Raw genomic sequence first — 58,780 nt, forward strand, 5'->3', positions numbered from 1 at the left:
GTAAAAGTATTATAAAGACCACGTGAACTACGTCGACATTGATGTGGATCGATAACAGATAGTCAAAAAACAGACGCCCTTAATTAGACTAAAATTGCAAAGCCCATCTAACCCACAGAGAGCTCAGGAATATTTGAAAAAAACTATTTTGTGATAATTACACTGAAGTTGTTTTGCTACGGGAAGTGGTGAAGGGTATTGAGAAGAACGCGAGTAGAGGCGGTGCTTTCTCTGCCCAGGATCAGCCTCTGACAGCACATCGAGTATCCATGACAACAGCAGATACAGGGAGGGGTGGGGGTGGTGGGGAGGGGAGTGCAGTCACCCACTTTCCCCACGACCATCCTTATACCCTGCATACCACTTTTTAACTACAAATTGTCCTTGTTTACTTTTATGCATTTTAATAATAATAATAATAATAATTTTCTAAAAACACAAACGACTCAGCGAAACTCATTCGACACAGCACTGTTTACAAATATCATTATATTACGGTCTGTGCCCTGAATATCCCGCGGCGTAATTACTGGCAGCGCGAGCCAGTTACTTAAAGTAACTTATAGTAACTGGCTCGCGCTGCCAGTAATTACGCGGCGGGATATTCAGGGCACAGACCGTGATCATAAGATAGCGCGAATAGAAAATAGAATTTAGAAAATAGACATTGCATGTGAACGAAGCCTAAGACTGACCTAAGTGGGTCAAAATCTTGGACGAGACTGACCTTTACAAATGAATGGGAAACGGACTCCCTATCATTGGAGACTCTCAGGAAATGGTTACCATATCAAAACCCGCCCCTGCACTTGTGAAGCCAGTGACAATCCCTGCTGCCATAGATTTACATCTTGAAGGAATATTTCAATTAAAACAACTAATTGCGCATGTATATATTTTCTTTCAGTCCGCTGTTACGATTGCCATGGTGAATTCTGCATCACGGCACTTCAGAACAACCCTGAGCAAGTTAGCCAGTGTGAGACCACGGGGAAATGCTTCATAAGAGACGACCAAAATGGCTGTAAGTCTTACGAGGTGGCTTAGAGGACTCAATTGCGTAGTTTATCAGTATCCCCGGTATTAAATACGTTAAGTCCTGTTTATTTTTTATTATGAGCGTCTATTTCTTTGACACCAGGTTTCGTACGTATAGCGCACATCAACGTGCGTTTAAAATCATTCTACAATCACTGTACTTTATCAAACAAATTTTTTTTCTTTGTTTGGTACTTCATAATATAGGTCGAACAGTTTACCCAGCTCACAAAAGAATGTTACAAAAACACTGAGGGAACATTAGGAATAACGTTTGTAAACGTCAGGAAAGTTTTGTCAATGATTTCGGAACGTTTTTGGGAAACTTTACACAAAGAAAATTAAGAGAACATTAAAATATGTTAAAATATGGTCATATGGCTCTGTCTCATGTAGATCACCAGTGTATTTGTCTATTTGGTAAGATATTTATTTTATTTCATTTTATCTATCTTATTTTGTTAATTAACCATTATCAGATGACCGTGAAGTACTATTTATGGAACTTAGTTCATTCACTCTGTGTTAGCTGACCTTGCCAGCAAGTTTACTGGATTATTTCTGAAAATGAAGTTCAAACAATTGACTAGTTCATCATAAAACCCCAAACAACTATCAAGATTACTTAAAAACGTATTTTTTAATAATTTTGACAATGTTCGTATTAAAGTCTATTTAATCCTTCCCGGAAGAAATAAGCACTAAAACATGGTAGTTTATCCAATATAATAGTTTGCTTAAGTTTTCAACCAACCAAGGGTGTTTTCCCTCTCGTTTTCGTTTTGGTCGCGGTATGTACCTGTACATGTAGTTTTTGTTTTGGGTCGCCATTTGAAATGTATAAATAAATTTAGATGGTGGTTTATGCCCCTAATTTCAGATGTTTACCGTGGCTGTACTGACGAAACTTACTATCCTGGAATGGACACCAGTCAGAATGGTTGCCGTACTCACCCCCAGTACTGGGCCCAGGCCGTGTGGTGTCTGTGTGACACAGAACTGTGTAACGGGCTTGACACAGCCACCACGACACCACCTACCACCCTGACACCTACCACACCCTCTACAGTAACGGCTTCCCAACCGACACCGTCAACGACACAACCACCACCGTCAACAACACAACCACCACCGTCAACAACCCAACCGCCACCGGCAACAACCCAACCCACGCTATCACTCCAACCAACAAGCCCCACAACCACCCAAATTCCCACCCAGACCGTCCCCGTGGTTGTGGAACTAACCCCTCCCCTTCCGACGACACCTCAAGAACCGTCTGGGGGCGTCACGCAAACTGTTGGCGCTGGCGACGGTACCCCAGTGGAACCATCCGGCCCAATTGATGGCACCCCCGTGGAACCAACTGGACCCATTGATGCTACCCCCGTGGAACCAACCGGACCCATTAGTGGTACCTCTGGTGAACCGCCGAGCACAACGCCCCCGACTATCCTTATAATCCAAGGCACGTCTAGGTCCGGTTCTGGGGCAGTGCCATCCGGTACGGTGCAATCCGGTATGGCGCCATCCAGTGGGACAGGCGTGACCGGAAGTGGTTCGAGCACAAGAACATCCGGTATGATACCAAATGGTGCCGGAGTCAGTCAGGGCACGGGAGTGGGTGCCAACACCTCAGGAATGAGAGCCACCAGTGGCTCCATGGCAACCCCCGCTATAGCCAACCCGCCAACAGCCATGGGACAGACAGTACCAGGGTCAAACACCCAAACCCAGCCACCTGCAGGAAATAACGACATGATGACGCTGTTACAGATGTTAGGCAATGGGTTAACTAGCAACCCACCGGGACCCAGTATAGGGTCGGGCGGTGGGACGCCAGCGTCGGTCTCTCCGCCACCTACCCCGGCCGGACCGACGGCGGCAACTCCATCTACACAGGATCCGTTCCTATCCTCTCTACTGGCGGCACTGACCACAACACCAGGTAAGAGAAGAACGCGTTTTAACGCTTACAATTTTATCCACAAGCTAGATTTATTCAAAAGAGATGGAAAAAAGAAGGCAACTCGGTTATTCGCTAACATTTATTATGATTAAACCCAAGGAAAATATTATTTAAAAATGAACTCATCTTATCCAGGTCCATATAGTTCAATTATTCCAAGTTGGTTAAGTTGGTTCATGCGGTGGCATGGTTATTTTGACATATGAAAAAAAAAAAAAACATTAACCCTTGACTTTTCCTCGCACGTCATTTCTTTGTATCAGGATTTTTATCGAATGTGAATCTAAATCTAAACGTTAACATCGTGAAATTCATCAAAAGTTGACTTTTTAGCGAAAGTTTCAGGACCATAGGGTTGTGATTGAGGAGGGTGGCGCTTTTTATAATTTTTTTTTTTTTTTTTTTTTTTTTTTTTTTTTTTTTTTTTTTTTTTTTTTAAGGCAAAGGGAGTAATAAAATTTTCTTCACTGATAGCTTTTTACTTTCACTCAGTCCATATATTTGTTATGGTTTAAACGCAAAAGAAAGTCTCCGTGATTGAAGAACGCGTTTTAAACGTTTTGAAAACAGTCGAATTTAAATAATTACAAGTAGGCCAACAGTAAGAGAAACTAGAAACTAACCAAGTCGTACTATTTCTGTTCCTTAATCGGGTGGATTGAGGGGAGGGGGGCACAGGTACCTGTTTCTTTTGTTATATTATCATATTTATTATGTTATCTGTACAAGGTGTAAACTATGGGTAGACCAGTCTTTTTCTTTTCCCAATTCACCAGAAGTTCCTTTCTTTTCTTTAATTGAATGTAAGATGAGAAAAATACTTGTGAACCCCACTTTTTATATAATGAGCAGTGATAGCATGTCAAAATGTTGTCAAGTAATATTTAAACAAAAGATTAAAAGACAGATCTATAATAAGAGCTGAGGTGAATGTGCCGGGGCCGTAGCGATAGTCCGAAGGTTCAATAGTCCGAAGGTTCATTGGTCCAAATGTTCACTATAGAACCTTCGGACCAATGAACCCTTGATGAAAAAATCGATGAAAATGTTACCTCTTTTCGGACCAATGAACCTTCGGACCAATGAACCTTCGGACTATCGAGACGCCCCCAATGTGCCCCCAATGTGCCGCCATGTCCGATCCGATGTGTTAGTTGTGACGGATATTTTGTGGTCACATTCACTGCGGGTCTTCTCTGACTTACATGCATAGTGAAGCTGAGCGGGAATCTCCTGTTGCTGTTTTACCAATTTTCAAGTATGATGAACGTGAGAAGTAATACCAAGAGGTATTTAGGAGGAACCAAGATGTCGTATTTCAACATCAGCCGCGGTTGGCGATCACTATATTGCACAGGTCTATGCAAATGATTCTTTGGTATGTTGGGAAACTTTCCAAGGCCAATCTGTCGAATTAAATAGAAAGGGGTGCATTTTAGTTGTACGACCTCCGCCAAGAAAGTCATATTATCACCTCCGTTTTTCTGTTGATCAGCAGACTAACTCAAACAATTGTGGGTGGATTTTAATGAAATTTTAGGCATAGGTCATACATGGGCTAAAGCTGCTTACTTGAATTAAGTGATTAAATTTTGATTATGAACCATTTATTAATTAATTAATTGGTTAATTATGAGTAAATGCTGCATACTAGTCTGTTAGGAACTTTATGCAAAAAGTAATGGAGTTCTTCTGGTTAAATATTCAGGATAGGTCGGAAATGGGCTATTTTTTGGTGGTGATTTCATACTAGAGTTATTAATTAGTTTATTAATTGGCCAACCATTTATTTATTGGTCAACCAATTAATAAGTCAATTGATTGATTAATTAAGTAATTATTGCTTATGATGACAATTTAGATACTTAAGTACTGGGGTAGTAAAATGATAAATAATAAGTAACAATTAATAAGTTAATTGATAAATAATGAATGAGAGTCGAGTTTGTTGGGCGAGGTCTGTACTTTTTGAGTGCTTTATCCTTTGATGCTATAAGTACATATATATGATTTCATTCACATCCTTCAAAATCATAATAAATACAAAACAGTGGTTCAGCCATATAAATTTTGCATGAAATCAGTCTAGTAAGTCAGGGAGATATATTTATTTGGGTTTATGGACATTGGCACTGGATTGGGTGTACAATATTTATATGAGGGGAGAGTATGTTAGTGGTAGAGCAAGTGCCTAGAAAACTTTGCTACACACCAAGGAGATGTGTTTACTGTTGACCTTGTATACAAAGAAAGCAAAAAGCATGTGAAGAAAACAAAATGTAATAATAAAATAAGTAAAGATATTCCTTAAGAAATGTTTCTATTATGGCAAGGAAACTTTCATTTTTATTTTTGTTAGTTGCGATGGAGACAAATGTTTTCACTTCCCTGTGTCATTCATGTATTTATAACTGTTTCCTTTATATATTTTATATAATTTACATTGTAAGGATGAAAAAAATCAAATCAAAATCACTTTCTTTTTCTGTCTCGTCTATAAACTGGAGATGTAAAGAGCAGGGAGTGAAGGCAATGAAAATACTTTTCTTGTCAAGAAAATCTACAAAAAAAATTAGAAAAATCTCTTTCAAAAAAACATGCTGTCCATTAAAGCCACAGTAGACATTTCATTTGTCATGACAGTAATTTGTAACTTCTTTTTGACTAGGAGCGCCAACTACACAAGCCCCAGTCACTTTCATCCCAGGGGTTCAGCCACCAGGTCCGGTTACTTTCATTCCCAGTGTACAGACACCTGTGACACCAGCACCCACAGGTAAATATCAGTAACACTATATATATACAGTGGATGATGTCACTGATATAGTAGAAGATATTTATGTACAGACTACTATGACACAGGTAAATATCAGTACCACTATATATATATACAGTGGATGATGTCAATGATATAGTAGAAGATATTTATGTACAGACACCTGTGACACCAGCACCTACAGGTAAATATCAGTACCACTATATATACAGTGTATGATGTCACTGATATAGTAGAAGATATTTATGTACAGACTACTATGACACAGGTAAATATCAGTACCACTATATATATATACAGTGGATGATGTCAATGATATAGTAGAAGATATTTATGTACAGACACCTGTGACACCAGCACCTACAGGTAAATATCAGTACCACTATATATACAGTGTATGATGTCACTGATATAGTAGAAGATATTTATGTACAGACACCTGTGACACCAGCACCCACAGGTAAATATCAGTACCACTATATATACAGTGTATGATGTCATTGATATAGTAGAAGATATTTATGTACAGACACCTGTGCTTCTGGCCATTGTAGCAGTAAGTTAGCAATGGATAACTACAGTTCGGTGGTTACAACTTTTTATGTTGTTTTATAATTTAGTTTTGATTTAGTCAAAACATTTAAAACATGATATATTAGTCACAAATGACATTAAATGCACATAAGGCCACACTGATTCAATTTTATGGATGACATCCATATGCTCATTAATTTTGACCTGTTATCAAAAATAAAATCACTACCTCAGAACTTTGGAACTGATTGCTTAGAATGAATCTTAACCTCAAAATGAACCTTGTGGCAGTTGAGTTGTTGTCATCAAAATATATAACCATAAAAGTTCACAAGAAGACGGGGGCGTGATTGTAGATTGGTTTGCATTTGGTGTTGGCAAATTTGCTGAACTGTACGAGAAACTGGTGGCAGTGAGCGACTTTTATTAGTTAAATTCAAAGACGTCCTATCTAGAGAGGCTCACACGTTTTTGTTTCAACGATGAGAGAAATGGGAGGAAAGTTAAGGTATATGGTGGCCCAAAAGTGGTTCAGGGGTCTCACAAGTTCAATGGCAAAGAAGGATGTGTTGTTTGTTTGATATATTACTGTTCTGTGGTTCAATTTGGGTTTCCAGCTTTGTATTCCTTTACTTTTAAAGGGATAACAACTGTTCATTTTGGCCAAAAAATGAATTTTCCTGGAGTAAACAACAATTTTTCCATACTTACCAATGGTTAATGAATCCATTTCTACATTCAAAGTTAGTCCCTGGTTTTTTTTCTAAAAAGTTTGGTTTTTTGTTAAAATCTCTTAAGAGATTTTAACAGAGTATAGCCATCAGTGGAGGTCACGTGGTCTAAAGACAAGCTCAAATATCAGAATAATAGCTATGATTGCCGTCTTTGTGGTAAAACAAAATACATTATATTTCTATGAGTTGCTTACACTGTTTATATTGTGAAATATAGATTTCATTCGAAGAGTTATTATCCCTTTAAGTAATTAATTAAAATAACCAGCAATTTATTTATTTATTGTTATTTTTTGCTGGAGTTTTTTTTTTCACCCTCTCCTATTAGTTTTGCAGTCCCAGAGGATGTCATCCATAGAATTTAAGTAATGTGGACTTATACATGTACAAAACTAGTTTCATATTTTAACACTTTGGCCCCTATACAGTTATCTGCTAGTGGTTGTAACATATCTGTGCTCCTGAATGCTGTAAACAATGGCTTTTGATGTACTAATGAACAACGTCATGTTTCAGTTCCCACTGTCCCCACCCAGCCACCTGCTGTGGTCACCACCAGAGGCTTGAACAATAACGTTATCCCAACTACGCCACCAAGTAAGTATCAGAGAGAGAGAGAGAGAGAGAGAAAGAGAGAGGGAGAAAGAAATGTTATCATTGCCTCAATGCTAGTCATGATTGCTATATATATATACTTCTATATGATCATATTTTTATTAAATAACTTATCCAAGTTCACCTTACATGCACAAATAATAAAAAATTATAATTATTATTATTATTTTACTGTAGATCATAAAATGAAATTTCAATACATGTTACTAATAAGATTTAATGAAGAAAGATATCAAGTAGAGATGATATTAAGTATTTGTCATTATTCACATTTGTTCCTGTGACCAGGACACTGTGGGTTCAACAATGGAGGCTGCACACAGATCTGTAACATGATGTCACAAACCGTGGTGTGTAGCTGCCATACTGGCTACCGTCTCCTCATGGATGGACGATCTTGTGTTGGTAGGTACACGCTGGATGTTAAAGTAGCTCTAAGTACACGTAGATCTTTTTGTATGGGAACATGTGTATCAGAATATATTAATCTATTTACTTAGTTTTAATTTGATTAGTTCTTGATTAATATGAATGAAATAATTCCAATACAGAAAAAAAAGCTTAAAATAGGGCATCTCCTTATTAACTTAATTCAAACCTCTTAGTTTTATATGCAGCTCGTAGTTACAGGCATAGTTACTCAATCTGAATTTTTTTTTCACCTGCGAAAGGCTGTCTGTGTATTAACAGTTTTAGCTGGCTTGTTAATACAGGTTTATAGAATTGTGCCTCATCTTAGCATGCACAACAAATTTCACATGTATGGGCCCTAGAACTCTTTCATAAGCACATATATGTATGTATGTATGATTATTATTTGCTATGTAATGTTCAATATTCCAGCCATACGCTGTACAGATCCAGGGACGCCACAGCATGGCCAGAGAAGTGTGAATGGCCTTGAAGTGGGCGGAGAAATCCAGTTTGAGTGTCTGGCGGGGTACAGACTGACTGGGAACAATGTTGTACGCTGCACAGCTGATGGTACTTGGAACTCCGAAAATCCAACTTGTGAAGGTTAATATTTCCTTAAGTCACTTAATAAGGAATTTAGCAGTGCCTTTAAAGTAGGTTCGAAAAAGAATTTGAAGTCTGTTGAGATTTAATATATTTATTATGTTTGTTTGACAATTTTTTTTCAGTGATTTTGGTCTTTTTTTGTGTTGTTTGAATATCACAACCATAAGATGGTAGTATGGCAGAATAACCAGAATCACAAATAACAATATCAGTGACTGCGTGTGTGTGTGTGTGTGTGCGTGTGTGTGTGTGTGTGTGCGTGCATGTGTTTGTGATTACCTGTATGTGTGTGTAGGTATGATTGTTTGTGAAAGCATGTGACTGCGTAAATCAGCATTGTTTTGTGAGTTTTTTTTTTTTTTTTTTTTTTTTTTTTTGCAATGCGTAATATATGTAGAGGTATATATAGAAAGATGTTCTTTTAGTGTGAGCCACAGCTCAAGTACAGTTAGCAGAGCAACAGGGAGGACAGATAAACATGCTATATGTGATAGAGACTAAAGTCCATTGAGCCAAAAATTATATTTTTGCTTCGAAGAAACTGTTACTATGACAGAGTGCATATGGAGATGCAGATGCTTATTTTTACTTAGATTTACCAAATTTGTACTTGAAACAATATTGCAAGAGTTTGAAACAATATTGCAAGAGTTAAATAGATGGCTAATCAGTTGATTTCATTTTTTGTTAAGTATTTATTTATGGAAAAATAATTTAATTTTAAAATGCATCTTGGGGATGGGAAGGGAAGGAGAGTTTAAAGGAAGCAGAGAAATTCCCTGTGGCCATTCCCAATGTGGTCAGGTATGATTCAGCCCTTTCCTGCATTAGTAACAAATCCCACATGTATGGGCTGGATCTTAGAACTGTTTTGGATGCTTTGTTATTATTTGGCGTGTACTTATTATTTGATGTGTACTGTTCAATTTTTCAGCCATACGTTGTACAGATCCAGGGACGCCACAGCATGGCCGGAGAAGTGTGAGTGGCCTGGAAGTGGACGGAGAAGTCCAGTTTGAGTGTCTGGCGGGGTACAGACTGACTGGGAATAATGTTGTACGATGCACAACTGATGGCACCTGGAGCTCCGAAAATCCAACTTGTGAAGGTTAATATTTCCTGTCCTATATATATATATATATATTTATGTATTATATCAGAGATTTCGAGTTGTTTTAAGAATATAGTAAGATGTGGTATTTTTGATAATTTTTAAATGTTAATTTATACTTTATATTCAAGGTACCTTTATGCAGTTTGTGGTGAACTTCAGGGATACCATGACTTAAGCTGATATATCAAAGCAAAATGATAATTTTGTTTAAAATGCCAGAAGCAATTAAGATTAAAAGATAAAATGTTTATAAACTGGCATGTACACACACACACACACACACACACACACACACACACACACACACACACACACACACACACACACACACACACACGTGTGCACATAAAAATAAAAATGAATGAAATGCATCATATTCTCTTTCAGACATCAACGAATGCACGTCTGGCACAGCGCGGTGCAATCCAGAGACAAGCACTTGTGTCAATACAGTCGGCTCGTACAACTGTGTCTGCATGCCAGGCTACGAACAGGATGGGGTCGGAGGATGTCGCGGTATGCATGTTCATGTCTGTGTTTTCTGTCAGAATTGCCATGGTTTATCTTTGTTGACTAATAATCCACATTAACGATTGATTTATTCTTATGGTTAAATTATTGGCTAAACAGAGTATTACAATGTCAGTTCCTCCATACTTTTATTACCTCAGATATTGATGAGTGCCAGCGGGGACTGGACCGGTGCGATCCACTGACTCAGGACTGTGTAAACACGCCTGGATCGTACCAGTGCAGGTGTAAAGATGGCTACAAACTGACCGCTGATAAGGAAAGTTGTGAGAGTAAGTTATTTAAGTTATTTTCTGGGATGATTATGAGCTGAACTCATATTTTGTGCACTGTTTCATTTAAAACATGTGTCACCTTGCAGCTTAGTACATTTTTATACTGATATTTGGTTGTGAAAAGTTTTTTTTGTCAGATGCCAAGGTCATTCACCCATCTTTTGTGTGCATAGTTTTGAACATAAGTTTATACAATACTACTAATATCAAAGGTACACAACAAGCATTATACCTTCATGTGTTAAAACATAAGTTGTCTTGGAAATTTCACGGTTTCCCCTGATCACTAATTATATACAGTACAAGGTATGGCATACCCAACTCTGACTGGTAACCCCCAGTGCACTTCATGCACCAGTTTTTTTTAGCTGTCCATGTTTTGAGGGACTCATAATGAAGTTTTGTTCATCTCCAGTGATGATGAAATATTTGAAGTTTTAACTTCTTAAAAGAACTCAAAAAACATCATAGATCATAATTTTCTGAGAGGTTTTAAGGAGGTTTATGCTTATAAAGGTTGGCTGAAATTCTTAGGAAATTTTTCTTGCCGTAAAAAGTTTGTATGCTGATAGTGTGCTTCACAGTGCTGTAGCCAGTGCAGCCAGGATTAGTTTTTATTAAAGTATTTCCCTTATATACAGTACAAGCTGTTATAATTTTTAGAATAAACTGATTTTTAAAGAATTTTTACAAACAATTAACAGTTATAAGCTTGCATTATGCATTAAAAGACCAGCAGAGTCTATAAAACAAAATATTTATTTTAAAATAATCATATATGACAATTTTTTGGCTTATAAGCCTATTTGTGATGATTTTTTCCTCTTTGTTTTAAGAAAGCTCCATCTCTTTATACTTTCACTTCCAGAACTGGAAGACAAAATTGTGGTTAGACAAGGTAAGTTCAATTTTCACCATTTCACATATTACATTTTACTTACATATTTATCTGTAGATGAAAAATGTATGAAATAAGATGACTCCATTTCTTGCCTGTGCCAGAAATTCCTTTTTTTTTACTCATCCTGTCAGTGCATATGGTTATTAATTTTACATATAGATAAAAGACATTGATGTCATTCCATTAAAAATCATTTTTATCATGATTATAGAAATGAACAAATTAATATCATGACAAAGTCTAAGACTGTCTGTATTTGATTTAGGTGCATCACGTGAATTTTCCTTTTTCTTTGTGAATGACATAAAGAAAGTTTGCTCTACACCTTCTAAGTGTAATCAACTCCTTATCGTTACAACAGTGTAAAATTATTAGATTAATTGTTAACCATGCTGAGTTGCTGCATCTCACTGCTTTATTCTGGCACAAAGGTTTTATTGGCAGTTTTTTTTGTGTGTGTGTGTGTTTACAAAAGGATCACAATTGGTATCATTAATTTACTGCTCATTTGAACTATTCTCTTGAACTACTCCCTGTATTTTGTGATCTTGTTAGATATCAATGAGTGTGATGGCAATGACCATGGCTGTGACATGGAGAATGGCGGCTGTCAGGACACTCTCACCTCCTACTACTGCTACTGCAACTCTGGTTACGAGCGCAGTGACACCAATCTTGGGACCACTGTATGTGTGGGTGCGTATCAAAATAAATATCATTAATGACAAACTTCAGTGGTATATAGCTCTGATTTCACTTATTTTGTCAATTTTTTTTTGAAAAGCCTCTGTGCAAAGCCTTTGTAATACTCATTCTTCAACCATTATGAAGGGATTACATAGCAGGGTCTTAATAAGTTCATAGGATTAATTACTCTAAGACCCCATTTCCAGAGATTAGATCGATCTACTTTAGATCGACCTAACCCCCTGGGGGTTCACGCTAAATAGCTGTCAGTCAAGCAGACACGAAAGTTAATTACCCCCTTACAGCTAGTAGTAGGCGGGACGGACATTTAAGCCGGATAATCTGACAGTAATCTAGTGAGACGCCCCACGGGGATAGATCGATCTAAAAGCTCTGGGAATACAGCCTAAATGAGCAGACTGCCTGTGAGTAGATAGCATTGACCACCTTGGGCATAAACCAAGTAAAAATTTTACTGGAAACTAAAGTGCATGGTTTTATAAACACAAGTATTATAATGCAGTGCTGGAAGGCCCAAGACACACTATGGTTCATTTATTCCCTAGTCTTTATACAACACTACTAAGGATTTATCAGAGAATTGATTTCAGTATTTTGTTTTCTGCTGTTTAGATATTGATGAATGTCAGACACGAACAGACAGCTGTGATCGTCTCTATGGATCCTGTCGCAACACGCCCGGGTCCTATACATGTTCTTGTAACACTGGCTTCGAGCTGGCTGCCAATAACAGGAATTGTCGAGGTAACATTCTTTTCATGGAGTGAGTTTTATAGATACATGTAAGCTTGTGTTCTTTGTCATTATAATATGGCATGGGTAACAAAACTGAACAAGGTACCATAATTGTTATTGGTTTTACATTAAAATAATGCTGTTTATATCCAAATAAATGGATTTTAGTCTTAAAATAAATTATATTATTATTATACCATGCATCTTGGCAATGAATTGAAACTTTGTAAATGATAATAATAAACAATCTGTAAAGAATATAAGTGGGCGTGGCTTCAGTTGAAACTGTAATCAGTTCTCTCACTTCTGAAATTATAAGTCCATATGAAAAATTTCGATAAAATTTGTAAAGGACTTTTTGTGAATTAAGTATCTAATCCACAAACATGTGGATAATGATGAGCACCGGACTTGCTTGGTTGACAGCAATGCCACCTGGTGTTAGGCAGCTGTGACACGTACAGCTCTGTCACTGTGTTATTTCACTGACATATTGCATCTTTTCCAGGCCCGTAGCCAGCAATTTCAAAAGGAGGGTTCTTTTTCTGAAAAAGTGGACCTTTTACCATAAAAACGTCTTGTACCTAGATCAAATTTTACCCAGAGTGGACCTTTTCCAAGCAAAAGGGGCGGTTCTTTCGAACCCCCCGAACCCCCCCTGGCTACGTGCCTGAATTTTCTGATATGAAAAGTTTACTGGGACTGATTGGGAGCATTCAGAGCAATTAAGTGGATGTGCAGACTTACAGATTCTTGGATCAAATATGGCGCCAACCACTTGAAAGCATTTTGGGATTTAATTGTGCTGCCCCTGCCAACTTTGATACATGAACAAATTAGAGACCATTCCCACAGATATTTAGAATGATCTATCCCCCTGGGAAGTCTCATCAGATTGCTGTCAGCTAACCAGCTTACATGTCTGTCCCGCCTACTAAAAGCTGTAAGGGGGTAATTAACTTTTGTGCACGCTCGGCTCCTGGAAGCTGACTGCAATTTAGCATGAACCCCCAGGGAGTTACGTCAATTCAGATGGATCGATCTAAATCTGTGGGAATCCAGTCTAGTCTGCAGATCTACTTTGTTGCGAGTGCTCTCAGTGATTCATGATTTCTTGTAGATATCAATGAATGTGAGAGAGGGCTCGATACATGTGATCCACTAGTCGAGTCTTGTGAGAATACAATGGGCAGTTACAGGTGTGTGTGTATGGAAGGATACAAGAAGAACAGCAATGGAATCTGTGAAGGTAAGAACACAATGGGCAGTTGCAGGTGTGTATGTATGGAGGGATACCAGAAGAACAACAATGGAGTCTGTGAAGGTAAGAATACAATGGGCAGTTGCAGGTGTGTATGTATGGAGGGATACCAGAAGAACGGCAATGGAATCTGTGAGGGTAAGAATACAATGGGCAGTTACAGGTGTGTGTGTATGGAAGGATACAAGAAGAACAACAATGGAGTCTGTGAAGGTAAGAATACAATGGGCAGTTACAGGTGTGTGTGTATGGAAGGATACCAGAAGAACAACAGTGGAATCTGTGAGGGTAAGAACACTACGCACAAAGCTTGGCCGCTCTGAGCTCATCTCTGATTATTGGTTAATTAATTAAGTGATGAAATAATCAGTGGATCATCAATTGATTTTAAAGAAACCATGTATGTTTATCAGTATCCATACTGATATTTTGGGTTTGGCTGTTAACAGATATAAGAAGGCATCAGAGGCAAAACATGACCTCCTTGCCATGTATTGATATACTTATTCTGTGGCGATGTCCTATGAAATGAATTTACCTGCCATTATACTTGTTAGGACAGTATGTGGATATCTACTTATGGGGCACAGCAGTAACTGCTCTATTGGATTTTGTATCATTTTTCCCTACATGTATTTAGCACATGAGGACTTTTAGATAATTAAAATTATAATTCCATGAACGGCTGCTACTTGTTCATGTCTCATAAGCCATAATTGCCATTTGTTAACATGAGCCTTAGATTTGGGAGCACAAAGACGTATGAATGACTCCAGGCACAAGTTAAGTTCTCCTATGTAAAATTAGTTGCCACAAGCACAGCGTTTCATAACTCAAACAATTTGGCCAGCCTCCATCAGGGTCTCTGGCTGTGTGTGTGTGTGTGTGTGTGTGTGTGTGTGTACATATATATATATGGACTTATATTGTGTATTTCAAGTAAATCATTCTTGTTCATTGTAGAATATAATGCAGTGTAATACAGCACAGCACAGTACAATACAATACAAAATTCAATGAATGTTGTACCGTTTTTTTTTTTCACTTTCAGACATTGATGAATGTCGTGAGAATATTGCCAAGTGTGAGTTGTTGAAGCAGGACTGCGAGAACACGCGGGGCTCGTACAGATGTGTGTGTCGCCAGGGACAGAAACTTAGCAAAGACGGGAAATTCTGTGAAGGTAAACGTAATCTGCAGATGAATAGAAAATGTTAGTTAAAGTGTAAAGAAAATGTTAGTTAAAGTGTAAAGAAAATGTTAGTTAAAGTGTAAAGTGCATTTTTTGATAATACCAATTGATTTGGATGTGACATCATTAATTGGAAAGACCTGCATGAGTTTATGACTAGATAACAGCTTCAAAGGTGATAAAATGTTGTAAAAATGGTACATATTTGCAAAATTTGTCTCAATGATTGCAAATCTTGACTTATTACATTGGTCAAAGACATTTAAAAAAAGAAGTGCAGTTTAGTATGTGGATTTATATAGATCATTGATAACATTAAGTGGGCTTCTATATTCTTTTATTTATTATCAGACTTTATAATTATAATCGTATGTGAATTATTGTAGGTCATCATTTAGTCAAATATTTACGAAATTGAAGATGAGAAGCATTTTTTACTAGTTTTTCCACGTAAGAGGAATTGAGAGCTCAGTACATTCCTAATTTGAATGCTAACAATACATCTTCAAATTGTTATATTGCTATGATGAAAATAAAAAACCCTAATGCTCTGAACAACCTTGCTAGATTTATTTACCATGGTTTGAATGCTAGAGAAAACTGTAACCTTGTGATGTATTTACTATGGGCCAGTGGCCTTAATCAATTGAATAAAGCATTGAAATTTAGTCATAGATCGGTGAATTTTCCATTTTACCACAGATGAGGCCCTTCAGTGCCCACAACCCAGGATTTTGAATGGTGCCTATTTCTACGTCGCTGGGGCCAATAAGGATGTTTACACAGCTGGGGATCGAGTCTCGTACACCTGCGATGATGGTTACGAGATCAATGGAGCATCATTATCCACCTGTCTAGACACCGGAGAGTGGGATCCAGTGGTACCGAAATGTTTAGGTTTGTGGGCAATGGTCTTATGCACAAATAGACAATTTGAATGGCAGTTAATTAGTCTGGTCTTGATTTTGGACCCTTTAGAAGGGACTGTGGGATTGAGAGTAATTAAAATATTACTTTTTGCTTAGGTTGAGATATGAGTTTATTTGGTTTCTTACATCAAATAGGTGTCTGTTAATTGTTCACATCCTGTATGTCTCTCTGTACACATCCAGCCCTGTCACCAGGCAAATATGTGGCACAGAAGAAAACATGTGCAGAAGTAAAAAGTCCAAGTTTGCATATGAGACTAAGACCCCATTCTCAGAGATTAGATCGATCCAACTAGATCGACCTAAATCCCTGGGGGTTCACGCTAAATAGCTGTCAGCCGAGCGGGCACAAAAGTTAATTACCCTCTTACAGCTTGTAGTAGGCGGGATGGACATTTAAGGCGGATTATCTGACAGTAATCTAGTGAGACTCCCCACTGGGATAGAGCGATCTAAAATCTATGGGAATGCACCCTAAGAACCCTAGCAAACTTAGAATCTTTACTGCAATCTTTTTTTACTCCAATACCAAGTATGTTGGCAATCATTCCGATTATCTTTACACTTTTTTCTAACAGGAAGCTTCAGTGTGAAATTCTTTAATTCTAACCACAATTATCTCTTGTGGTACTCTCTGCTACATTTGGCCTTAGTTTGGAAGGAGAAAGATTATAATGTTAAAGATATCTAGGATTTGCATGTCCACAAAACTGTCTAAAGTTTGGAAGGTTTGGGAAAGATTCACTTCGTTCTTGGTGACAGAGGTATGTCCAACTGACTGAACTGCCCCAAAGTTAAACAAACACTCTGTCCTCTGCCCAGAGTCCACACATCTTCCTTCACTGTCTTGTTGTCTTCTCTCTCCTCCAGATGTCCTCTGCCCATAGTCCACACATCTTCCTTCACTGTCCTATTGTCTTCTCTCTCCTCCAGGTGTCCTCTGCCCAGAGCCACAGATTGTTGACTTCAGCACCAGAAGGGACAGCAGGACCACATTCCACTACCAGGACACTGCTTCCTTCCAGTGCTTTGCTGGCTACGTCATGGACGGTCCAGAGAGAATCACCTGTAGAGCCAATGGGGCCTGGACGACTTATCCAACCTGCTCAGGTGATCGATTTATAGGACTTGCTGTAGCAACAACTTTGTACTTTACCCTATGAAAAATAGCAGTCATTTTTCCTCCACAAGCTCCCCTTATGACAGTTCTTTGTGTATTTGCCCATCTTCCATCATTACTGTGTGTCCTAGCCAGCACATGCGTCTCTATTTCAAGATGTAATACAGATTTGTAACTCCTGTAAGTAATAAAAGATAATTGGGGAAAAAAAGACTTGGGAGATGTTTTCTTTGCTTTTTGATAATCAAAATTAAGCTCTTTCCCACTACTCCAAGTACAGATTATTACACAGACCAATAGCGTGAAACCATGAGATACAGATAGGAAACAGATGACCTGGAGGCTGATGACTTCTACAGAATGGGACACGTACGGCCTCACTGACAGCCAAAGAATATACAGACTTTGGTCTGTCATGGTATTTCTGTTTATCTTGATGTTATATTTATCATTTCAGCTTGTCCAAAGGACAGTTATGCTGACAACAATGAGTGCAAGCGCTGCCCTGCCAATAGCCACACCATGTCTGACGCCAGTAGGGGTATAACTAGCTGTATCTGTGACAGGGGCTATACTGGTCCACCAGGAGGACCTTGCCAAGGTAGGTGTTAGGTGCATTGCCAATAGTCACACCATCTCTGATGCCAGCAGTAGTATAATTAGCTGTATCTGTGACAGAGGCTATACTGGTCCACCAGGAGGATACTGCCAAGGTAGGTGTTAGGTGCATTGCCAATAGTCACACCATGTCTGATGCCAGCAGTAGTATAACTAGCTGTATCTGTGACAGAGGTTATACTGGTCCACCAGGAGAACCCTGCCAAGGTAGGTGTTAGGTGCATTGCCAATAGTCACACCATGTCTGATGCCAGCAGTAGTATAACTAGCTGTATCTGTGACAGAGGTTATACTGGTCCACCAGGAGAACCCTGCCAAGGTAGGTGTTAGGTGCATTGCCAGCTGAATTGTAGTGGCTTAAGCTTTTTTGTCAGTGGCCTTTGACAACAGTTAAATTAAGCCAATACCAGGCCTACCCAACTACCAGACTGGGCACCTACGGATCCAGAATAAACCGGTATATCAGACCACACTACCCGTTTTCAAGGTGTGTGTGTCAGATTGCATTACAGAGTATCATACCCCATCACAAATTTTGTAAGCCTACCTGTCATCTGTAACATAAACGTGCTAACTCTGTAAGCCGCCATGCTGGAACACACGTGTATTATTCAAGTCGCTTACAACATTGTAAAATAAGAGGTGGTCGCTTAAGACAAATAAAATGTTACATCTCCCTCTTTATAATCAACTAAGATTAATAAAGTAAGTAAAAGCATGTAAATTAAAATAAATTCAGTTTTTGGTGTTCACAGTTCTTTGTGAGTGTTCACTTTAACTTAAAGTCTTTCAATGTTCAATGTGAGAAGAGCATTCAGAGTCTCTGATCTTCTAGTCCTTTTCTAAATAATTTTTTTTTTACTTTAACTTAAAGTCATTTCATGCTCCACAGAGAATGTCTTTAACAGTCCATTTAAATGAAAGAAAAGAAAATTAAAGAAAAGTCTTTGGCTGAGTCTTTGCATTATAACTTAAAACTGCTTTAAAGCAAGTTCAGTGAAATCATCTACACTGTTTACCTTGTTTACTCTGACTCTATGGAGGAGCCCAAGTTTCTCTGAAACTTCACCGTTAATGACATTTTCCTGGTCTATGTCTACTACTTCAAAGTCAACTGGCAACTGAGTAGTATTGTATGCCACTGAAAGCTGTGCTTTTCCGATTGGGCGGATCTTGTGATTAGAGTAGGAGCGAAGAACTTTAGTTGTTTGGTTCAAGTTCTTGTGAAGACTAAGTTTTTCATAATCAGCTTTCACTAGAATGTTACATTTTGCTCCAGTATCTATACGAAATTTAAGTGGCTTGTCTTGGACATCTAGTGTCACTATCCATTTATCTTCAGCTGCACTGACAGAGTCAACATTTTCATCATCAACTTCAGTTGTATGAATGTACAGTGGATCATTGTTGCTATCTTCACTCACTGAATCATCACAGTAAACATTATTATCACTTTCCTGTAAAGTGTGTACTGCCTTGGCTTTTCGTTTTCTGCATACTGAATACCAATGGTCTAGTCTTTTACAATATCTGCATTTGGTTCCTTTTGCCGGACAAGTATTGTTTCTATGAGCTGTTGCAATATCTAAACCACACTGACCACATTTCTTGTTCTTTTGCTTCCAAGGTACGTGTTCCTGTCTCTTAGAGGCTTGTGAGGGATTTCTACTAGCATGGCTTTCCTTACTCTTATGTGACTTGTGATTAATGGCGGAAACTTCAACTTCTGGTCTTAGAATCTTCATTTGTTGCTGGGATGACTCATACTGTCTGCCTATTTCTAATGCTTGAGCTAGAGTAAGTCTTTCCCCTTTTTCTAACAGTTTCTCTTGAACTCGAGGATAGTACACCCCACGTATTATACAGTCAATTAAGATGTCTTCTGCATCTTGGTACTCACAATCCATAAGAATCAATCTGATGTCTTTTACAAAATTGTCAAATGTCTCACCTTCCTCCTGCTTCCTTTTCTGGAGGTTAAATCTTTGTGCACGTTTGTTTTTTCTGGGTCTTACATAATTTTCAAGCTTGCCGAATATTGCTTCTGGTTTATCCTCTTCATCTTCTTCCCAAGTGAATGTTTTATAAATTTCTCTCCCTTGTTTTCCAATCCACATGCCTAACCATCCTGCCCTTATCTTATCATCTGTTTGTGATAGTGGACCCTTGAAAACGAGCTCTGCATGCTGTCGGAATCGAGTAAATTCCAAGTACAAATTTTTAGACTCCCAATCGAAACTGGGTTGCTCGAATGCATACGCCATTTTAATTAGTGTCTCGCACAATTAAAAATGTTATGTGGCATGTGTAAGGACTCACTAATAGCTTGAAAAGTTTAACTTCTGACACCATGTAACATAAACGTGCTAACTCTGTAAGCCGCCATGCTGGAACACACGTGTATTATTCAAGTCGCTTACAACATTGTAAAATAAGAGGTGGTCGCTTAAGACAAATAAAATGTTACATCATCCGGGTATCGCACCTCGTTTTCGTCAAGTAGGAGTCGTATGAATACAACAACATGGCGACAGACAACTCCCCCCATCTTGTCCATCCTGCTGGCCATGAAAATATTTAACCCCCGACAGAATATGCTTCCGCTATCAAAATTAGGTCTACTTTTCTAAATTAATATATATGTTTGCAAGTTCTTATTTACAAAACATCATTGGCTATGTTCGAACCTAAATTTTATGTGATAGATACAATACGAGTCGCCGAGCTGTACGTGAAATATTACGAGTGTATTGGCGAGCCGTGGTTTAAGTTAAAAAATTGCGGTATTGTCAGATTTTTAGCATAAACAGGGAATATTGCAGCAGCGCATGAATCTAGATGAGATGCACTGCTTTCCAACCTCGCTTAGGATCATCGCTATCACATCGCCCACTAGGCAAATTCGGTGTGGTGGATGATACTCTGTAATGTGATCTGACACACACCTTGAAAACAGGTTGTGTGGACTGATATACCAGTTTATTCTGGATCTGTAGGTGCCGAGTCTGGTAGTTGGGTAGGCCTGAATACCATTACTGGGTGGGTTACACTTTGTTAGTCATGTAATAGTGCTTTGTAGATCATTATTACTTCTTTTCTTTAACTTCCATTTGAATTTTTATTTACTTTATTTATAGTACTACAGTGTAGTATTGTTATTATATCTTGTTGTTTTACATTTGAAATCTCTTATTGGTTACATAATCCAACTGTTTTAGTTGGGGAAAATGAAATAGAGATGATTATTTTTGTTATTATTTGAAAATAATGCTTGACAGCAGACATAGCTCCTCACAGAAGGGGTGATCAACTCGCTGTCAGAGCCTCCCATGGTATACCTAGTTCTGACCCACAGTCCTCTATTTCTCTCCAGATGAGAATGAGTGTAGCGCGGTGGCATCTGTGTGTGGAAGGCAGAAGTGTCGTAATACTGTAGGCAGCTACAACTGCTTCTGTGACCCTGGTTATAGCATGGACAATGACAGACAAACCTGCCAAGGTAACCCAGTCATCACACCCTAGATAAATAGAACAGCTTGTCCCTGTCTTCAGTTAACAGTCATGTATCACATATAAAAACAATCCCAAAATATTGATAGACATTCTGGAGGTGGGACCCTTTAGTTGAGGGTACTACAATGAAGACAAACAACTAATTTTTGTCTGCTTCTAGAATGACATTAGTTTGCCAGGTTGGATCAGCCTGTGTCATTTTAGGACATGTGTTGGTCTGTGTCTGTAATGTATGGAGGATCAAATAAAATATGAGATTTTATTGTCATACATCCAAGTGATTTGAATTTCTGACACCTGCTAGCCAACACTTGTACAGAAGTTTGCTCAGTTGGTGCACAGTTTGATTTCAGATTAAATAGTATTGGAATTGATTATTAGTAAATACTTATTTCAACAGCTCGTGTAAAGATTAAAAAATAGATAGATAAAGAGAAATATAATTATATAAATAAATAAGTAAATAGTTGACTGCCTGAAGGAAGGAATGCATAGTTTTTGTGTTCCAGATCTAGATGAGTGTCAGCTGGGGACCCACACCTGTGACCAGATCTGCAACAATACACCTGGTGGATACACCTGTAGCTGTCAGGATGGCTACTCTCTGGTTAACAACAAGTGTGAGGGTACGTATCACTCCCTCACTGCTCTCTAAATCTCACTAAAGCTTAGAGCTCTCTACAGGAAGACACTGCTGTATTTGTGTGAATGTGTTCTGGAATATGCCTAAATGCTCAGAGTTGTCAGCTCAAAACCTTTTCAGCTTACTCAGACCATCAGTTTCCTAAAATCTTCCAGATCGGGATTCACTGGTCCGAATAAACTGGATATTTTCCCCTATTGCATTAATATTAGTAATGAAAAGACCTTGTTTTTGTCAAATATTTTTCTTTATTGAAAATCATCATGTACAGTAACTGTTATGTTTTATAAAAAGATAAATCAAGTCAAATCAAACTCTAGAAAACTTAATGGAAATGTTGTTGCAGTAAATTCATACATACTGACAAACCTACTGGACCAAACAATGTAGGACCAGTGGCTAATATTACGGACTGGTTGAAACTTTTGCATTAAGTCAATGGATCAGTTTAAAATTATCTACTTCCTTTAAAAAAAGCAGAAAAAAGCAAAGTCCTGGGATTTATTGAAACTGTTCTCAATATGACCATGTTCCACAGGTAGGTAGATCTGGCAGTCTTTCAATTATTTTAATAAAATTTTAGATTGATTATTTTATTTTAAAATTCTATTTCATTTTTCAGATATCAATGAGTGTGACCAGTCCGGCACCTGTGATCCCCGCGCCACATGTCAGAACCTGCTGGGCAGCTATAAGTGTACCTGTATGAAAGGATTTGTGGCATCTGGATCAGCCTGTGTTGGTAAGTGTACCTGTATGAAAGGATTTGTGGCATCTGGATCAGCTTGTGTTGGTAAGTATACCAGTATGAAAGGATTTGTGGCATCTGGATCAGCTTGTGTTGGTAAGTGTACCAGTATGAAAGGATTTGTGGCATCTGGATCAGCTTGTGTTGGTAAGTGTACCTGTATGAAAGGATTTGTGGCATCTGGATGAGCTTGTGTTGGTAAGTGTACCTGTATGAAAGGATTTGTGGCATCTGGATTAGCTTGTTTTGGTAAGTGTACCTGTATGAGAGGATTTGTGGCATCTGGATTAGCTTGTGTTGGTAAGTGTACCTGTATGAAAGGATTTGTGGCATCTGGATTAGCTTGTGTTGGTAAGTGTACCTGTATGAAAGGATTTGTGGCATCTGGATCAGCTTGTGTTGGTAAGTGCACTTGTATGAAAGGATTTGTGGCATCTGGATCAGCTTGTGTTGGTAAGTGTACCTGTATGAAAGGATTTGTGGCATCTGGATCAGCTTGTGTTGGTAAGTGCACTTGTATGAAAGGATTTGTGGCATCTGGATCAGCTTGCGTTGGTAAGCGTACTTGTATGAAAGGATTTGTGGCATCTGGATCAGCTTGCGTTGGTAAGTGTACCTGTATGAAAGGATTTGTGGCATCTGGATCAGCTTGTGTTGGTAAGTGTACTTGTATGAAAGGATTTGTGGCATCTGGATTAGCTTGTGTTGGTAAGTGTACTTGTATGAAAGGATTTGTGGCATCTGGATCAGCTTGCGTTGGTAAGTGTACCTGTATGAAAGGATTTGTGGCATCTGGATCAGCTTGTGTTGGTAAGTGTACTTGTATGAAAGGATTTGTGGCATCTGGATTAGCTTGTGTTGGTAAGTGTACTTGTATGAAAGGATTTGTGGCATCTGGATCAGCTTGTGTTGGTTAGTGCACTTGTATGAAAGGATTTGTGGCATCTGGATCACCTTGCATTGGTAAGCGTACTTGTATGAAAGGATTTGTGGCATCTGGATTAGCTTGTGTTGGTAAGTGTACTTGTATGAAAGGATTTGTGGCATCTGGATTAGCTTGTGTTGGTAAGTGTACCTGTATGAAAGGATTTGTGGCATCTGGATTAGCTTGTTTTGGTAAGTGTACCTGTATGAAAGGATTTGTGGCATCTGGATTAGCTTGTGTTGGTAAGTGTACTTGTATGAAAGGATTTGTGGCATCTGGATCAGCTTGTGTTGGTAAGTGTACTTGTATGATAGGATTTGTGGCATCTGGATCAGTTTGTGTTGCTAAGTGTACCTGTATGAAAGGATTTGTGGCATCTGGATCAGCTTGTGTTGGTAAGTGCACTTGTATGAAAGGATTTGTGGCATCTGGATCAGCTTGGGTTGGTAAGCGTACTTGTATGAAAGGATTTGTGGCATCTGGATCAGCTTGCGTTGGTAAGTGTACCTGTATGAAAGGATTTGTGGCATCTGGATCAGCTTGTGTTGGTAAGTGTACTTGTATGAAAGGATTTGTGGCATCTGGATTAGCTTGTGTTGGTAAGTGTACTTGTATGAAAGGATTTGTGGCATCTGGATCAGCTTGTGTTGGTAAGTGCACTTGTATGAAAGGATTTGTGGCATCTGGATCAGCTTGCGTTGGTAAGTGTACCTGTATGAAAGGATTTGTGGCATCTGGATCAGCTTGTGTTGGTAAGTGTACTTGTATGAAAGGATTTGTGGCATCTGGATCAGCTTGTGTTGGTAAGTGTACCTGTATGAAAGGATTTGTGGCATCTGGATTAGCTTGTGTTGGTAAGTGTACTTGTATGAAAGGATTTGTGGCATCTGGATCAGCTTGCGTTGGTAAGTGTACCTGTATGAAAGGATTTGTGGCATCTGGATCAGCTTGTGTTGGTAAGTGTACTTGTATGAAAGGATTTGTGGCATCTGGATTAGCTTGTGTTGGTAAGTGTACTTGTATGAAAGGATTTGTGGCATCTGGATCAGTTTGTGTTGCTAAGTGTACCTGTATGAAGCTTCCCTTGTTACCTATGTCCATATCTTGGTGTCCATTCTGTCAGCCATATTGTGCATCTGTCATCCTTAGTTCTGCTATGATTATAGGTTGCCATAATTTGAAGATTCCTCTCTAATTACTGAGAACTTATACTTGGTTTATAATGAATCTTTCTTCCTACACCTTTATGTAATACAAAGTGTACAATTCCCCTTCCAGACGACAACGAATGCAGTGACGCCATCACGCCTCCCCTATGTGACCAGGTCTGCACAAACACTGTGGGCAGTTACATGTGCTCCTGCAATCCTGGCTTTGCTCTGTGGACCGATGGACGCTGCCATGGTAACTACAGCAGACTGGCATTGGGCGACCCAGCTTAGGGGCAGGAGTAAACTCAGTACCTCAGCAATCTTTTAAGGGCAAATTTGGGACAAAGGAAAAAACACATTAACATATGTCCATGAAGTTACTTTGTGTACATACTAATCTGGCTGCAGTGATCTTTTCTTTAAATTTGAAAAATATCTCAAGATTCACTTACCTCTTTGTGCACTTCTGTTCTGGACCTTTGAACTGTGCATCAAAGTTGAAAGACCTGTGCCTGATACATATCACATATATGGTTTTTATTCTACAGATATAGATGAATGTGAAGACGGGAGCCACAGCTGTGAGCAGGGCTGTACCAACACAGTGGGCTCATACAAATGTACCTGTAACAGCGGCTTTGCTCTCCGGGATGACAAACTAACCTGCAGAGGTACAGGGTGGAAAGGGGGGCTGAGCAATATGAACATAGCACAGTGGCAATGGTTTTGTACTCCAGATTCATTCTTTATAAATTCACAAAGTCTGATTACTAGCCAATAATATGGGAACATGTTTCATTTATTATAACTATGTATCTCAAAGGCTAATTCAGCTTAGAAGTATGTTCTTACACCTTTCTTTAGGCTTTATTTCTTCATATATTGGGAAAACCCCTTCCTCACAACCTGATATGATATCAGTGAATAGCATCAGACTTGAACAATGAAAGAAATTGAATGCATCTGTTCTTTGAATTCCACATTGAGAAACCCAGTATTACTTTATAGAAGTTCCGAGCTGAAGTATTGGATAGTAATTTACAAGTCATTATTATAAGATATGGATTAGCTATTTGGTTCTGTTTAAAAAAAATGCAAATTGCGGACATGCCTGCAAAATTTTGAATTTTAGATTCCTTTTTCCAGATTTTGATGAATGTGGTGACAGCAATGACTGCGCCCAGGTGTGTGAAAATGTCCGCGGCAGCTTCAAGTGCAGCTGTTTTGAGGGCTACATGCTGGCCAGGGACAACAAAACATGCCAAGGTCTGATGGTTATTTGAAGTTATGAAGCTGTTTTACTTAACCTTGATATATCATAAATGAAAATTATTAAACACAAGCCAAAGATCTTTCATACCATTAGCTTACGGCCAACCTGGCTGTAGGCCTTCATCAGACTGATGTAAGATGTTGTTACTTACTGACCGCAAGTGACCAGGACTGAATCTGTTTTGCATTATCTTGATATATATTTACCTGTATTATAATCTCCCTGGCATATTCCATGATGTAATAGAATTTTTATGAATTGACAGTATTTTATTTTCTGCATTTTTATTTTCTGCTTTTTGTCTGTACATTTGACAGCTTTGCTGCCTTGTTTTACATATTAATTAAATTGATGAAATAGCTGTCATGATCATGATCTGTTGTTGTCAGATAATTCTGTGCGTTTGAAAATGGAAATTAAAGTGTACATATTTTCTGATCCCCCTCTCTGCAATGAAGACGTTGATGAGTGTCAAGGAGACGTGTGTCCCCTGCACAGCACTTGTGAAAACACCGAGGGCTCCTTTAACTGCAGGTGTGACAGAGGATACCAGAAACAAGATGATGGACAGTGTGTGGGTAAGTCTATGTGACATCATTAGTTTATATAAACTATACAGACAGTGTGTGGGTAAGTCTATGTGACATCATTAGTTTAAATTTATTATGATTATCTCTGTCTCTTTAAGTATCTTGTACTTGCGGGACTGTAATGGACCCCCACAGTTCCCTATCTTTAGACGATCTCACATTATTATTATTATTATTATTATTATTATTATTATTATTATTATTATTATTATTACTACCACTATTATTATTATTATTATTATTATTCCAGATGTAGATGAGTGTGCCGATGGTCCATGTGCTCCTGTCATTGGCACGTGCAAAAACACAGCTGGTAGCTACATGTGCGGCTGTGTAACAGGGTACACTCTACTTGCTAACAAAGTGTCTTGTGAAGGTGGGTTAATTTGTACTGTGAACTGTTGATTGTGACAGTGGTGTAGGACTGCCATGACTTGTGGTTGTTTAGAATACATCTAGTGGACACAAGTTTTGATTTCTGCAACTGAAGGATTCTAGATATTTGAACAGCTGGAAAATTAGCCATGTAAAATGGTATGTCTGTGGAACCTAAACTGACATGTTTATAATAATTTTGACACCAACTTTTTACTCCCAGATGAATTTCCCAACAATATTCTGAATGAACTGCTCATACAAATACAGTCATGTACTAATGAATCTAAACTTAATCAATGACAGAAAATAGAACAAAACAACTTTTGTGACAACATTCACAGAATTTTAGCAATGTAGAAACAATGATTAAAATGTTCATTTTAGATTAATATTTTATTTACGTGTATTATTTGAATGTTGATATAAAATAACTGCAGTTTTTGTTTTTTCCTAAGATATTGATGAATGTGCAGAGCAGATAGACAGTTGTGGGCCGCATGCCACGTGTATGAACACGCCTGGCTCATACACATGTACGTGCAAGAAGGGGTTCCAAGCCACAGGACCCAACAGTCCATGTAACAGTGAGTATCATTGGATAATGTTTGCATTGGTTCACATTCAGTACAGATGATCTACTGACTTACTTGTCTGTGGATTAAATATGCATGGCTCTCCACACTTAAAAGTTAAGCAGCTAATATCCTTATGGACTCCAAGCCTAGCAACATGCACCAACTCTGCAGGATCCTAGCAGTTAAGGCTCAGAGACGATATTAAATATGTTAAATTGCTAGACCACAAAAAGGTCATATAACAATCTATACCACAATAAGGTCATATAACAATCTATACCACAAAAAGGTCATATAACAGTCTATACCACAATAAGGTCATATAACAATCTATAACATTGATTTCATCCTTTTCATGCTGAACATCGTTAACTTTCCAGATGTCAATGAGTGTGAAAGGACAGATATTTGTGACCAGATTTGCACAGATACATTTGGCAGCTACCAGTGCTCCTGCCGCCCAGGGTTTATTCTGGACGGCGAGGACGGACGGTGCAGAGGTAAAGCGCGGAGTCTGTGACTTCATTTGCATTGTAAAATTCCTTCTTGCAACTTTGCTTCAAACTGTTCATATTGCTAAGGTGACTTACATGTAGATGGCTATAGTGAATTTTGCATTGCATACTTTGCTATTATAGCTGACTATTTTGATGCCACCAGTCAGTCTGGCTGTCTTTTGGTATTTCATCAGAAGAACATGTACCATGAGATAACTGACTGTTTGATTTTTGCTTTTGCTTGCAAAAATTGAGTATACAATTGGTGAACCCTAACTTTTATCAGAAGAAAATATCTCTTAGGATGCATCTGTTCCATTCAGCCAGCTGGTGCACAGCTTTTTTGTGAAGTGTGTGTGTGCATGAATATGAGTCGGCATGTGTGTGAGTCTGTGTGCAAATTTGTGCATTGGTTAGTGTGTGTGTGTGTGCACGTGCTTATGAGTGTATTTATTGGTCAGTCAGAGAAGAATTTCATCAGCTGTGTTAAGTTATAAGAATGATGTGAATTTTTCTTCAGTCATCAGCTAATATGAGATAGGTTTTACCTTCCTGAAGAAGATGTCCTGATAGACATCGAAATATTGGAGGTAAAACCTATCTCAATATTAGCTGTTGACTGAAGTAAAATTCACATCATTCTTATTTATTGGTCAGCAATTTACGTCAAGCCCTTAACATGCAAACCTATATGTACATGCATCTTTACTTTTAAATTATTAAGCATACTTTAAAAATTTACATGTATACCTGTGCAACGTACACAGGCAACAAAGTAAAAAAAAACACCTTCTGCAGGTGTGTTTTAAGGACTTTTTAAGGTCAAAGTTTAATATTATTGTAGACATAGATGAATGCCTTGAGATGAAGCCATGTAGCCACAGCTGTATGAATACTCCAGGAGGTTATGAGTGTCAGTGTCCTACAGGGTTGACCCTTCAAGATGACAATCACACATGTAGAGGTGAGTGACCCTTCAAGATGACAATCACACATGTAGAGGTGAGTGACCAGTGCTGTGTGAATACTCCAGGATGTTATGTGTGTCAGTGTCCTGCAGGATTGACCCTTCAAGATGACAATCACACATGTAGAGGTGAGTGACCAATGCTGTGTGAATACTCCAGGAGGTTATGAGTGTCAGTGTCCTGCAGGGTTGACCCTTCAAGATGACAATCACACATGTAGAGGTGAGTGACCAGTGCTGTGTGAATACTCCAGGAGGTTATGAATGTCAGTGTCCTGCAGGGTTGACCCTTCAAGATGACAATCACACATGTAGAGGTGAGTGACCAGTGCTGTGTGAATACTCCAGGAGGTTATGAGTGTCGGTGTCCTGCAGGGTTGACCCTTCAAGATGACAATCACACATGTAGAGGTGAGTGACCAGTGCTGTGTGAATACTCCAGGAGGTTATGTGTGTCAGTGCCCTGCAGGGTTGACCCTTCAAGATGACAATCACACATGTAGAGGTGAGTGACCAGTGCTGTGTGAATACTCCAGGAGGTTATGTGTGTCAGTGCCCTGCAGGGTTGACCCTTCAAGATGACAATCACACATGTAGAGGTGAGTGACCAGTGCTGTGTGAATACTCCAGGAGGTTATGAGTGTCAGTGTCCTACAGGGTTGACCCTTCAAGATGACAATCACACATGTAGAGGTGAGTGACCAGTGCTGGGTGTGAGATCTTAATTGGGGCTGGTCTGAAGTGGTCACTTTACTCGGGGAAGGATTTAGGCTGTCTTCTAGAAAACAATCAGATTTTCAAGTTTACATTGACGGGTATTTAATTTTTTCTGTCGGAAGAAAGTCAAAAATGGAAGAAGTATCATAGTTCTATATTAGTTTTTTTTTTTTTTTTTTTTTTTTTTTTTTTTACAGTGTGTCCAGTGACAGACAGAGTGTCTTCTGCTAAGGTACTATGCTGTTGTATATCCCTCCTTAACTACCTGTCTGTCTGGCCAGGCTCCTACTCCCCTGTAATTAACTTTTATTGTGTCCATGTCACTGACATAAGTGGCCATGGCACAACTGCAGTTAAGAGAATTATATTTGAGAATAAAGTTGAAAAAATAACAAATAAAAACTAATATAGAACTATGATACAGCTCTCCTGGCCGACAAAATTTGTGCCTCAAATTTTTTTAGAGAACATTGCGGCCCTGAAGTATGTATGGCTTAATATAACTTGATGTTGAAGGAAACAAAAACACATACAATGAAATCATTATCCATACACAATTATTCATTTAATCACTGAACACTTAATATTACTGCAACTTATGGCATACTAAAATTATGTATTACAATTATTCCTACACAATTATCATTTAATTAATATACACTTAGCATTACTGCACTTATGGAATGCAAATATTATATAATAGTATACCATAAAAAATAACAAATAAAAACTAATATAGGATCAACAAAGATAATCCGTAAGACTGTGAGAAAATATCTCTGGATCTGTCCCTGTTACTCAGGATTTCCCTTTTGAAATAAAGGATTGGGCAGGTTCAGATGGGGGGGGGGGGGCTCTCAAAAAAAGCTGTGACCTCAGTAACTAAGTGTCATTTATGTACAACCCAGGGTTCGGGAAAGATTTAATTTCCTCTTTCAATCTTCTATTTTCAGATATAAATGAGTGCACCCAGCCAGGCCACGGCTGTCAACAAACATGCGTTAACACGCAAGGAACGTATAACTGCGCTTGCCGGACTGGGTACACACTGAACCCCGACTTCAGAATGTGTGATGGTATGAGAACTAGATCTTGATGTAAAGATGTCATTTAGATATGCTTTGCTACTGATCTATGTGTGTAGCGATTTGGTTTATTAGGAAAATGGTGGAATCTTGTCCTTTAGGGCTTTACTGGAAGTCATTGTCATTGTTGATAAAGTTGATAAAGGCATTTATTTGTCATTTGCAATCACTAACCCGCAGCTCTAAATCATAAAAGTAACTGCAATTTTGTAAAGAAAGCCTGTTTATTAAGTGATATTTTTTCAAGGTTTTTTGGATTGGGTGAACATTGGTAATAAAGAGAAAACTGTCAAAACTTTGAGGCAAATTATTATTTTTTTCTTTGCTATATAATTTCAAAGGTCTAACAATCATTGTAAACTTTATTGAATGACAATGGTTTTTGTTCCTTTTGCAGATATCAATGAGTGTAGTGTAGACAATGGCGGCTGCCCACAGATCTGTGAGAACAATGCAGGAAGTTATGACTGTAAATGTCAAGATGGCTTCGTAAAGCAGGGCACAGATTGTATTGGTAGGTGCTAGTAACCATGGTTACATAAAGCTGTACACAGATTGTATTTGTAGGTGCTAGTTGCCATGACTACATAAAGTAGGGCACAAATTGTATTGGTAGTTGTTATTTGCCATGGCTACATCAGTCCCGGTTTATTTTATTGGTTAACACTGACATGTAGGAGAGAGCATATTTTCACCTGAAAATTTATCTGCTATACATGTTTCCCCTGCCTTATTTTCAAAATTGTCTGTCCATTTTTTTCAAGGGATTTAAAATGAACCATCAACTTTATCCAAGGATTGCCAAGATATTGATCAGCCTGTTTGAGTTCAAAACAAAAATAAATTAGTTGTTAAAAGAAATAAAATACCCACACAAAATTGGCAATAAAGGATGAAAACTTGAAGACAAAAACATCAGCTGTATAGATTTCAATATCAATTAAGATATATATATTTTAAAAATAGATGATAATCACTTTCAAAGGAGGGTTTACATCCAACATTGAAAACAATTTTCTCTTAAGAAAATCTTGATTTTTGTATTTCAGATGTGAATGAATGCAACCAAAACAACGGCAAATGCACACACCTGTGCCAGAACACGGCGGGCAGCTACCAGTGCGCATGCAGGCCGGGATATGAGCTGAACCCAGATAAACATTCATGTGATGGTAAAGTATAGACCTGAGCTTACACCAGCCACTTACTTCACCAGTAAGTCTTATGAAAGATGTGTGCTTGTGTGATAACTGAGAGATAAGATTGGCTGACTGTGATAAGCTCACCATGCCCAGTCAGTCTTATGAAAGATGTGTGCTTGTGTGATAACTGAGAGATAAGATTGGCTGACTGTGATAAGCTCACCATGCCCAGTCAGTCTTATGGAAGATGTGTGCTTGTGTGATAACTGAGAGATAAGATTGGCTGACTGTGATAAGCTCACCATGCCCAGTCAGTCTTATGGAAGATGTGTGCTTGTGTGATAACTGAGAGATAAGATTGGCTGACTGTGATAAGCTCACCATGCCCAGTCAGTCTTATGGAAGATGTGTGCTTGTGTGATAACTGAGAGATAAGATTGGCTGACTGTGATAAGCTCACCATGCCCAGTCAGTCTTATGGAAGATGTGTGCTTGTGTGATAACTGAGAGATAAGATTGGCTGACTGTGATAAGCTCACCATGCCCAGTCAGTCTTATGAAAGATGTGTGCTTGTGTGATAACTGAGAGATAAGATTGGCTGACTGTGATAAGCTCACCATGCCCAGTCAGTCTTATGGAAGATGTGTGCTTGTGTGATAACTGAGAGATAAGATTGGCTGACTGTGATAAGCTCACCATGCCCAGTCAGTCTTATGGAAGATGTGTGCTTGTGTGATAACTGAGAGATAAGATTGGCTAATTGTGATAAATTCACCATATGGCCATGCAGTCTTATGGAAGTTGAGAGTGTGTGTGTGTGTGTGTGTGTCGACTGAGGGATAAGACTGGCTGGCTGTGATAAGCTTATGAGAGCTGTACTGCCTTGTCCATTTTTCTGAAAATTCCACATTAGTATACCCGCTGACGAAACTGATTTGTATCCTTTCAGATGTTAACGAATGTGCCACAGGAGTTCATTCATGCCAGGCTGGATTTAATTGCTCAAATCTTGTAGGATCCTATGTTTGCCAGTGTAAGTATACTTCAACAGGAGACATGAGCCACAGCCAGTTATCATAGCTGTTCTGGTATTTCATGAACACACAGTTATGATAGCTGTTCTGGTATTTCATGAACACACAGTTATCATAGCTGTTCTGGTATTTCATGAACACACAGTTGTCATAGCTGGTCTGGTATTTCATGAACACACAGTTATCATAGCTGTTCTGGTATTTCATGAACACACAGTTATCATAGCTGGTCTGGTATTTCATGAACACACAGTTATCATAGCTGGTCTGGTATTTCATGAACACACAGTTATCATAGCTGGTCTGGTATTTCATGAACACACAGTTATCATAGCTGGTCTGGTATTTCATGAACACACAGTTATCATAGCTGGTCTGGTATTTCATGAACACAGTTATCATAGCTGGTCTGGTATTTCATGAACACACAGTTATCATAGCTGGTCTGGTATTTCATGAACACAGTTATCATAGCTGGTCTGGTATTTCATGAACACACAGTTATCATAGCTGGTCTGGTATTTCATGAACACAGTTAGCATAGCTGGTCTGGTATTTCATGAACACACAGTTATCATAGCTGGTCTGGTATTTCATGAACACACAGTTATCATAGCTGGTCTGGTATTTCATGAACACCCAGTTATCATAGCTGGTCTGGTATTTCATGAACACACAGTTATCATAGCTGGTCTGGTATTTCATGAACACACAGTTATCATAGCTGGTCTGGTATTTCATGAACACACAGTTATCACAGCTGGTCTGGTATTTCATGAACACACAGTTATCATAGCTGGTCTGGTATTTCATGAACACCCAGTTATCATAGCTGGTCTGGTATTTCATGAACACACAGTTCACAAATATGTAAACATGTAGATAATAAAAGCAGTGATGACTCACTGATTTCAAACAAAGTCTTTTTTTTTCAAAAATTCATTTTACTTGTGACATCCACAAAATAATTTACAATTTTTAAATGTGGATGTACATAATGAAGTATTTCCTACAAATGAGTTTTATATGTAACTTAGTCGTCATATCTTTATAATTTTCCAGTTCAGTGCCCATCATCTTTTGTGATAAGAGAAAAGTCTTGCTATTACTTCTTTGCACCTGCGAGTGCACAGCAGGCGGTGAATTTCACAGTTGCTCTCAGCAAGTGTCAGGAGCTGTCACCTCTGGCGCACAGGGCCATCATTGACTCGCCAGAGGAGAGTGCGCTGGTGCACTCCCTGAGGGACATTAGAACACGTAAGGAATTTACTGTAAACTCAACAAATAAATGTGTTGTTTGAGTGAAGTAGTGACCTTTTTTTATATGACATTGAAAACTGTTGGTTGGTTAAATAATGTATCCCAGAGCTGGCATTTGTTTGGATAATTGCACCAAGTCTTGTATTTTGTTTACAAGGGGTGTATGCTAATTTCTATTTTAATACACTTCATTGCATCAGAAGCAGACTTCAATTGAATTATTATATTGTTTGAAATGCCAGCCGTGGCATAAGTCAGTTACTTGACACCTTCTGAGTACAACCTTCATCAGTGTAATTCTATCTCAGATATGCCTGGATAATTGTATGTCATCTATACCTGGATAACTGTATGTCAGCTATGTCTGGATAATTGTATGTCATCTATGCCTGGATAACTGTATGTCAGCTATGCCTGGATAATTGTATGTCAGCTATGCCTGGATAATTGTATGTCATCTATACCTGGATAACTGTATGTCAGCTATGTCTGGATAACTGTATGTCAGCTATGCCTGGATAATTGTATGTCAGCTATGTCTGGATAATTATATGTCAGCTATGCCAGGATAATTGTATGTCATCTATGCCTGGATAACTGTATGTCAGCTATGCCTGGATAATTGTATGTCAGCTATGCCTGGATAATTGTATGTCATCTATACCTGGATAACTGTATGTCAGCTATGTCTGGATAACTGTATGTCAGCTATGCCTGGATAATTGTATGTCAGCTATGCCTGGATAATTGTATGTCAGCTATGTCTGGATAACTGTATGTCAGCTATGTCTGGATAATTGTATGTCAGCTATGTCTGGATAACTGTATGTCAGCTATGCCTGGATAATTGTATGTCAGCTATGCCTGGATAACTGTATGTCATCTATGCCTGGATAAATGTATGTCAGCTATGCCAGGATAATTTTATGTCAGCTATGCTTGGATAATTGCATGTCAGCTATGCCTGGATAACTGTATGTCAGCTGTGCCTGGATAACTGTATGTCAGCTGTGCCTGGATAATTGTATGTCAGCTATGCCTGGATAATTGTATGTCATCTATGCCTTGATATTACTGTCTAGGCTATACCTGGATTACTGTATGTCAGCTTTACCTGGATAATTAGTCTTTTTTGTCACACATAGAAGACGACTCGTGTTGTAACAAGTACTTACATTCAATTGAAAGGATATTGATGTAAGAGCAAGTTGCTGACTTTTATCGACCGGCTATTGTGACAAATCAACAAAATGTTAAATGGTATGACGTAATGTGTTAAGAGAACTACAGTAGTCAGATAGTAAAACTACAGTGGCAAGGAGAGGACTCATGTAGATGTATTTCTTTTTTCTCTGTGTTTTTCAGTCACCATGCTTAGTAGTCAATGGACTCATTAATGTCTAGATTACTTATGAACTCCCGTGTGCCTTAAAATTGAGATAATTTATAAGTTTATTACTAAGTTCAAGGAATTTTATAATCAGTTATAATCAGTGAAATTAATGACATTGTATATAGGTTAAAACATTCTACTTCCAGCCTTCCTGGGCCAGTGGCAGGGGCTGTGGCTGGATGCCAGGTCTGATTCCAGCGGGACCTTCACCTGGGAGACCACGCGTGCCACTGTGGGCGTCAACGACACCGGCACTGAAATTATCAACTCCGTCACACCCCCCACGGACAAGACCACGCTGTGCCTATGGGCGCTGACCTTCCTGGATGAACTGTTATTACAGGAGTACTCCTGTGAAACCAAGTCTGGATATCTGTGTGAGATTGACAAACCTGAAGACTATACACCCACTATATAATGCAAGAAAAACAAGCCAAGTGAGCAGACTAAATATTAGATAGAAACAAGGTGACATTTTATCATACCCACAGTCCTATTGTTGTGCTAGCCAGTGTTGTAGCAGCAGATAGTGAGGTGTCTGGAGGCTAACATTGAAGATAGGGTTGACGTGGAAGGTACCTCAGTGCAACCCAGGTATTAATATCCAGGTAGTAATATCCAGGAAGCAGGGGCAGACACGGGGGGGAGGGGAGTCACTCTGTCTTTACTGTTAGCACACTATGACAAGCCTGCACTGGATGCTTGCTTGTGGTCTCTCGCAGTATCTGTAGAAGTGTAAAGATTTTCTTGAGGTTTAATATGGTATCAGTTCATAAATTGCTATCACTTTGCGTAATTGAATCTCAAAAGATTGGGTATCACCTATGAAAACTTGCTGGCACGGCACTTTCTCTGTATTCAGAACTTCTGTGTCATCTCTTGATCGTGATGTGGCTAAATTAGCTTTAGAAAAACAAGTCATCAGTTTGGTGTCTCCTCATACAACAGAACGACAGGAATGTAGAATTAGAGGAATGGAAGTTACTTGATATTTATTCTCATAGAAATAGAAGCTTGCATACTGGTAGCATGATAAGGGTAGACAAGTTTTTGCTGAACATTTGATGATTGTTCATTGACCTTCATAAAAGTTTGTAAAAGCATAATTAATGATACCTTAATTTTGAGATACAAGCTGAATACGTAAGCATTTAGATATAAGTTCATCATCTATGTATTGTAATTACTCACTTCACTGAAACAAACGATTGATAATTAACTATTCAGAAATAATATCTTGTTAGAAATATATGTTAAGGTGATTTTCCTTTAAGTTATATAAGTAATGTTAAGAAATCTTTGGTGAATGAAATGTTGGATAGTTGAGGTGTTTAAAAAAATGTATGGAATAACTAATCCTACTGGATGTGTGAGATCACATGGCCTGGGTTCTATAAACCTTGAGGAAAAAACTTGAAAGAAACAGGTTTTTAGGGCAAATGAAGATAATTATGGAGGTCTTTGGATTAACTGCCTAAAGAAAATCTTTGGAGGCTCATTTTATTTATATTTTAAAAGGAAGTTTCTCATCTTAGGTGGGACATATATTCCAAGTTTTTTTCTCAATTTTACAATGCAAACATATAACCATGATCACAGAAATCCATAACGGTAATTATAAGGTAATTAATGTTCTATACTTGGTATAGTAAGTATTACTTGACTGGTAGTAGAACTTATACTGGCATGTATGAAAATCCATTAGTAGATTATTTGCTTAATAAACTGCCTGCTTGCTTCAAATCGTTTGATGTTATTTTTCATGTGACAGCTCTTTTATTGTGTGTCAGTTGTGACGATTCAGAGAATTCGTACGGGACATGAGTGCCAAGAGATACACAACCAAAGACACTCGTTCAAAGAGAGGTTATCAAGTGCCGTGTGGGCTTACAATTCCTTACCCGTGCAAAAGATCGCATTTATATTACTATATCTTAGAGACAGTTGACAGTGAATAACAATTTTATTCTGCTAATGTTTATTCACATGTGCGAAATATATATCAGAAATTTGAATACTGACGGAGCTCTTAAAAAGTGATATTAAAATAACAATAATAATAATAAAATCCTGCAGTTTGAGACGTGAAAATGAAACGATCTATAAGATAATGATAACTAATAGTAAATATTAGAGTTAAAACGAGAAAAGTGTGAAGCCAATGCTCGGGTAAAAGGCTTCTGTTTGTCAAATTGTAACCATGACGACAGGCTCTGGCTCTCGAATTCCTTATAAGTCCTCTCTGCTTAAGGCCTTGTCACACTTAGTGTGTAACATCGATGCATGAGGAAATTTACACATACGCAGACAAACGCAAGGGTTCGTTACGTATGTCGTCTGTACATCTCGAGTACGCAGACAAATGTCGGTGTACGCTGGCATGAGTGGACGGAGATTGAGCATGTTCGAAAGCAATTCATACGCTGCGTATACATGTACGCTCTTCTCGTATGCTGACAGACGGATGATTTGGTGATTTCATTCGTTCTAAGTTGTGTGTATAATATTTTACATAAGATGCTCATACGGACATTAATACGCCAGGTGTGACAGTTTGACTATATAGCAGCAGTGTTTTATTGTTTCACATGCTCCCAATAAAGAAGAGATAAGGAATGTCTCGTATACCTCTAATCTCTGTGTGTATGGATATTAACGTGGAGATGGGGTGAGTGATTAAACGTTTCCGCATTTAACAGGTGGATAATGTGACATACCGGTATGCCTACACTGATCTTTACATTACTTTTTTATGCACAAGACACACAAACTGACTAAAAATAAGCCAAATGCCAACATTGTGTTTTGTTTTATATTTTACTTGATATAATGCCTATTTTGAAGAAAGCAGAAGAAAAACTCTCAAGATTGAAATGATTTCAAGAAATAGTTTTAACAAAATACCGATAGGATCACTTCTCAATTCTCTCAAAAACTCGATGTCTTTATCATGAGTTTTCATCCTGGCTCTGTCCGCGGCACCGCCATTACGTATTTCCCGCAGTCATCCGAATACTTAGTGCGACATATAAGTACAGTTGTGACGACGTTACTGACTTTGTCTTGGTGGCGCGAGGTAATAACTAAACAATTCCATGTTTTCCCATATTCTTTATTATCGCTTTCTAACTACGCTATCTACAATTTATTCCTCTACGTTCAACTTCTTACATCGTTCTCCCCGTCTACATTACATTCTTCGCTTAAGTACAATAAGGTCGTGTCAATCAACTAAAGTGACACTACAAAACACTCCCCGCTCTTATTCGCTGCACGCTGTCACTAACTAACGTTACATTATCTCCCGGGGACGATATGCCTGTCCCCAGGCATATTTAAAATTAAAATATACATTAATTAAAAATAAACTTTCTTAAACACTGCATTTGTCTTTTATCATAAATTCATGCAAAACAAAACTAAGTACATAGATTTTGCATTATAAACCTACGATAAGATAGAAATACAATCGACATGAAACCCCAAATATAACTTAAAGGAAGATAGATTGATAAATTTTTATGAAAATACAAATGTTCGTGGATATATTTCGTATTGGCATTTACACCTTCCAATGTGCGGCCCAAGAGCACAGATATTTTTATTTGTTTTCTCCGCGCGGATGTTTAAATCTGTTACTCTCTTATTATGGCTCTGACACATTTTCATATACGGTTTCTCTCTGTCGTTTGTCATTTTAGATATTGATGGAGTGTACTACGTGAGACAATAGGGTTGGCCATCCCCAGTCGAAATAAACAGCATTCACCACACAACGTTGCGACCAGCGCATCGTCGATGACGAAGTACCTGTTCATCTTCATATTTATCCACACGGTAGCGCTCTCTTTTGATGACTATAAGAGAAACAATCGTTTTATATCAAACCCAATCCACGATTGAACAAAAACGTACCGAAAAATAATAAAGTAAGAATCTTCCTTAATGCATATCATCAGTTTCACGTCATCATCTTTATAAAAGTTAAGTACACTGTTCCTATACCAATAACTGTATATTTAAATATCAATAACTAATAACTATAAGACCGACAGGCTGAATAAAGATATACTTCTCATAAGTCACGTATTTAATATTCAATACACAATATTTAACATTTTCTTATAACCACATGCAATAACATTTGACGCGAAGTTAACCAATAAAATCTTAAGTTCATTTCCCACAAATGAATAGTTCCATTTGGTATGGTCCGTTACATCCTCCATTTTGAATTTTAGCACGAAAGTTCAGTTAGCATATAATGTCAAATCCGTCCTTCTAGACAGTGCATAGCGATTGTCATCTGCCACTCATTGTATATGGATAAACGTCTTATTCGCGCACGTTGGCATACGTGTAGATAAATGTTCACAGTTTCCTTTATATCCACGAACGTCTATGTCCAGCGTTTACGAATATATCCAAAATGAATGAAGCAGAAATGCATGTCAAGAAAAACTTAACTACGTATAACAATCATCATCAAACTTGAATACAGTCACATTTAACAGGCAAGATTTTAACTTGCCATAGTATTATCCATCCAAAATATTATGATAACAATAAAACATATATGGAACCATGCTAATAATACGATAATTTTTCCAACAATAATACTTATGCTAATAATAAAAATAATAATAACGCAATCTGGCGTCCCAGATGCTAATATTTATCTGGCGTCCCAGATTTTAGTATTTATATCGCTTATACTCTTCAGTCTCCCCTCCTTGCCAGGGGCGCAACCTAGGCTGAGTACCTTTCCCACTAGCTCACTTACTAGCTCATTCGTTTTCAGTTTGCTAGGGCCTGACTGTACATTGAGCTGAGCGCGGCTGCTATTCTTAAGCCTTACTGCCTTTTGCGACCCAACCGGCCGGTGACCCAGTCGATAGCGATCACTCGATCCCGTAGAGCTTACCAGGCTCCCAGGGAGTAACCGACGGTCTGATCCCGGTCCCACTGCCATGGGTTATCGGAACTTTGACCGTTTTCACCAGCCTTGCCTGTTCACCACCGTGTTGGAACCGCATCAACTACGCATGGCTAGGTGAGGACTGTCGTCCCCGTACCACTCAGTGAACTCGTTAACACTGAGCCGACTAGACGGTACCACAGTATCCTGTTAATTCAGGATTCGAGACACAGTGGGCCTTCAGTCTTCTCCCACAGCACTATAGCACGTCTTTAATGTGCCCCCAGAGCCTTGCGACTCCACTGCCGCCTGTTGACGTCAGGGCTTCGGGGAGCCTATCCCCCTCGCCTAACGTCAATGGCATTGAAATTTAAGAGCATCTTTTAATATTTTCCATAAAAAGTTTAATGACATCACTTTAAGATAGTCTCTTTATAAATATCTCAATTCTATCCAATTAGAATTCAACTTCGTCACGTTTGCCACTCCCATCTTGCTGTCCGTCATACAACGTATTAATGTTAATTGCGTCTGTTCAACAAATTTTAAACGGGCGTGTTCTATTTCATTGATACACCCCTTACTTAATTTTCTTTCCCGTCACTTTAATATTATTCTCTTTAATGTAATCCAATGTGGCTTTATTGAGATTTTCAACGGGTTCCGAAGTATTCTGACTTTGAGGAAACCCTTTCCACTTAATGAGGTATTGTGTTTCACCGTTTTTCCGCACTCGACCACGTAAGACTTTTTCTACTTCAAATAGTTCATCAGTGGTCTGGGACAAATCAACTTGTCCTCCAGCCTCATTCTCTTGTTGTACTTCATTTTCCGGCTCCGTGATAAAACTATCACTTGGGAAATCTTCTTCTTGTAATTGTGTATCGTCACCATTATTTAAATCGGGGATTTCAGTATCTGGCGGTCTCATTTTCCTATCGTACCCCAGTTTCAAACGATTCACATGGACAAGCGTTTTCACTACATGATTGTCTGACACACGGCTTAATTTCACATTAACAGGTGTAGGCATATCTATGATAGTGAATGGACCGTGATAAAGTCGTGCTAACTTTTTGGTGCATCCTTTCGGGACAGCTGGGTTGTAAACGAATACACGATCGCCTATTTGATATTTCACATCTTGAGCTTTCCTATCATACAATCTTTTCATTCTCTCTTTTGCTTGTTCTATATTCTCATGGGCTATCTCTTGAGCCACACTCAATTTCTTTATCAAATTTTGAATGTGATAGTTCATTGATGGAGATTTTATCACTGGGGACAGAAGAGCTACATCGATTGGTAAACGTGCCTCTTTGCCATATAACAGGAAAAATGGGCTCATCATAGAGCTCGCGCTAGGTGTAACTCGTATACCCATCAGAGCTGAGTTAACAAATAAATCCCAATCTTTTTGATTCTTTGAAACATAATTTGATAATGTTTTCATAATTAACCCGTTTAATCTCTCTACTTGACCGTTTGTCATGGGATGGTACGAACTGGTTTGAATTTTTGACATGTCTGTGTATTTGCATAACTCCATCACTATGTCTGAGAGGAAATTACTGCCTCTATCACTTAACAAAGTTTTGGGTACCCCATGCCTACATATTATCTCATCAAAAAGCAATCTTGCAATGGTAGGTGCTGTAATATCGGGTACCGGGAATGCTTCTGGCCATCCAGTTAAACTGTCTATGAATGTAACCAAATTCTTATTCCCTCGACTCGTAACTGGCAGAGATGTTATGCAGTCAACAGACAATCTATCAAAGCTACCTTCCACGGGCAAAGGTAACAACGGAGCCCTGAAATCTTTTGGAGGGTTTTTCTTTGTCAAGCATTCAACGCAAGAACGCACGTAATCGACCACATCTGCGAATTGACCTTTCCAAAAGTACTTCATCCGCAATGCTAAGTATGTTTTCTGAATGCCTCCATGACCGATTGTGATATCATCGTGTAAACTAGACAAAACTTTGTACTTCAACTTGTCGGGAATAACAAGTTGCAAATAACCTTCTGAGTGGGGTGATTTCCTTCCTTTGGGGACATAAATATGATGTAAAAAACCGTCTATCATCACGTAATCTCCGATTTCTAACAACAAACGTCGAGCTTCTTTGCTACCAAGTGGTAGTTCATCTGATGTCAAATACGCGATAATTGACGCAAGGTTCTTATCTTCACGCTGGAGTTTCAGCAATTCTTCTTTTGAAACAAATGACTGATAGTCTTGACATTTTGACAAACGATTTGTGTTCTTTGTCTTCCCTTTAATTGCTAAAAGCATTCCACACTTATCTGATCTGTTGTCACTCTTGTTAGAGTTATCGTCAAGTACCTGTCCTGAGATGGGGTCTGACATCTGTATTTTGTTCAAACACGCGTCACTTGGAATTGATCTCTGCGTTGTGTCATAAAGTTTGCCCAAGTCTAATTCTTCATCATCGTTTTCCATGTCGTAAGGGCGGCGGCTAAGCGCGTCTGCATTCGCGTGGTTTTTTCCTTTTCTGTGTTCAATAGTAAAATTGTACGGGGACAAAGTCAGTATCCATCGACAAAATCTTCCACGCGGTTGTTTTTGTGACAATAACCATTTAAGGCTATCGTGGTCTGTGATAACTTTGAATTTGGAATGCCTAAGGTAGATATCGAAATATTTTATACCTTGTACAACTGCTAATCCTTCCAATTCCGTAATGGGATAATTTTTCTCGTGCCTTTTTAAACCTCTCCCGGCATAAGCGATGACTCTTTCTTTACCGTCTTGCATTTGTGATAGAACCATGCCTAACGCGTGTGAACTCGCGTCAGTGTAAAGAATAAACGGGAGATTAAAATTGGGATACGCAAGAATTGGAGCAGATGTAAGCGCAGTCTTCAGGGTATCGAAACTCGTTTGGCATTCTTCAGACCATTTAAATTCTTTCCCCTTTTGTGTAAGAGCTGTCAAAGGTCTAACTATGGCAGCGTAGCCTTTTATAAACTTCCGATAGTAATTTGCCAATCCTAAAAATCCGCGTATTTGTTTAACATTTAAAGGGACTGGGAATTCCTGCACCGCCTTACACTTCATAGGGTCAACACGAACACCGTCTTTGGAGACTATGTACCCTAAATATTTGACTTCTTTTCGTGCAATAAAACATTTAGATGGCTTCAATGTTAAGTTCGCTTTTCTTAGCCTTTGGAAAACAGTTTCTACATCACGAAGGTGATCTTCAAAAGTGGGACTCGCAACTATAATGTCATCTAAATACAAGAAAAGTGTTTTCCATGATAAACCTCGAAACACATTTTCTACCATTCGTGAAAAAGTTGCGCCTGAACTTTTAAGACCCATCGGCATTCTGTTGAATTCAAAAAGACCGGCATGACAAACGAATGCGCTCATCGGTTTACTTTTTTCTGATAACCCTACTTCCCAATATCCACTTTGAAGGTCAAACGTTGACATGAATTTCGGTTTAATTGACCCCAACGCGTCTATCGTATCGTCAATTCTCGGTAAAGGGTAAACATCATCTTTTGTAACCGCATTCAGCTTTCTGTAATCAATGCAAAAACGATATGAGCCATCTGGTTTTTGTACTAAAACGACCGGACTACTCCACGGAGAGACAGATGGTCTTATAATACCTTCTTGTAACATGTTCCCTACCTGTTCCTCTATAATCTTCCGATGTTTTGGTGACGTTCGATACATTTGCGAACGAATGGGCATTTGATTTGGGTCCACTCTGATATCGTGTTCAATGACTGGGGTCATTTTCAAAGGCTCCCCAGGTTGTTTAAATACGTCCGCATATTTTGACAACAAATCAACAAATTCTGCTTTTTGTTCACTAGTGATATCTGAATCACTGAAATCTACATCAGGGACTTCGTTTTTTGTTTCATTCACCGTCGTCGGAGCTATAGTTCTTCCCGACTTTTCTGTATCGTTTGAAAATTCAGTAATTTTTGTATCTTGGGGCAAAATTGAAAAACATCCTAATTTCGTTCTTTTCCTGATGAGAAAAGGATACTTCGCAGTATTTATACATCGCACAGGGATCATATTTTGATTAGTAACACCTAAAACCCTCGCACATTCAAAAGGCAAATGTGATAAATTTTTGTTTTTGTAAACAATTCCTTCAACTCCATTGGGTAAATTCGCATCGACAGCACAGAGAAAAAGAACTTCAGATTCCGCAGGTATCAAAACATTTTAATAGCCTTGACTGGGTAACTTTTCTTTGAAAGTCTGACCGTGTGTTTAGTGAAATCTATAATCGCTCTGTTTTCTCTCAGGAAATCATTCCCAATAATCATATCATACCCAATATTATCAGCTGTTTGCACTAACGTGTTAACAGAATTGTATCCACCAGGGAAACGCAAATCTACTGACACTTGCCCTTTCAATGTGATTCGTGTGTTATTTGCAGCCACAGCTGTCGTTTTTGTAGATGTTATGATACGTAGTGATTTTAGAGAGTCGTGTTTCCGTAATAGGTCGGTATTCACAATTGTAACATATGATCCTGTATCTATCAAAGCACTAATTTTGATTCCATTGATGAGCAAGTCTACAAAATTGTTTTTCCCTAATTTTATTTCCTTTTCACATGCCATGATCGAACGGGTGCCCCTAGAAATATGTTGGCAAAATTCACCCCGTTCTTTTCCAATTTGTGATTTTTGCCGTTCTAGTTTAAATTTCGGTTCCCATTGTAAACGTTTTGTCTCCCTCGAGTATTTTGTTGTCGGGAATTTGGAAATGATCTGCAAAATTTCTGTATGTGCCCAAATCTGTTGCATTTGAAACAACGGGGCCCCCCTGTGGTCTGTTTTTGACGCCGACACGCAGGCTAGCATATGTGTGCCCGTTCCTACGACAGTAAGAACAGTACGGTGTTCCCGCAAAGTGTTGTTTTCCTACTTGCTCGCGTCTAATTTCCCGGCGAATGTCATCAATTTGTTTTTCATGCTGTTCCATTATTCGCTGGAGATTTTTCTCAATTCCAGAGACAGATGTTACGATCTCCGGCTTTTCGTTTTCAACCGGTATTGATGCAATTGTTGACCCTAATCGTGCATGATTTTCTGCTTCTTCTAAATTAGATGGGTTTTGCGCAATAACAAAACGTTTTATTTCGTTCCGTAACCCTCTCACGAAATACGCGAGTCTATCGTCCGCGCTTTTATTAAGCAGAGAAAAACGGTGTCGCATATCTGCGATGTAAACCTCGATGGATTCATTTTCTGCTTGTTTTCTTTCTCCGAGTTCGTGTTCTCTAGTCCATTTTGACGTTTGTCTGTCGAAATTGTTTTGAAATTCGGTTTTAAGAACATCGTAACTCGATTTTCTTGCGTCAGACAATTCGGATAACCATATTTCAGCTGGACCTTTCATGTATAGCATAAAGGCATGCAATTTCCGATCTGGGGAATATTTATTCAAATTGCAGTAATTTTCAAACCTCGTAAGCCATAACCGCGCGTTTTCTGTTGAAAAGCCAAAGAATGTATCGATATTTGGACCGGCAAAAACGGAAGTTGGTTTTTCATTTAATTCTGTAAGTTGCCTCTGAACTGCTTGTAAAAGAGGGTCACCCTTGCCCACAACATCTAATTTCATGTGAATGTCTTCTAAATGGTCTCGAATATCTAAAAAATCAAAAGGTTCTTCCTTACCTTTCATTTCCTTTGTTTGTCCCGTTGCCATCCTCTTTTCGGATAGAATACGTTCTCCTCTGGATGTCTGTCTGGTGACTGGTCCCTCTCTATCTGACATTATTCATGTCGAAAGTCTCTTCCTCTTTTTGCATCCTCCACCATATGTGACGACGTTACTGACTTTGTCTTGGTGGCGCGAGGTAATAACTAAACAATTCCATGTTTTCCCATATTCTTTATTATCGCTTTCTAACTACGCTATCTACAATTTATTCCTCTACGTTCAACTTCTTACATCGTTCTCCCCGTCTACATTACATTCTTCGCTTAAGTACAATAAGGTCGTGTCAATCAACTAAAGTGACACTACAAAACACTCCCCGCTCTTATTCGCTGCACGCTGTCACTAACTAACGTTACACAGTAACAACATTGGCGGCCCAGTGTACGTTTTACACTCACTGATAAGAATACTGTTGATAATCCTCTCTGAGTAATATTGATACTTAGAGGCGATGAAATATAATGTACAGAAAAAAACTTCATTTCACGGGACATAATCCGGATAATTAGCCCCCCCCCCTCGAAACACACACACACACAAACACACAAACAAACAAAGAAAAACTATCATGATGAAGACAAATGATAAAAATTAAGTGAGATACAAATATAAGAGCTCTATTCTCTGATAATTCCTTGAGACAGTATTTCAGGCCAGTGAACTCCTAATGGTCTACCTGGCTATAATCGCTTCACATCTTAAGGGATGGTTTTCAGGAAAGTTTCAGAAGATGGACCCCCTCTCTACAACTTATAGATATAGTCGTGTTAATATGTAATAGTGATCGTCCGTGCCGGCAGAAATAGTAACAAATTTGTAATTTGAAATCTCAGGAAAAGGTTGCCACGGTTACTGTACATGTAGGTGCACAGGGAATAAGGGCACTCGGTCTGAGCCTTTGTTGATTTTGCATTAGCACGCGAGAGAGATAATTTTTTTACGTTATATCGTTGTTAAAATGTGCTATTAAACTGCAATGTAATTTCTTTGACTTTCTCTTAAGAAAAGGATGCCCTTTTGAATGTGGTAGGCATCATGTTTGTAGAATTTGACGTCTCTTACAATGACCAGTTCAAAAGTAAGTTAAAAATAACAAGGTTGGCAATTTATATTTGCAGAAAGTAAAAAAAACCGTCAAATTCATGGAACATATATGACTGCAGGTTTTTTTCACGCAATCCAAATGCAATAAATTACCAGTTGACTTTATTCTGACTTTTTACTCATTTACCTCGTTTCTAATAATAAAATGTATGATTTATATTTTTCATTTTTATTGCAGACGAAACAGTTATCTGTTTCCAGTCCTGTGAAAATGAGCTTTCTATGAACACATGAAATGAATAATCAAGAAAATTCAGGTGCAACACTCACGATAAGCATATTTGGTTAAAAATACCAGCTAACATAACTTTGGGTTCCAGTCTTTCGCAAAATAGAATGTATACCTTGACGAAGAGATAAGACGCTCAACGTGTCACAAAAACCTCTAAATATTTTACAGTAGACGTATTTTTGTTAAAACAATCACTGGAAGATTTTGCGTAGAAATAGGAGGGGTGGTGCAGGATAAAAATGTCTCTCTCTTCGCTCGGCAAATGTAAAACAGTGTAGTATGACACACATATAAAACACACTGTGTCTCGCGCTATGGTATAATACATTGCAAGTAATACTTCTTATTACAGATTTATGAACAACTTCATTCTACATTTGTCTTCTGTTATTTCGGATCGGTAGATGAGGAACCAAAGTGCCAAGAGACATGCATTAAACATTTTAACGATATTCTTTAGTGAGACAAATGGTTTAAAAATCGTTTATTTTATAGCCTACAATATGTACATATTTAAAGCGACCAAGTGCTTGTCACATCTAGCACATTTCCATGAAATCTGTGGTTGTCGGCACAACCATGTTGAGACAGGACAGACGCCAAAATATACCGCGTGTGAAGAATTGTTTTTAGTAGTTGTCAAATTCAGTAGAGTTATTTACTTAATAATTATATACAATATCATTTTACCCTGATCAGAATAGCTGGAAGAGGTGCAGAAATGTAAAGGCGTGGAGGGGGGGTAGGCAAAAAGGTGTATGCCTATTTCAGAAGCCATAAGTAAAAGGGAACCCCACCCCCACCCCATTTGATTGACATGCAATAAAAGTTCGAAGTTTACATTTTTTTCCTCCTATTCCTAATATGGCATGGCTGATTAACATCATTCAGGTGTAGATAACGTAAGCTGAAATTCGGATTTTTAAAATCTCTTTTTTAACAGCTCTAAGAAGTTTATCGCCCGCATCTAAATTTAACAGTTTTTTTAACCACACCTTAGATTTAAAAAGGATCCAAATACATGTAGCTTATTTCACCAACTAGTGATAATATACATATTTAAAACTACGCAAATAACAGGTCCTTTGCATTCTCTCGCTCAGAGTTATCTTTCTGGGGCCGTGGCTCTCTTCGGCGTATTTCCTCTTCGACAGCTTTAGTTATCAACTGAGTTTTTATTGAGATTGGTGCTTGTTTATGGAACTGTAAAAAAAGCTGTATATTTTTAACCATTGTCGCTTTTAACATAGGAACGTATTCTTAAGTGAGACAAATGGTTTAAATGATCGTTGTTTTTATGGCCTATTATTTGACTGCCGCTAAGGGCTTGACACATCTAGCACATTTCCATGAAATCTGTGGTTGTCGTCACAACCATGTTGAGACAGGACAGAAGCCAAAATATACCGCGTGTGAAGAATTGTTTTTAGTAGATGTCAAATTCAGTAGAGTAACTTATTTTATAATTACATAAAGAATCGTTTTACTTTGATCAGAATAGCTAGAAGAGGTGCAAATGTGCAAATACGTGGAGTAGGGGTGGGATAGGGAAAGTGTGTATTTCAGAAGCTAAAAGTAAAAGGGGAGTGGCACGCCCCCTCCCCCCCCCCCCCCCCCCCCCCCCTTCGACAATATATTTTAGGCAAATGGCTAAATATCGTTTATTATGGTCTACTACATGTATTTACAGCGGCCAACGGCTTGTCACATCTACCACATTTCCATCAATTTTGTGGTAGACGTCACAACCATGTTGAGACAAGACAAACGTCAGAATATTACTGCGTATGAAAATTTGTTTTTAAATATGAACCGAGCTCTTAATGGTAAGATTTCATTCCCCGAGGAAATAAAATGCATGTGTTGCTTAAATTTCATTTCTTTTATGAGAAAAAAAATTTAGTGTTGTATGTAGAATAATCATGTGATGTTTGATATGTGTTAAAGACGCATATACGGAAAAGTATTGAACACTTGAAATGACTGGATGATATTGGTGAGGTACAATAAACTGTTACCATTCGTTCATGATAACTGGTTATTCACTGGTACATGGAAGTATTGGCAAGTGTGACCGCCCATCACATACTCCCAGCAGTCGAGTTAAAACTGGCGGCGAATGAACATGTGTAAATTAAAAAAAGAAAAAAGTCTTTCTCCCACTCATTTTAATACTTCTTGAGATATCGCGTTGTCCTTTGACGTATTCGCTGTATTACACCTATACCAAATCATCAATGTAATGATTGATGTGTGTTTATATAACTGGCAATCAATCGGCCAGCGTTAACAGCTTTTGTTGTCATCTATCAATCAAGGGAGGAAAAAGTTCCCTTGCAGCATTATTTTGATGATGTTTGTTTACGTAACCTGCCGAATGCCGATTATTTCTTTCCTCCGGGCGGCTCTATAATACGCTAAGGTTGGTCAAACATACTGAAAACTGCTTAGACAAATACCATTCAATTTGTATATAAAAATTTTTCATTAAAGTGTAAGGTTCAATATTTGGTTCGCTGATCTAGAAGAAGAGAACGGGAGTCGTGGATTTCCAGCAGCTTTATTTCCACTGCCCCACTGCTTGGATAAAAACGTGCCTTTGACCATAGCCAGTGATCTTCATAATGTCGTATCATTCAGGGTGAATCAGGGTACAGGATACTTTTTATCAATGGTGTGTTTTGAAATACATCTAACACAAACGCGTCCAATGAATTTTTATTGCAGTAAATTGTAAATGAAGGTACACCTGTCAGAAAATGGTGAGAAATAAATAAAAAAAATGCGCCCAGTACATCCTGCTTTCTCCCCCATGAATCTAATTGAACTCGCTCACTAGAAAGAGATGTCACCTCATCATCAGTTCTGAGTGAGCAGGGAGTGGACGCCAGGCGGGCCAGATACTAAGTATACGAATATATCAGCTTCAACCGATTTAGTACAATGTTGTAATATATTAATGTTAGGTATTTGATGATAACTTTTTTGTGATTCATTTTTATGTCAAAATGCTTAAAACAGACTTGGTGATGCCCCAATATTTCCCCATTTCGTTTCCTCCATATTGTATTGGAATTTAAAATGCAGTTGCATCACATGTTTACTATTTTGAAGGTAAAAATAGCAGTAGCAGAAAAATGTCTACCCTAGGAATAGATAAAAGGGGGAAATATTGTAGAATTGCCCGTTCGAAATCCTAGCTATAAACAAGTGAATATTCAGTAAGCAGATGGCAGGTAGACATGTCTCATACTTCCATTTCTGAATTTCTAATTATGACGTCATCGGTAAAATGTCATTTGTGTAAATGCAAATAGCTTAGTCGGTGAACACCGAACATCTGTTATCCAAAACATGTAAGGCAGTAATTGGGGAGTTTTTTTCTAACCCTGTCTGTATCCTTAAAGAACATAATATTGGTATACTAGTAATTTAATTCCATAAATTAACGTTTTTACATTTCAGTACGTTAAAAAAATTACGTGTTATACGTAGTTATACTATACTTGGAAACTTCGGGGATTTTTGAACATTTTGATTATTGTTTTTCATGCTATCAGGAGATATAGCTAATATAGATTAAGCGTAGCCTGAAGTTATTTATCTTGTGAGCAATGTTTTTTTTTTTTCAGTTATTCCTTTGTTCAGTTACAACTAATGACAAATTGGAAAAATAACATTGAATGATTTTATTGACTTATCTGGATTTTTAATTTCACGATTGCGAGCACATTCATCTCTTTGAACTCATTAAATTTGTCATTTAAATAAAAGGCAGACAATGCTCGTTAGACCCTATGTAGAAAAAAAAACTAGAACAATCAGCAGTACTTTTGTTTTCCTCCAAGTATACCCTCATCTAAAAGCGTTGAGAAAACTACGATATTTTTAAGTTTAAAAGTTTAAAAAGCAACAGCCTGGATTATATAATATAAACAACCCTGTTTTCGAGTTTTGCACTTTACATTTTCTCGTCACGAGTGAAATTCTCCAGTGTCTGTCTTCATTGCGATGGGACCCTCAGAACCCAAAACACGGTGCATGGATTGTAATTCCATGGTGACTAAGATTCCAGTACCTTCCTGATTAAGGGTGATGGCATTTTTAGGAAAATTCAACGTTTGCTACATAAGGGTCTAACGCTCACTGTGTTGTACTTTTCGGTTGTTTTACTTTAGATGCTCGGATAAGAAATAAGCACAGGTTTTGTTATTGATCAATGTCATTTTAAGACAACGATAAATTTCTTTCTGAAGTGATGTGAATATAGAGCTGACAAATTCAAGTCTTCATCAGCAAATAAATCGTGAGCTTGAAAATCTGCTTTGATGGGTGTAAGATATGCATAAAATTTTTAAAAAACTTTGTTTTTTTATGTTTGTTTTACAGTATCTATCTTAATTTGTTCATCAGAATTTGAAACTGAATAATTAAGGTGATTGTTATTTATTTAGCATTTTCTGAAGTATATGTTCGTAGAATGTACATTGTGAAACTTTTTATAGTAAAATACTTGTATAACTGGCATAAGTCCGGATTCAGCATAAATGTGAAGGGCCATTCATTTCACTGAAATTTGTTTATTTTCCAAAATCTTTGAAATGATTCTTGCCAAAAACTCGCATTTTCTTGCCATCTTTGTGCAGAAATGTTTATTTGCTCGCATGTGAACATTAGTCGTTTAGAAAGTCGCAAATCATTTGTTACATGATTTTTCATATTGAGAATCGATGTAGCTAGTATAACTTATTCATTGCTTTGTCTCTCGGCAATTGCCTAGATTTGATAACTGTTCAAGTTGTATTTCTTTATATAATGTTTCATGTAACATGTATTTGTGGTATTTTATATTCCCCATTCTTATGTGTCATTTGTTGTTCATTTGATTATGTAAAATGCTGGCTAGACGTTGAAAATTGTTTTAGAAATGACTTTCGACAATTTTGGCGAAACCAACGTGTGAAGTAATAGCGTGCAGCTTTTCCCTTCCCAACAATTACCATCACCTTCCACTGTCGCATTATAGTTAACGAATTTTTCCATTATGGCTGTAAAGAGCGAAAACAGTGTCGGATCTGGGACATTTCAATGAGGCAAAATTCTGAAATTCTGGGCAATTTGTGGTGTTTTGGAAGTTGATTATCCTAGTTCATATTTCTTTTTCGTTCATTTCTCTTGTGGTGGTGGTGGTGGGAAGGATAAAAGCCCAGCGCTGTTTTATTAAATGAGAAACTGTAATATTCCTTTGCTGAAATATGTTGAAATATGATCAAATATAATTCAAATACTAGCTGTTAAGTTGATTTATTCGCCAAATCTAATAAAAAGAAAGATTGAAATAGTTACAATTTTGCGTAAGTCCTGATAAATTACTTTTTTTCTATATTGTTATATTCCAACATTCAAACTTTCAAATATTTTGAATGAATGTATACATTAATTGGAATTTGGTTTGTCTTAATAAATAATTTTCCAAAGATGCAAAATGTCGTCGAATTTTCTTTGACTCAGTGGTACCCCTCGGGTTTGGGTTCGTTTCCTGGTTCGGGTACTTGGAAATCATTGAATACTTTTCAAATGGGCTTAACAAAAATTTCCCTTTTGTTACTATAAGAGGAAAGTCTTCCCGGGGAGGGTGGGTGGGAACAGTTAGAGGAGTAGGTAACGTGCTTGTCTCAGAGTCAGCAAGTCCCAAGTTCAAAACCTGGCGCTTCTGGGTCCCAGCAAATTACCTTTTGCAAAAAAAAAATTCAAATAAGCAATGGGAATCATTGCAAGAGGGGCAAAGGAATTAGAAAACGTAAGCCGAGTCAGTAGCTCAGTAGGTAAGGTGGTGTACCAAAGACAACGGACTCACAAACAAGGAGCCCAAGGTTCGCGCCGAGCAGAAGAACACAATATTTTTTTCTATATTTAAAACAAAATATTGAATACAATTTTATTATTTCTCAACCAAATACAAGCAAATACATCATAAAAGTCAATAAAAACTGAAAAATAAAATTCTGCCTTGGACAAATAAGTTTCCATAACAGCATCGCATTCCACAATATAAATAAAGATGGAATACCAAAAAAAGCACCTCTATATCCAACTAACACGTGGCGGAAATTTCTATGCATGTTGAAAGCGCTGCTCAAACAACTAATCTTCTCGATTACGAAAAAATTCTGGACTTAACAGTAGCTAAAACGGAAGATTTACCGACTTCAGACCAGAATTGATAAACAATTGGGAATATTGGTGAAATCATACTTTGTAACTATTGTTCAGAGCTTACCTTTTCTCATAATTGATTCATTGCAAATTCCATTGAGAAATAATCTAAATTCAGTGGTGTGAACTATCAATATTTCAAAATGCATATAATCTCATGCACGCCTTTCCCCCGCACACAAGAACACACAAACCTTGTTTTATGCCGTCGTGCCGATTCACAAAAGGTAGTCAAAATAATTCAGTTTTTGTAAGATACGTGGTTGTCATTCTCATCGATAAATGTTTTCTTAGATCATATGGTTTTCTAGTCATTAAATCTCAGTAAAGGTACTTGATGGCACAATTTTGATTGAAAATTTTAATTTGAACAGCATGCGAATCAGACTCGGCATAAAGACATGGTCGGTAAACAAAATTTACCAGTAATAGTCGTCTTTCAAAATAATTTGCAAACAAAACTGAAAAGTTTACTCATAAATCAATTACAGAAAATCAAGCAACTTAATCCAGAAATGCTAATATCCTCACACACACACACACACACAGCTGAAATACCCCAACAGGACTTGCAGGACTGGCATCTAATCAGACATTTTCCTCTCAATCAGACCTTGAAATATTAACAAACAATGTACTAATTTTAAGACCAATATAAAACTACGGGTTTCGGTTAAAGTTTTGATTTCAAGGTTTTTATACCATTCAAAATGTTGCTATTATGTTTTTTGATAGAAAACGATTTTTTGTATTTCTGAGGAACAAAATGCTACTAAGTTTTTTGTTGATAATTTGATATATTCCCTAATAAATGATAAAAATTGTTAAATTATCTAAACATTGAGCCAAATAAGGAATGTATATGATTTTTCTAAAATTTTCCTGTAAATTTTCTAATTAATCTAATTTATTAACCAAACCTGACATAAAAAAACTATACTGAATAATTTGGAGACAGTTATTTCGCCAATGAAATTAAGCATTTGATGACAGCTGAGGTAATCAATTTGAATTTGATAAGAATTTTTGGGCGCTTAAAATGTACAAGGTTCTGATTAATGCCAGTCCAACATAAATGTTGTAATGGTCAAAATATGCTGAAATACATCACTTTCTATAAGGACTTTTTCTTGATAAACATTTATCTCTGCATCATGATGAACAACACATAAATGAGCTCAATGTTGGGACATTTTGGTGGCCCAAGGAGCAGCAATTCTTTGCCATGCACGCAACATATATTTTCTTACTGAAACAGCAAATGCACATTTTTAAAAATCACCCCCAAGTTTCTTTTCCCTAAAAATACCATTTTGCCACCCAACACTGAAAATATAGGCCAAAGAAATTTAGCTCTAAGCATGCATGACGTCATTTTTTTATTTTAGAACGACTGTTACACTACACTCGGGCAACTCTGCAATACTGCGGGCATATTTTGCCAGTTTCATACTGCTATAGTACTGAAGCATAATGATCTGAATTTTATGTTTTCATGTTATCGTGAACATTTATTTCACTCTTTTCTTAAATTAACAAAAAATATACGCATCTTGAAAAGTTTCCTATATGCATTTTACGCACTAGTGTTTCGACTGTTTACCTTCCCAAAATGTCATTTCTTTAAAATTTTTAATTAAAATAATTGAATTCAAGATAAAAGAAATAATTGAACCGCACAGCGTAGTGCACTATTGAAGATTTGCCCACAGATATTTTTCTGCCAATAAAAAGTGTACAAGTACAGTACTTTACATGACCATCACCTAAGGACAACTTTATAACTATCGCCTCATCAATATTGTTTTCATACACTTCAGCAAGGCATTGTCTGCATTGACATCATTAAATAAGAACGTCGTCTTCGAGTACCAGAATTGATGGGTAGCCTACACAAGCGTATAAACAAATTACCAGTATAAAACCACCATAGGTGGATAGATTACTGTACGACTTGGTAGCTAATAAACAAATTATTCGCTGTACGAGCGATTTTTCATTTGATACCTATTTTGATGCAAATAAGCTTATCCCAAACATTACACTTTACATTAAATGTCAACCCTGTATATCAACCAGAGGACAAACTTCGGCCAGCGGGACGATCTTGACATGGGCGTGGCCGATGTTCAACATGAATCTGATGTCTTTGATGGAGGACGCATCTAGTCACCCCGTAAACGGCTGTGAAGAGTCGCTGAAATTAAAGAAAGAAATCTAAATTAACAAAACGAACATTTTTATTCGATTTTGATAAAGCAATATGTACCATCACAGCAACCTATCGCGGTATGCGTGGCTAACATTAACAAATTACTGTTCAACTTTAAAACCACACTAATATATTTATTAAATCAACATGGCCTCTGCTACCACGAACTTTATAACGGTATCACTTCCTTCCTTTTATATCCATTACACACTTAAAACGATACAGGGGCTAGGATACAGGAGATACAGGTGTCTTCACGGAGATAGATCACGGAAGTGAAAGTCAATAAATGAAAACATTTGACAGTAGAGTAGAGCCCAGTTTACATAAACTTTTCTGGAACTAATAAATTGGCAAAACCTTTTTTTATTGGGGGGGGGGGTGTTCTAGGATGAAAACAGTTGTCTTGTTTCGCTCACAAAATACAAAAGTCTACACGCAGGCAATTTTATTCTTATTTCTCTACGCCATTAACGTCGAACTGGACTGGTTTCGTCTGGTTTCTTTTATGTACTGTTTTATATAGAAATATAGTTTGTTTAAAGTTTACTCTAATAAATATGTTATTTTGGATATTTTAAAACAAAATCCCTGTTCTAAACAATAAAACAGCGTCCACAAGGAAAATGTAGTTACCTGTCCAGTTACCTTATTGGTTAAGGCTGTTTAAGACGGAAGGCTCTTTGTTAAGACCTTTCTGGCGTTTAGTTGATATAAGCCCCTTACTTCTTTATTGGCAAATGTGTTCCCCCTGGAAAATAACAGAAAATGAATTATTCAGATTACAAGGTGATATTCGGATTTTTAATGTATATTGTTATCGTTAGTAAAAGGTCTCTGTGGAAATAAATATCTACAGAATTCATCATTTAGAGAAAATATCGTGAACGCGGAAAAAGCAACGTTCTCTTACATATCTATACCGTACCGGGTCGCTGCAGTTGACAGTATCAAATTCTCGGTCTTGTAGCAATATGGCGTGAGGCTTCTATCTTCCCCACCCTCTACTGACCTTGGACCTATGTGAATACATCTCACCAAATGCTGATTTACATAATAATATCAAGGTCACCTGATTTCGCAATTTTCGATTTGAAATTATTAAGATTTGATGGAGTGCAATGGATCTCAAACCCGAAATAGTGTTTTTTAGCAAAAACAATAACACTATACTTGATATCAAGTGATCAGGATGAGCTATCAGATTTCATTGGTCACATGAATGAATCCAAGAAAAAAATCACTGGTTTGAGATTGTGTTAGAGAAGACAAGGTGTGTGTGTGTGTGTGTGTACTTTATAAAGGCTACACATAGTATAGTGTTAGGAAAAATTAGTGACATCGTGAGCACAGCTCAGTTAACTTCAGCTGCCACCTTCAGGAATGACGAAACAGATGTGCTCTCGAAAAAATTACAGTTAAAAACCAAAACGCATCGCTTATCAAGTGTCCGCGAATGTCAGCCAGTTATAAAATATCCCCCTGTTTACCAACCGTTGTTGTAGTTATAAGCATTGGTGGTAGGCAAATTAAACTGGGGCATAAGCCGGCAAATACGTCACTCTATTTTTCCCATTTCGTTGACAGTGATCAGTTAAACACATTCATTTCATCAAGAAGTCGCCTTTAATGTAAATCCCTGTTTCATTCTGAGGTTGTATATAATGACCAGTGGGCAAGCTGAAGGTGCACGCAGACAACCGACCCGCTAGAATGGTAGACAACACAATGATGTTGGGACGGGACAGACGACAGCAAATATAATAACATATGACAAGTTGTTTTTAGTAGTTTCCAAATTAAATTCCAGGATAGGATCCAGAGATAATTTCTGACAGTCTTCCGAATTATCTTTGTTGATCTATTCTCCATTTTTGACCATCTTCCGACAGAGAAAAAGTTAGAAAAATTATACCCGTCAATGTAAACTTCAAAATCTGACCGTCTTTCGGAAGACACAGAAGACGGCCTCAATGCGCCCCTGAATTCATTAACTTATTCTTCAATTATGTAGACTGACATTCCAGCTATGATAAGCACTAGTAGATGAGAAGAAACAGTGAAATTGCGTGGATAGTTAAAACCCCTTAACAATACTTAATAATGATTAAAAATAACTTTACGATACCTACAGTTTCCAGTGATCAGTAGCTTCTCACAACATTACAATTTCTATGATCAGAACCGGTTTTTTTATTATTTTATTTTGATAGATTATTTTTAGTTATTGAGTGTGTAAATAATTACATTTATATATTCTTTTTTCCTTCATGCATTATTTGAGTGGCTTATTACCATTATGTTCATTTTAGTTGTGACTGTTTTTACTCTTTTCAAAATTTCTTTCTTTCTTTCTTTCTATAGTTTGTATGTACCGACATACACATTATTTATATTTT

At 37.8% G+C, this 58,780-nt stretch overlaps 1 protein-coding gene across 1 annotated transcript; it reads left to right on the top strand.

Annotated features, from left to right (window-relative positions):
- The first annotated feature begins 693 nt into the window (after window positions 1-693).
- Window positions 694-37,705, top strand: LOC106172985 (uncharacterized). The gene is made up of 37 exons (XM_086994080.1): window positions 694-1,024; window positions 1,919-2,986; window positions 5,676-5,783; window positions 5,996-6,051; window positions 6,141-6,243; window positions 7,568-7,648; window positions 7,955-8,071; window positions 8,510-8,683; window positions 9,621-9,794; window positions 10,188-10,316; window positions 10,472-10,603; window positions 11,475-11,504; window positions 12,063-12,203; window positions 12,828-12,959; window positions 14,071-14,149; window positions 14,375-14,424; window positions 15,263-15,394; window positions 16,106-16,300; window positions 17,266-17,442; window positions 17,910-18,053; window positions 21,444-21,569; window positions 22,093-22,209; window positions 22,849-22,968; window positions 25,178-25,303; window positions 25,599-25,721; window positions 26,197-26,316; window positions 26,782-26,901; window positions 27,164-27,289; window positions 27,747-27,875; window positions 28,247-28,366; window positions 29,208-29,327; window positions 31,001-31,123; window positions 31,530-31,646; window positions 32,182-32,304; window positions 33,225-33,308; window positions 34,372-34,566; window positions 36,109-37,705. The coding sequence occupies exons 2-37, from the start codon at window positions 1,960-1,962 to the stop codon at window positions 36,378-36,380; spliced, it is 5,442 nt and encodes a 1,813-aa protein (XP_086850206.1). The 5' UTR covers window positions 694-1,024; window positions 1,919-1,959; the 3' UTR covers window positions 36,381-37,705.
- The last annotated feature ends 21,075 nt before the right edge of the window (window positions 37,706-58,780 follow it).

The sequence above is a fragment of the Lingula anatina genome, chromosome 8 (assembly GCF_051362555.1).
Source record: "Lingula anatina isolate TDL-2025a chromosome 8, LinAna3.0, whole genome shotgun sequence".
Lineage (NCBI taxonomy): Eukaryota > Metazoa > Brachiopoda > Lingulata > Lingulida > Lingulidae > Lingula > Lingula anatina.

Coding starts and splice junctions, on each gene's coding strand:
- LOC106172985 (XM_086994080.1), top strand. CDS start 1,960: ATGGACACCAGTCAGAATGGTTGCCGTACTCACCCCCAGTACTGGGCC. Junction 2,987..5,675: donor GGCACTGACCACAACACCAG/GTAAGAGAAGAA, acceptor CTTTTTGACTAG/GAGCGCCAACTACACAAGCC. Junction 7,649..7,954: donor TATCCCAACTACGCCACCAA/GTAAGTATCAGA, acceptor TCCTGTGACCAG/GACACTGTGGGTTCAACAAT.